This window comes from Mytilus trossulus, chromosome 6 (assembly GCF_036588685.1).
Source record: "Mytilus trossulus isolate FHL-02 chromosome 6, PNRI_Mtr1.1.1.hap1, whole genome shotgun sequence".
Classification (NCBI taxonomy): domain Eukaryota; kingdom Metazoa; phylum Mollusca; class Bivalvia; order Mytilida; family Mytilidae; genus Mytilus; species Mytilus trossulus.
This window is the reverse complement of record NC_086378.1, coordinates 49,868,962-49,941,050: the sequence shown is the minus strand read 5'-3', so window position 1 is coordinate 49,941,050 and position 72,089 is coordinate 49,868,962. Positions and strand designations below refer to the sequence as shown.

The window sequence follows — 72,089 nt, the reverse complement described above, 5'->3', positions numbered from 1 at the left end:
CAATTTGTGCACAACATCATATTTTGTACATTTTTGAACATTGCAGTATCTTCTAAAAACTGGCGAATGGCACGTTTTTACCTATTGATAAGTTTGGACAGCTAATGTAATACTTGGACCTTTTGGTTTTTTATTAGTGTGGGCAGAATGTAAATCTTTAGATGTAAAACCACCAAATCGTAGAACGTTTGCATACGAAAAAGGGTAAAAAAATTATAACCTTGAACTAGATAGTTGTAGGAAATTGATCCTCCACTTCATTACAGTAAAAATATGTAAGTCATTAACAGATATATATTTGGTCAAATCACCACTATTTTTTTATTTGGTATTTCTAAGAAATATTTTGGAAAATTAGGGTTACATGGTTACTTAAGCTTGTAAATAGAAAAGAAAGGTGTTGGGCACACAGCCATGCAATATTGAGAAACATCAGCATTTTTTTCTTATTTTGTATTCAAGGCTATCAGCCATACGAATGAATCCTTATCATAATATTTTGAATGTAGATTATCATTTAAGAACAAAGTTATGCCTTATATGTTCTTCTACATAGAGGGAATGCGCATACAAAAGTGTACTATCCTAAAAGAAGTAGGACACATTGACCATATGTCATTAGAAAAGTGTGATGTATAAAAAAAAAAAAAAAAGATTCCTCATCCACCCAAATAAAGGCATCAGTAGTGTACTTCTGTTCAAAATTCATAAATCGATAGAAAAAAAACAAGTCCGGGATACAAACTAAAACTGAGGAAAACGTATCAAATAAAAGAGAACTACGACAAAACAGAAACACAACATTACAATTTAACACACACAGAAAGACTATAATATAACAATTGCCATTCATACAAAAGTTTTAATCAACTATATTATTTTTTCTTTGATTGATTAAGATGCAAGATGTGTGCAAATGAAACGTTAATCACCACCAACAACCCAAACCTCTCATTGTGATGAGAGATAAAAATCCCGAATTTTTTAACGTTTATTTATCATTCCATTCATGAACAGAATCTTCTGAATATCCTTATAAGTTTAAATTTTAGAATAAAGTGAATTATTCTTACCTATGAGTGCATTAATCTCATCTGGCCATGCATGCCAAAACGTGGAAGATATAAACCAGGATATCCACTCTATTGAAATACAACCGTTTCCTCCAATACAGCACTGAGATAGTCCTATGTACTGACCATTTTCCATAATTTTTGTCAAAAATGCTTTAAAATTCTTCGAGGGAACGAAAATAGCGGCTTCAAAGCTTTCTGTAAATGACCATGAATTTTCAGGTATAGTCACTGTTATCCAAAAAGGAGCAAAAAATGCGATGCTCAGTGTTAATATTGCAATTGTTGATAGAAATAGACATGTGTTAAGAACTTTTGATGATTTCCAACCATCAGTGCACACCATATTGAATAGTTTAATACTTGTTTATTTTTTATAATCCTTGGCAATTAATTATAAGATTGAGAATAAATAAATCTCATGTCTGTAATAATATCGATGTCAACTTCCATTAAATAAGAATGCTGATTGAGGACTGTATTGATAAATTTTCTGTATGAAGAAAGACAATTTTCCTTAAGTATGTATGTTACGTCGTAGTTCTCATATATAGTATATCTATAACAGTTATGCACAAGTGAAATGTCACCATATTTAGTAAAAAAAAATCAGATTATTGACTCAGTTGTTTTCATGAAAAAAAAGTTTCAAAGCAATATCACTGTTGTATCATTAATAAGATTCCTCATTTTTGTCGAGCCTGCAACTTCTGTTGCAGAAAGCTCTACAAAGGGATAGTGATCCGGCCGCTATGGAAGTGGGGTTAGGTAACTACTCAAAAAATTTATATTTTAAAAGTTTGAAGACCGGGATGCTTCATCCTTGGTATAGATGCCTCATGTTTTAAAAGAAGTTTCCATTCAGTCACATGTCCAATGTCCTTGACCTCATTTTCATGGTACAGTGACTTCTTGAAAAGAAAGTTAAGATTTTTTGTAATGTTAAATTCTCTCTCATTATAAGTAATAGGATAACTATATTTGGTATGTCATACCTTGCAAGGTCCTCATGCCCGTCAGACAGTTTTCACTTGTTCTCATTTCATGGATCAGTGAACAAGGTTAAGTTTTGGTGGTCAAGTCCATATCTCAGATACTACATGTATAAGCAATAGGTATAGGATATTTGGTGTATGGAAGTACTGTAAGGTGTACATGTCCAACTCGCAGGTGTCATCTGACCTTGACCTTATTTTCTTTGTTCAGTGGTTATACATGTACATGTAGTTAATTTTTTGTGTTTTGGTCTGTTTTTCTTATACTGTATACAATAGGTCTACTGTATTTGGTGTATGGAATGATTGTAAGGTGTTCATGTATAGCTGGCAGGTGTCATCTAACCTTGACCTCATTTTCATGGTTCAGTGGTAAAAGTTGAGTTTTTGATTTTTGGTCTTTTTTTCTAATACTATATGCAATTGATCAACTATATTTGGTGTATGGAAATATTTTATGATCTATATAGTATATGTCAGTCACACAGGTTTTATTTGAACTTGACCTCATTTTCACAGTTCATTGCCCAATGTTAAGTTTTTGTTTTGTTTTGGTTTGTTTTCTTAAACTATGAGCAATAGGTCAACTATTTTGTTGTATGGAAGATTTGTTGTCTGTACATGACTGCCTGTAACAGTTCATCTGACCTTGATTTCATTTTCATGGTTCATTGGTCAATATTTAGTTTACTTGGTTAATGTTAAGTTTGTGTGACAGTTGTAATAGAATTTTATATTTGGGTCTATCAACATACTATCAATGATAAGTAAAGAAAAAGCAAGACATTTCAGCGTGTGCACTCTTGTATTGTATCCTTCTGAAAAACGAATATATATCATCCCCCTGGACTCAAGTGTTTCACTTTTATTTTGCATGCATGTAATCTAAAGAAATCTCACTTTTACCTTTTGACTAATTCAAGTTTTACCATTCCAGAATTATTTGACTTTTTTCAGAAGATAATAATAAAGATTAAATAAGACTTTTACCTTTTACCCATATGTTGTAAATCTGTGCAAAAGTGAAATATGTTTAAAAATAAAAGCATATGATGGAATGAATGCAGATTTAATAATAAAAAATAGTCAATTCAGACAAAATATCCTACTATAGATTTCCAATGTTATGGTTTATGCGGTTTATCAAAAAAAGTTGGCAACAAACTTTTACATATGTCATTCAAATAATTTACATTAAACAAAATAACAAAAAAAAGATGAAAAGATAGGCCTACTGTTGAATGGATATAAAGGTAAAGCACCTAGGACAGACACTAGTACAAACACACCAGGATTCTCTTCGAATTTCCACCACCTAAAATAGCAAATGGTCGCCCCGTTTTCCCCCATTGCATTGATACATGTATACTACTATATATATGTAATACTAATATAGTAATTATAAATAATCATTTTCCTAAGAAACTGCAGATTTGAAATATGTAAAGTCATGAAGAGGTTGAACCTTCACTGCAAATCAGAAATTGTGAACCATAAGCCCTAAAAATTACGCATGCGTTTGATACCCCCCTTCTGACAAAAAAAAGGAACAACACAAAACACAAAACGATAACTGTATTAATGAATGAACGAACGAACGAACGAAAGGAAAATTATGAAAGAAATCGATATGACCAAACAGATAAGTTGTTCATTTTAAAAACTCAGCGGCCGGGAACAAATTAATATGCACGAAATGAATCTTTTCTCAACTCTTAACTTTTAAGTACGATGTCAACAAGTCAATCTCGTGATGGTGGTGTACATGTAGGCCTTAAACTGTTAGTTTACCAAGTAAAGCCTGTTTTGGTATAACGCTGATATGGATTCAACATATTGCATGACTTTCTAGACATTAAGATAAACAAAATTGATACAAAGAAGAAAAGATTCCAACTTTTACTGACATTTTACGTTGACATTTTCGGCGCCGGAAATTGACAACGTTGATCTTTGTATTGACACAACATCGGATGGGGTCGATTCCGGCATATTCTGTTAAAAAAAATCAGTAGCACTTAAAATGTATTGATGTTTTAAAATATATTCATTTTGTTTCAATGATATTTAGTTCATAATTAATTTCGAGGGATGAATAGCTATCGTGTACTTCATAAACAAATAGAAAGGAGGACCACGCCCCCATAGTGGGGACATACAAAATAAAGATGACCGTTCTCCATTTCTACTCGATATAGGTGCCTTCTTTTTTCATAACATCTGCATTATGTACCAAAGATTATAAAATGAAAGTATAAAAAAACAGAGACGGAGATTTATTAGAATCAGTAATTATTATAGCAGACCAATAAACGTAATAGACAAATAGGCGAAAATGGCGCCTTCTTCAATTTCGAAAACAAATCTATTATTTTACAATTTATTGACACATATATTTTTTGATATTTTTATAGGGGTTACATATATAAGGATTCAGCTATTGTTGATAGTTGAATGAATATTGAATATTTACCAATTTCTAATTCTACCGGCCATGCAAGGAAAAAACGTATAAAAATTGGACCTCTACTTTAAAATGGGTACAATTTTTTGCCCTAATTTGGACACCCCTTTTCTATACGGATTTCTAGTTTTTCTAGTTGTGAAAAACTAGCGAAATTACGATGTTTTAAAATTTTAGGGTTATTGAAGGATATGCTTTTTTTGTACCCCTTTTTAATATCGCTATTTAATTCTACAGTGCAGAAAATCAAAATCCGAAATTTTATGTTCAGATGTGAAAAAATAAGATTTTCTTTTATTTTTTAGTTCAAACATGAAAATAATAAGTAAACTCATATATTTTTCTCTTATAAATGTGCTTACAATCAACATCATTGACCGCCGGTACTTTGCTATAAACGAATAATTTTTTTTTACAAAAGCGCGCCATTTTTCAGCTGACGTCGGCCGACGCAAAATAGTCCAATTTTCGGCGTAGGACTGCTGAGCGCCGCCGAATCACATTTTGGCCAAAAAGGCACATCCGCTGTGTTTTTCTATACTTTTAAAGTAAACATGGTTCTAATTTAAAAAAAGAACGAATGAAACGTTAAAATCACAAATGATTATCTCTAACACATTGAAAGTAGCATGATGCTAGACGAAAGTATCCAGCAGTATCAATTCATAGTAATACAAAAGATGAAATCGGCGAAACACTGTATGTTTCTTTTCCACGAAAGTAAAAAAAAATGTTTGAGGCTTCTAAGACATTATTTTAATATTTAATCCATAAAAATAATTTCCAGGTGTTTACTAATTTTGTAGTTTGTGCAAGATTACTTTGGTGAATTTTATTTGAATTACAGGTAATCTATCACAGGTAGAAAATCCAAATGCAAGGTCTGAATCAAAGTCTTGGTTATTGTATAGAAAGGTATATACTATGAAAATTAGAGCGCGGGGCTTTGTCCCAAGCTCTTATTTTCATAGTATATACCTTTCTATACAATATCCAATTTAGCACATATTTACAACTTGAGTAATCCTGTAATTAGTCTATTGACATGTTTTGGTTGACTGGATGTAGCTCATTTACGTAGTTTCGTTAATCTACTCACTATAATATCATTGTAAAAATGGGCTTTCAAAAGGCCCTTGACTTTAGAATGCAAAGAAGGTAGTTGCTGTTGTAAGTATGTTTATTTATATAAAGCGTTGTTTTACTATACATGTACTAATTTAATAGTAAGATGACAAAATGAATTCACCAAGAGCAGACAAGTCTTAAATTGCAGTGAAAGCTTTACATTCTTGAAAACATTTTTTTAATTTCATATAAAACCTAAAACTATCTTGAAAATGCTTTTGAATAAGTACAAACAGTTGGATCCCCCCTCCTACATCTTTGGTTGAAATACCTTTTAAAAATGGCTGGATCTGCCCCTGGTATGTACCCATAGGTAGTCTAGTGGATAGTTTATATTTAGCACATATTTACAACTTGAGTAATCCTGTAATTAGTCTATTGACATGTTTTGGTTGACTGGATGTAGCTCATTTACGTAGTTTCGTTAATCTACTCACTATAATATCATTGTAAAAATGGGCTTTCAAAAGGCCCTTGACTTTAGAATGCAAAGAAGGTAGTTGCTGTTGTAAGTATGTTTATTTATATAAAGCTTTGTTTTACTATACATGTACTAATTTAATAGTAAGATGACAAAATGAATTCACCAAGAGCAGACAAGTCTTAAATTGCAGTGAAAGCTTTACATTCTTGAAAACATTTTTTTAATTTCATATAAAACCTAAAACTATCTTGAAAATGCTTTTGAATAAGTACAAACAGTTGGATCCCCCCTCCTACATCTTTGGTTGAAATACCTTTTAAAAATGACTGGATCTGCCCCTGGTATGTACCCATAGGTAGTCTAGTGGATAGTTTATATGCATGAAATATTTGTCACTGGATATTAGGCAACCAATTATCGACCAATATATGACTAAATATATCAAATTGCTTTATTAATAATTTCCCTTCAAAAGATTCATGGTTGACTCTTTTTGCGTATAAAGTAATTGCATGGAAGATAAAGGAATACAAATTTTGTATTGAGTTGTACTTTAATCAAGGTATAAAGCACCATAAGTGTTACTCTTTATTTTAATGAAAGAAACTTTTGTAATTGTTAAGATCAAAAGATTAATTAGTAGGATGTTAAAAATCTGTTTGAAAACTAATTACAAACTATTTAGTTAAATCTGGAACACAGAATTTATTTCAAAATAGCCAGTAGCAATTTTTGTTCTAATATCTAGATTACAATACAATGAAATCTTAGCCTTGTGATCATTCATGCGTAGTTACTTAGTACACGGGGAAAGTATGTACTATGAAAATTAGAAGGCAAATGCAAGCAATTTGATTGGACGAGAAGTTGTAAGTATGTGCTAAGTTTAAATCGCAAATGTTCTCTGGTGTAACCTGGCAATTTGAAACAACTTTGCGTATACAATATGAAATAAGATATCGAGAATGAAACAACTCACCACAAGAGACAAAAAAAAAATAACAACAATGTGTCATTGTATGGCCTTCAACAATGAGCAAAGCTCATACCACATAATCACCGATAAATGACCTCGAAATGACACATGAAAAACAACTAGAACGAGATAACTTAAGGTCTTAATTTATGTGCATTATTATCCACGAGAAGAATTTCCAAGTGTTTTTTTTATTGATATGTAAATTCAGTAGCATTTAATATGCAATAATGAGCAAAATTGAATTGAGCATGACTGTTTGTGCATTTTACGGTAACATTCATTATAAATATATTGTCGTTTTGTATATACAACTTTTTTAAAGTTATGTCCTTTCATGTATAGTAAGATAATTTGCTTACAATGTTTTTAAAGTGTGTACATGTCTTTACAAATTGTTCTCCCCTAAACATGCTTTTTCTGGAGCATTGAAATGTTCTTGCGATAGTATAGACAGGAGAAAAAATATATGAGGCTGGTATCAGTGAACTTTAAGTATATAAAAGTATAAACATTGAATTGATTCTACATAAGAAAATGTCTGTACCACGTCAAGAATATGACAGTTGTTATCCATTCGTTTGAAGTGTTTGAGCTTTTGAATTTGCTATTGAAAAGGGAATTTCCATTTTAAATTTTTCGCGGAGTTCAGTATTTTTGTAATTTTATTTTTTAATAAATTACTACTACAGAGCTACCCGCAAATATACTATGATTGTCCATACTATTGACTTGTCCAGGGAATAAACTCTTTAAAAAAATATAATCGATCGCATTTATTTCAACATGAAAATACAAAATTGTAAAACCATTAAAGAATATATATATCTCCCTATTAAGCTCTGATAACTTACTGGGTTTTGGCTATACTTTTTAATTTAAAAGCAATTCTTTCTTTTAATAAGTTTTGGATTTTAAAATATAATGACCTCGAACATCACTGAACATGCTGAAGGGACAATACTTGTCGAAATTCGAATTCTGCATCTGATGTAAGAAACAAATCAACATTGGTACTCTTAATGTCACAATTTGTCATACATACACTTCGGTGTTGGCATAAGTATCAATAATGTGGTCATTTTTATAAATTTCCTGTTTACCAAACTTTGAATTTTTCGAAAAACTAAGGATTTTCTTATCCCAGGCATACATTACCTTAGTCGTTTTTGGCACAACTTTTTGGAATTTTGGATCCTCAATGCTCTTCAACTTTGTACTTGTTTCGCTTTAAACATATTTTGGTATGAGCGTCACTGATGAGTCTTGTGTAGACAGGACGCTCGTCTGGCGTACTAAACTATAATCCTAGTACCTTTGATAACTATTAAGCAACTGAAGATGAAAAAAAATATATAAATGTGTCTATTTGCTGTTCTGTTTTACAATAATTTTCTATATATTTTTACGTCCATTTTCTTGGTTTAGCAACGCGCTAAAATTGTTAAACGCGCGTCTGGCGTATTAAATTATAATCCGGGTACCTTTGATAACTATTTTATGCAAGCATTGTCGTTATGAGTTTATGAGGAAAATATGCAAATTCCAATGTGCAATGTTGGCTATTGCAAATTGTAAATACATTAGCACATTACAGTTCTGATCGATATTTCCAAAGATTTTTGGAACTCGATAAAAGTCGCATATGTAAAGCCCTGGTCACAACGAACCCACGACACATCTATACAGCTCCACGACATGGGATTTGGTCAAATCGTGGGTCATCTGTGATAGTCGTAAGACAATAGCACGACAGTTGCACGATATTTTAAGCATTATTTGCGTTGTCGTGTGTCGAGTATGGCATGGTATTGGTTGCAAAAATTTTATATTTTTTATTTAAATGCAATATTTTATATTTAACTGGTATATTTCTTCATTTGAATGCAATATTTTTTCATTTGAATGATATATTTTTTCATTTAGATGCAATATTTTTTCATTTAGATGCAATATTTTTTATTCAAATGGTATAATTTTTTATTCAAATAGTATTATTTTTCATTCAAATGGTAAACATTTTCTTTCAAATGGTAAACATTTTCTTTCAAATGGTAAACATTTTCTTTCAAATGGTATAATTTTTCATTCAAATGGTATATTTTTCATTTAAATGCAATGTTTTTTTATTCAATTGGTATAAAGGTTTTTTAATTTATATGCAGTAATTGCATTATTGGAAATTCTTTGACGTCTTAGGTCAAATTTGCTACAACGTTTGTGGCTGGTCGATAATTGTTTGGATTTCTCCCCTTTCTTTCTAAACATGGGTGACCAATAATCAACAAAACGCTTCAGAATATCGCCCCTCTAACTTAATCTGGCGTTCGTGCGAGTCCTGCACTGGTTGTTTCTATTATAATCTCGAATTCCAACTTGTCTTTCTTTTGCAAAATTTTCGATGGTAACAACGTTCAGGCTACTTTTCAAAATCTTCCATTGTATATAGATATATATGCTAGTATACCTTTTTTTAATAGATTAGAGTTTTAATGGTTTTACACTATTTATTTTTTAGGTCCTTTATAGCTTTCTGTTCGGTTTGAGCCAAGGCTCCGAGTTGAAGACCGTACTTTGATCTTTAGTGGTTTACATTTACAAATTTTGACTTGGATGAAGAGATGTCTCACCAGCCCTCATACCACATCTTCTTATATCTATATACAACGAAAACTAGACTCAGACTGTTTTCTTTTTTTAAATTCCTTGCCGTGCGTTGTGTTCTGTTTGATAACTCAATCTGGAAGAACAAGATTTATTTCAGTTATAGTTGTTATTAGCTTTGAGCAAATTTCCTGTTATTGCAAATACTCTTATGTGGTGCTTTTTCTATTGTCTTAAAATTCGTTTTTTTGTGTGTGTCTCGTTTCGATCTTTTGAGTTAATCTAATTGCAACTGATTGTACCGGTTGCTATTTTACTGTACTGTTACACCACTGTCTCAGATTCGGGATGGATTGAGTGCTCACAAACATGTTGTTGTTCTGTTACACCGCTGTCCCAGATTAGGGGGAGGATTTGGGATCCCACTAACATGTTTAACCCCGCCACATTCTCTCTGTATGTCCTTGCCCCAAGTTAGGAGCCTGTATTTTAGTGGTTGCCGTTTGTTGCTTTGTTATAAATATTTGTGTTCGTTTATTTTTTTGTACATTAATTCGGCCGTTAGTTTTCTCGATTGAATTGTTTTACATTTGTGATTTCGGGGCCTATTATAACTGACTATGCGATGTATGCTAAGCTTACTGTCGAAGGCCGTACGGTGACTTATAGCTGTTGATTTCTGTGTCAGTTGGTCACATGGGGCGATTTGTCTCATTTGCAATCATACCACATCTTCGTTTCTATATCAACCCTGCCATATTCTTAATTTACCTGTCCAAGGTCAGGAGCCTGTAGTTGTCATTGGTTCATGTCTGGGCTCATATTTGATATTTTGTAAATTGTTATGTTATGTATAATTAGGCTGTTAGATTTTTCATTTGAATTGTTTACATTTTCATGTCGGACCTTTTATAGACGACTTTACAGTATTTTTTGTCATTGTTCAAGGCCTTACGATTGTCTATAATTGCTTACATCCACTTCATTTTGAACTCCGATGGATAGTCGCCTTATTTGCAATCAAATTCCATCTCTTCGTTTTTATATTATATATCTGACTTCTAAACTCGTGTTTTCGTAAACAAGCATGAAATATTTGTCACTGGGTGTTAAAATTAGCAACATACAATCAATCAATTTAAACTTGTGTTAAATAAGAGCTATTTTATATTTATTTATTTGTTCGGGTGGGGGACAGAATGATTTCATATATGAATATGGTTGCCTGGTAAGAACTGAAAAATAGGCATGATTAGCGACAGATTGAAATGAATAATAATGCCTTCCGTTCCCTTCCCCATCCTTTATTTATAACTTTAAACTGACCACCACGGAATACCCCAATAGTGTTGAAAGTAGCGTTAAACACTAATCAATCAAAAATCCTTCCCTAGAATATTAAATAATTGTCGCCTAACAGTTATTGTCCTTGTAGTTCTTATATTTATCCAGCTTAGTGTCCTACTGTCATACCATAAAAAACGTTTATAAAACAGCTCACATTCTAATATATCTGCATTCATACATTTATTTATTTCATTTAAACTAAACGACGCCATGTTAGTTATGTACCTCTGCCGTCTTAATAACCTATCAAAAAAGACAAGGTAAAAGAGTGCCAGAAGAATTTTCAAATGAAGAACAAAAAAAAAAACGCGGCCTATTAATATTTTTTTTTGAAAACGCCTTGCTCCTACCTTTTTTCCCCAAAAGAAATGACAATATCAAATATATAAATAAAACATAGATAAAGGGAAGGACCAAACCTATAGGTAACATGATAAAGAAATGATGAAATATACAGAATAAGTTGATTGATTTTTGGTTGCCTTATGTCCAGTGGCAAATATGTCACGCATGTTTAGGACAAATATAATAGAGATAACAGGATAAAGAACAGAGTGAAATGGTAAAAACTAAAAGATAAAGAATTATAGAAACGATCTTTGATCTGAAACCCTCCCCCCACACTCACATCATTACCATTACTGCCAATACTCGCATATATACATCTCTATACGAATATTTAAATTTGAATCTCTCCTCCCCTTCCCCCTAAGACACCGGCGAGAATTTTTTATCCGCCCCTGTTTTATGTGTCTTATTATATACATTTCGTACGGGTCTAGATAATAGCTAAACGTACAATTATATGAATTGTTGGATACCTAATAAAATTATATACTGTATCACAAAATAAATGTGTATACCCCTCCTCCTTTCCCAATGCTGTATTGAAAGGTAAATCATTTAAAAATCCTGAAGATAATATATGTTTTGAAATATGCTCTGCATACTTATTTAAGCAATGGCATATAGTCGTTATTGAACTACTGAGGGGCTTGAAAAAAGTCTATTTAAGGGTTTGGAGATGAGAACAGTACAAAAGGCTCAGCAACGAATCCTAAATGTAATATGATGTGCGGCATAATACATGAGAACACATATTATAGATAGTATTAAATATGAAGTTCACGCCTAATACAGTGAAGTTCTATGTCATAGGACTAATGCTGTAACATGGGTTAGCAACTGGTTCCAATTTATCCTGTCTTTATTAAAGAACTAGTTCCTGATTATAACAGCTTATGTATCTACTTGTCACGTGGTCTCTGGTTCTGCTGTTGTAATAAGGTGATTTCTTTTTCTTTATGCAGCAAAACAAGAGGTGGCTTAGTACAAATAATAAAAACGTCCTGGAAGGCTTTTAATTCTTTTTTCATGTTTGCCCTCCTGCAACGTCTCTAGGAATCAAGAAAAGTTAAAAAATAATATACATTTAGCACAAAAGAACGTCATGATAACATGTATCTGGACATAGAGTTGGAAAAGGGGGAGGGGCTAGCTATGTATAGTTTTTAAATTTCAATGTGTAGACTGTAGGAGAGTTTCTTCAGAACGGGTTTTTATTGGAGATATTTTTGCAATGCACGCAGGCATCTGTTTATATTAATGAACAATTTGTGTGTCAAATTATTTATCATTATTTGTCACTCGCAATTTTGGCTCTACCTGGCCATTATTTGCATTAATTGCCAGTGCACGAACTCGCACGAACGCCAGATTTAGTAAGAGGGGCGATATTCTGAAGCGGTTTTTTTCTAATTATTGGTCACCCATGTTTAGAAAGAAAGGGAAGAAATCCAAACAATTATCGACCAATTACAAACGTTGATGCAAGTTTGACATTAAGACGCTAAAGAATTTCCCATGATGCAATTATTGTAAATAAATAAAAACCTATTATACCAATTGAATAAAAAATATTGCATGCAAATGATGTTTTATACCAATTGAATACAAATTATTGTAGTTTTGAAGAACTATCGTCCAGTTTCTAATCTTCCATTTATATCGAAGGTCCTTGAGAAGGTTGTAGAATGTCGACTAGAGAACCATCTTCAATCGAACGATCTTTTTGATAGTGTTAAATCTGCTTACCGAGCTTACCATTCCACCGAGACGGCATTGCTACGGGTTCATCACGACGTAGCTGTTGCACTTGATAACAACTGTTGTGTAGTTTTATTAATGCTAGACCTGTCTGCAGCGTTCGATGTCCTCGACCATTCCATTTTACGACAGCGACTTGAATACTCATTCGGAATATCTGGAGCCGCGCTAAATTGGTTGTTATCATATCTTACTGGTAGAACTCAACGTATCGCAATCGGCTCTGTTCAGTCGGACGATATTCATCTCAAGTATGGTGTTCCTCAAGGATCCGTTCTCGGACCGAAACTTTACTGCATCTTTTCGAAACCCATAGGTGAAATATGTAAACGTCATAATATGTGTTACCACTGCTATGCGGATGATACTCAGGTTTATCTCGTTATTAAACCCCTTGACAATTGGAACAATATATCTGCTCGACTTGAAACCTGTATGGCGGACATAAGCTCTTGGATGTGTTCAAATAAGCTAAAATTGAATGAAGATAAAACTGAGCTGATAATTTTCTCACAGAAACACCGATTAAAAGAGTTTTCAGACTGCCACCTCACTTTTGGTAAAAAAAACATCGTTAGCAATTCAGCATGCGTCAAGAACCTTGGTGTTTACTTTGACAAAACATTGGCGATGGACAAACAGATAAGTGCAACCTCAAAATCTTGTTTCTATCAGATCAGAAATATCGGTCGGATTCGTCCATTCATTACAGAGAATGCAGCAAAGACACTTGTTTGCTCTTTAGTAACGTCTCGATTGGACTATGGAAATGCATTATTATATGGACTTCCCGCAAATGCAATCCAACGATTACAGCGTGTCCAAAACACTGCCGCAAAATTAATAACAAGAAAGAAGAAAAACGAACACGTAAGTCCAATTTTAAAATCTCTTCATTGGCTGCTGGTAGCATATCGATGCAAATACAAAGTGTTGCTTTATGTGTTTAAAGCTCTGAAACAAGAAGCACCCGTGTACCTTCAAGATCTAGTTATCATTTACAAGCCAACAGGAACTCTTCGGTCAGAAAACAACATGATTTTAGTCAAACCAATAGTAAGAACAAAAACATACGGAGAGAGACGGTTTGATAGAGCGGCCGCCGTTTTATGGAATGACTTGCCGAAAGAATTGCGAAACACTGAATCTGTGAATGCTTTCAAGAAAAACATAAAAACTTATTTATTCAGACAGGCTTTTCAACATAATTAATACTCGGACAGTTGTAGACTTTTATTTGATCTCAGATTATATTTTTATGTATCATATTAACTTTTTATTGCATTTTTATTACCTTTACATTTTTTAATTTATTTATTTTTTAAGACATTTCTCATACCTACGTATTTTTCCTTTTTATTTCCTTTACTCTTTTTATTTTTAGACATAAAGCTATTAGTCTTTTATTTTTTTTTTAAAAGTGAAGCACTCCTGTTGATTTGCTTTTAATACTTTTTTTTTCAAAATTAGCTTCCATTTTTTTAAATCGTTTTTGATGAATAAGTTTTAATTTTCATATATTTAGTCGTATATTTTTATTTTTTTATGGTTTCTATTTGTATTTGATTTTTATATTTGTTTATATGTACTTGTTTCATTGTTTTTATGCATTGTAAAGCGCTTAGAGTAAATGTTTATTTAGATAAGCGCTATAAATAATAATAATAATAATAATAATAATAATATTGTATTTGAATGAGAATTATACCATTTGATTTAAAAATTATACCATTTGAATGAAAAATATTGCATCTAAATGAAAAAAATACACCATTCAAATGAAAAAATATTGCATTTAAATGAAGAAATATACCAGTTAAATATAAAATATTGCATTTAAATGAAAAATATCGAATTTTTGCAACCAATACCATGCCATAGTCGAGGGAAGAAAATTGGACATGCACCATTTTTGCTTTACGATATTTTGTGGTATCACTCTCTTGTGGCTATCGTGAGAGTGTCTTACCATAGTCGTGCGACTTATGTGCCATAAACACATTGTCGTGGGTACCCACATAAATCATTTTAATAAAACAATCGTCGCAGGACTGTTGTACGACAATCTCACGACTGTCACAAGACACGATTGTCTAACGAATACCAGATTTCGTACGATGCTCGCACCGCATTGATTGTCTGTCTTACGACAGTGGTACGTTTGTCGTGCAGTATAATACGTTTTATTTAGAAGAACACAATTCGGAATCTATGTCTGGAAAAACATACCGTGTAAAGAGGATGTTTTTTCCACCAGAACGATTACGTTCGGCCCTGTTGAATAGGCGATTGTCGGACTCCAACAAGAGCAAAATATAGTTATGTTAGCGTTGATTCGAGCCGTGGTATAGGAATGCCCAAAGTTGGTGGGTTAAGCTCTGGATCGAACGGCGACTGATGTTTTGGCAGTATAGTACACTAATGCAAGAGTTGGAATGGCAACCTGCCGGTGATTTCATTGGATTAATGCGGATGGAGCCTGTCATGTTTCAAGAGATTTTGCTGAGAGTCACCACTAGCATCACGGTTGCACAACAGTCGTACGACAGTGACACGACAGTAACATGATAGCCACACGCGCATCCCATAACATGAAAACCTAAAAATAGCACCAAACAACTCACGATTGTCGCACGACCGACTTGCGACAAGCACACGACAGCACAATTACCTATCTTTTTTTGTCTTGTACCCATCGTGGAACCATTATTGGCATGTCGAAGCTGATGTGACCACTCGAAATATTATTTTGACATTTTGCACACAACTATTTTATAGATCTTCCACGACATAAAAATCGTACGATCTGTTGTGACCGATCTTTACCGGAAAAATACATCATGTTTCTTTAAATGTAGAAGCATCTCCAACGTCAAATAAAACATCTTTTGATTTATATCTCTCACATATTTCATGCACATGTATCAAACTTGCTAATGCGAATAAAAATATATGACATATTCTAGATTTTACATGTATTCAATTTTGACGGAATATCCATATTCTGAGTAAAAGTCACAGAATAAATATATCAGCAATAGGCATCACTGCAAAATTTATAACTCAATAGGAAGCACACTCATCATCTTTACGTAATTTTTGTTTTTTTCTTCCGATAGTAATAGTCCCAGTACATAAAGCAAATACTAGTGTAAGTCCATTTAAAATGTATAAAATGGTCGCAATGCAGGTCATCCAGAAAGAAAAACTTATCTTGATATTTTGATTGCTGGCTAGTTTATGGACTGCTGTATAGAAAACTGCCACAGAAACTGCTAGTAATCCACCTGGAAATACAACATTATTTTTTGGGGGATATAGGCCTGTGTCTTATATCTATAAATTAATTACAAGAACTGTTTGGCAGGTAAATTTTATGAAATCACCATAAAGGATGTACACTGATACATATAGTCAAAAAATTAACCTTTTCTCTGAATTAGTGACTATAAGAATATGTTTATGAAATCTGTTCCAGATACCCGTTATAATAACATGTTTGGTGTAATATATCTGTTGTAGTCCTTGGATGTTTTGTACATGTTGTGATGCTATTTTGCTTTTGTGACTAATGATAATGGTCTTATATGTTTAAGATATAATTTGTTACGTTACATTATTTGAATGTGTTGATTAACTAAAGAATAATTGTTGATTTGGAAATTAATGTTAAAAATTGATTTCAAATATTTAGGATTTTTAAATCCCAAATACCAATTCATATACTTATTTTTAGAAGATCCTCTGTCAGGAATATGACAGTTGTTATCCATTCGTTTGATGTAGTTTAAACTTTTGCTTTTATTTTGTTGATTATAAACATTCAATTTGGTAATCAAGGAACTTCCGTTTAAAATTTCCCTTGAAATGTGGTGTTGATGTGGTTTTTCTTTTCTCTATGAAAGTATGCCAACTTTTAAACTAAAATAGTTAAAAGCATTCTTTTACCATGCAACAATTTTAGATAATGGAAAACAATGTTCACTTCCTTATGAACAACATACCATCATGTACCCTTATAAAAAGTCATGTTAAATAACCTGTAATGAAACATCCTATCACGATAAAACCATGAGAGCAGCCTCCAGTCCCTGTACGTCTGCATATGCACCATAGAAACACTGCAGTTACAATAATAGCAGATACAAGTCCAAGCGTGGCAAACGCTCTTGTTGCTATCCAGAAATCTGAAAGTGATATAAAGAAAAATAAGTTACATAATTATATGCTTATATATCTTGGGGGGGGGGGGGAAACTCCCGAACATTTTTTTTTTTTTTTACTTTGTAAAATGATGTGATGATTTTGATTACATCCTGGTGTCAGCTGGTAAAATAAATTCTGAAACGTCAACTTTGCCTACTTTTGTATAGTTTGGCTTATAACTAATCCTGGTACTTTTGATAACTATTTACATTATAAAATAGAGCTTTTTCTGAGGAAATAGCAGGTCCCTACATTTTGTTTTATTAAAACGCAATTTTTGCGCCCACAACGATGCTAGGAGCCGTCTCAAACTTGCAGTGATGTAAAAACAAATATATTTATTCCGTGTTGAAGGCTCACTGGGAATTTTAGATGAAGAACATCAACAAAACCGCAGTTATTTTGCTTTTTTGTGTGTTTTAGTGTAAACATAATGATTTTTTGCCATGGATGAATAACAAATATCCTTTTTTTTTTATAATGCACAAACTTAATATGTCTAGGAATAAATAGAACTTACAAGAACGTCAATCAGATAGTACCGTATAGTTTTCCTTTAAACTGACTTTTAAATTATGCACCTTGTTTTTATCTCAAATTCAATTATAAAAATACAAAAAAGTAACATGTAATATATCTTACCTATCAGTGTATTAAGTTCATCTGGCCAGGCATGCCAATCCGTGTCGGATATAAACATGGAGATCCAACCTAAATCAATACAACCATGACCTCCTATACACCACTGCCAAAGTCCAAGGTACTGATCATTTTCAATCATTTTGATTAAAAATGCTTTAAAATTTTTCCAGGGAACGTAAAAATCAGCTTGAAAATTCCCTGTAAACGACAATGAATTTTCAGGTATATGAAATGTTATCCAAAATGGTGTAGATATTCCCATGATCAGCGAAAATATTGCCACTGATGTTGATACTAAAAGACATTTGTTGAGAACATTCAGTGACTTCCAACTATCAATGCACGCCATTTGAATATTTTGTCGTTTTTAGTATGGAAATCGTAATGTCCCACGTCAAATAAAGTACAAATGTTCTATGTAAATATACAACAACTTCATTCAAGACAGTATTTCTAAATTTTCTATATGAAGATTGGAAATTTCCATTCAGTTACGTATACATTGTTTTTAATACACAACTTACATGTCTTAATGATAAACTGTATATCATTATGTCGCCGATGTGTTTTTTCTGTACTGTTAAAATGCACGAAGAAGGATGTAATTTTTAAACTACAAGTAATTTACCACATTTACATTGTTTATCCGTATTACACAATGTGTTGGTTTTTAACTTTAACTAAGTGAACCAAAAAATATATACGTTGAGTGAAGTTGTGTCAAAATATTCTTCAATAATTCAACTCATTTAAAAAAAAAATCGAGCTAGAAAATTACCTTATCGAACAATTATCAGTTGAGTTCGCTCAACTTTTTTTACCCATACACTGATAATTCGATAATCATGCACAGCCATATGAAGTAGGACGACATTCTCTTTTTCGAGGCCCAGTTCTTGATACGCTGGCTTTCATTTATATGAATTGATGTTTATAGGATACGACCGTTGATCTATGAAATACGCTCTACATGTTGATTGGCATCTCTAGACGATTCTGAAACGTCTGAAGATCGTATTATTACATGTATTTTAGTTTTTAAAACATGTATGAACACAGACTTGTGTTGTCCAATTGGCGAATTTTTATAATGGCTTTTGCATGGTTAGGGTATAAAGAGTACCAGAAGATGATGATGCCAGTCCAAAATCTAAAGGTCTGTCGTGTTGTTGTGTTTGATAACATGGACGATGTTTTGAGACATTGATTGAATGAACTTTTATTTCTTAAAGATATCGTGTCTGCGTATTTGTATTGTATGTATATTATAATATTAATTGGAAAAACTAGTACGAACGCATCGACCCATTTGGACATCACAAACTGAATTTTGCATGTAGTATAATAAGAAATGTTGTGAAATTGAAAAGTTTGTGTGTGTAACTATTACCATAAAAAATATATATTGAAGGCATTACAAAACCATCTGTCTTGAATATTTTGTATAATTATATCTACCATCGTATTTTATAACGTGGCCATTTAAAGGTATTTCAGTTGGTGCAAGAGTTCCTGAAAAATGTTTATTCAGAAAAGCGCTTCGGAAGCTCGATATTAATAAAGATGGTTTTTTTTTGGCAGTTGTTATTTCAATTTAATAAATATACCTACAAAATGATCGGCAACCATAGATCTACAAATAGATCTGCAATGTGCTCAACATCATGACGGGATTACCGGTGTCTATTTATTGGACATGTTATTCAGTATAAAATCAATAGTTCAGAATCTTTTAGGTGCATTTCTTTACATCTTATTGTTTTTATTATGGTAAACTATATATTTCTTTTTTTTCTCCATATAGCCAATGCACCACTTTAACTTTTGCAGTGTTGTCTTTTTAATGAATAAAGGAAGATTTGTATAAACGTAGACTTGCGGACCGAGGCCTTGATAAATCGAATGATATCTTTCCTATTGTAAATGTTTAAAAGATGATATAAATGGATCATTACTGTATTCTACGTCGAAGAAGGAATTAAAGACTGAGCAATTATAAAACACTAAAACAGCTGGGTCAAACGAGCCGCTTAATATTGGTAAGCGTTGCGAGTTCTACAAATGACCTAAATGATAATATGTAATGGATCAGCTTGACTTATATTTTGTCATGTTTTCATTTTATTGAAACTTGGTATAGTAAACTCAATGTTTTCGTCTTGACTGCATTTAACGATTCTGAAATTAGGTTATATATTTTGAGATTCAGATAGATCAATAGATACCGTAAAAAATAAGTAAAAATAATCTTGATTGTCGATTAATTCCTAAGACACTTTCAATTGCAAATATGATCAGCAAGCAAATATCCACAAATGAGACGACATGAATAAAACACATCACTTAAACAATAATTATTTTAGACAAATCACTTCAGATATCATTTCTACTGTAAAAAAATAATAATAAGAAGATGTGGTATTAGAGCTTATTACACCACTCTGAATCTAAGTCGTACTTTGTAATGTAAACAATCATGAGTCAACAACATGGAGCATTGGTTCACACCGAAGAACAAGCTATATAGGGTCCCAAAATTGACAAGTGCTAAACCGTTCAAACTGGAAAACCAACGGTCTAATCGATATAAAAAAACTATAAAAAATTAATAATCACATCAACAAACGACAAACACTGAACATCAGGCCCCTGACTTGGGATAGGTGCAAACAAGCTGGTTTAAACGTTTAAGTAGGTACCAACCTTCATGCCTACTTGAAATAATTGTGTAACATTACAACATAGAAAGACGCAATACAAAATATCAATTGAAATTATTTTACTCAAAAAGACACATTAACACAAAAAGTGAACATGCACTGAAAGATTAAATTTTATCGATGACACAATTTAAATACAAAAACAATTGAAAAAAGGTTGAGTTAGATGTTAAACGATTTCAGAAAGACAACCATAACATTGGACAACATGCCGCCATATTAAAAAAAATGAACACAGGTAAATGGGAAAAATGTTGCTAGGTATACACTAATGCAATACGGACATATTTGTTACAAATAAATATTTGTGTTGTTCATTAAATAACTGAAGTAAAAATTTATACTCATACCAAACACTTATCATTGATTGATTGTTAATTGCTCAACATCCAGTGCCAAACATTGTATGCATGTTCAGGGCGAGATCAAGTTAACAAAAAATACAATACGTTGGTTTGGTGTCCAACAAGTACAGCCTCTTACGCATTTTTTGTATCCCGAAATTTTAAAGGTGTCAGCAGTCCTGAAAAATGTAAATCAAGAAAAGCGCTTCCAACCCACGAATTTTTTTAAGTTTACAAAAGTGTGTTATCATTTCAATGAGATAAATACATCTTCAAAATTATCAACAATCAAAGATCTACGAATAAGTTAACATACCAAAAAAGCTTAACTGAGTTAAAGGTAGCTTTTTATTCGACATGTTATTCAGTGAAAAATCAATATTTTCGAAACTGTTTTAGTGCATATCAGTACATCATATTGTGTTTATAATGGTTAACTATATATCTCTTATTTTCATACAGCCAATGCATCAGATTACGTTATTTCAGTATTGTTTTATTTTAACACAGAGAAGTAGATTCATACAGACGCTGATCAGCGAACCGAGTCCTTGATAAATCGAACTATATTCTTCCTTTTATAGATGTTTAAAAGATGATAAGATGATTCAAATTGATAATTACTACCTTTCTACTTCGAGGAAGTAACTATATAATGAGCAATTCAAACACATTATAAAACAATTGGGTGAAATAAACCTCTAAAAATTGGTAAGCATTTCGATTTCTACAAGTGACCTCATTGAAAAAATGAAATGAATCAGACTGACTTATAGTTTGTCTTTATTCGTCTTATTGTCAATTGGTATTAGTAAAGTCAATTTGGTCGTTTTGATTGCATTAAATGATTCTGAAATAATATTAAATCTTGAGATTAAGATAGATCTATAAATACCATAAAAAATAAGTCCGATAATCTTAATTGTCGATCAATTCTTAAGACATTTTGAATTGCTAATATAATCAGAAAACCAATGTTTACAAATGAGTCAACATCTGAGCGTCACTGATGAGTCTTATGTAGACGAAACGCGCGTCTGGCGTATAAAATTATAATCCTGGTACTTTTGACACCACTGGGTCGATGCCACTGCTGGTGAACGTTTCGTCCCCGAGGGTATCACCAGCCCAGTAGTCAGCACTTCGGTGTTGACATGAATATCAATTATATGGTCATTTTTATAAATTTTCTGTTTATAAAATTTAGAATTTTTCGAAAAACTAAGGATTTTCTTACCCCAGGAGTAGATTACCTTAGCCGTATTTGGCACAACTTTTTGGAATTTTGGGTCCTCAATGCTCTTCAACTTTGTATTTATTTGGCTTTTTTAACTATTTTGATCTGAGCGTCACTGATGAGTCTTATGTAGACGAAACGCGCGTCTGGCGTATAAAATTATAATCCTGGTACTTTTGATAACTATTTACAAATGAGTCAACATGAATAACACGCATAACTTTAACAATATTAAAGTAATAATTTGATGAAATCCACTTAAAAATCGTTTCCTCGGTAAATCTATACTTTATGTATGTCTTACTGATATAATCACATGTGTATTTAAACAGGTCCGTTATTGGTTCCTCTTCGGGGTTGAAATCTTATTGAATTTCATTATCTTTATACTGATTAACGATATTTTTCATTCCTTATTCATCAGAAAAGGGAAGACATGTGCAAAGCAAACAAAATATAGATAAAAAAAAACAATGCTGAGAGAGACACACTTGAATAAATACACAACTGATATAACAAAGCCTTTCAGCAGGATAATCATAGTAACATGTTTTTACACATTTAATAAGCAAACAAAGTTTCAGGTGTTTGTTTATTTCCAAAAAGTTGTATAATGACCTTTTTAGTTTTCTTGTCAAGTTATCGTCAGATTAATTAAATAAACTGCATCACCTTGTTTTTGACCAAAAAAAAAACAAACGCCAAGAACGAAACACACCATGAGTTCATGAAAAAAACGGATGAGCAACTCAAAAACACTATAAAATTGTGAATATAATAAGGGTCTCAAGGAGAAATACGTATGAACAAAATCAACACGCGACAACCTTAAAGATCAGATTTCAGACTTAGGCCGTGTTCACACCAAACGTCAAGTACAGTAAACATGTTTACAATTAGGTTAGTGTAATGTACACTGGTTCCACATTAATTTTTCCACATCTATATACATTGTTCAATTACCTGTACATTAGATTTGTTCACACTTGTAAACTAAATGTCATGTAAATGTTAATTACGTGGAACCGAATGCACACTTTTCTGACAACTTTTCTTTAAGTATAAAGGGAACGAAAATTTGACTAAAAAAAGGGGGGAGGGTAATGGAATAATATTCTGATCCACAATTTGATAAAAAAAAAAATCTGGTCATACAGATGGTAAAAAAAATATTCTGAATCCAGTTGCCCCATACATTATAGTGTTTAATATTGAAAAAAAAAATAGACGGCTAGCATCGAAAAAAGCGGAACAAAAAACGTTCCCACTAAAAAATCTGACTCAGAAAAAAACCCCATACCATCCCCCTTTTTGAAGTTAAGTTAAGTCTACTTTGCTCCTTTATGAAAGCCATTTAGATGATTTGCAGTAGTTTTAAATTACTAAAGATGTCTCCGTTATGCATTAGAAAACGCTGGCTGCAATAGAGTGCTAAAATACGAATCAAAAGGATTGTTTTATATGGATTGGTTAGACCGTTTTTTTTCCCGTTTGAATGGTTGTACACCAATATTTTTTGGGGGGCCCTTTATGCTTTGCTGTTCGGTGTGAGCCAATGCTCTGTGTTGAAGACCGTACCTTGACCTATAATGGCTAACTTTTATAAATTGTGACTTGGATGGAGAGTTGTCTCATTGGCACTCATACCACATCTTCCTATATCTTATTCAAACAGGTTTGAATAAATGCAGCGGCTATAAACGTTCCAATAGGTATTAACCTTCATCCTTACCTGAAACAATAGTGTAACATCACCGTTATAGCGATACACACTATAAATTATCAATTGAAATATCTTTACCTCAGCAAAATACATATTAAAACCAACATGTTTATTCACAAAAGCAATTTTTATATATGCTGTAACGACCAAAAGTGTCCGTTATGAAAAATTGCTTAACATAAAAAGGTTCTCCTTTCAATCGCGCGAATTGATGTCATCATTCTTATTATTATATGAGTTAAAACTGTTTCTTATATTTTAGATGTATAATGTATGAAAATATATTTTACCACTGCCAGTATATGTTAAACTCGTGGCAATGTTACTTGAATACCAAATTTGTAAGGCAATACCTGCACATATGAATAGTGTTATATAAATAATCAATATACATGTTTCAGTACCAGTTTGAGCACGCAATCATGTGATAAACATTTTTCTTTTAACTACTATTTTAATACATCTATATGTAATGTTCAAGATTTACCACTGACACCTATCGACTGCAAACATGAAAACAGTTGAGATTTGTTTCCTTGTAATTTGTTGGATTTTTTTTACAAGCGTTAACGCACATTTGAAGCGGAATAGTAAGTATAATAGAAAAAGGGCATACAGCTAGAAATGGGTGGCGATATAATATGGTGGTGGCGTAAAATCATCATCTGACGGTGCCGCAAGGCTGGCGTAATTAATACATATTATGAAGGGTGTGATTTTTCACGAAAACTCGAATATTACATACAGACTTCTTATTAGAAATGAGAGACGAAAGATACCAGAGAGACAGTCAAACTCATAAATCAAAAATAAACTGACAACGCCATGGCCAAAAATGAAAAGGGCAAACTGACAAACAATAGTACACATGACACGACATAGAAAACTAAAGAATAAGCAACAAGAACCCCACCAACAACTAGGGGTGATTCCAGGTGCACCGGAAGGGTAAGTATATCCTGCTCCACATGTGGCACCCGTCGTGTTGCTCATGTTATACAAAATCCGGTAATTAATCTTATTAAGTAGGCCACATTCATGAAAGGGGAGGGATTGTAGTTACGACGTAATGAACATATCCGATATCATTTGTAAAACGGGTGTTCCATAACAGTCAACTAACTCGTGTAGGCGTCTGTAAAGTTTACGAAGGGATGGTTTCAACTTCACCATTTGAAACTTTTAGATGTCATATGTCCTTTATCCTTTTCTTAATTTACGTTGTTCAATCTCTGTTTAAAAATTCGGTCACTTGCGACCTGAGAGTTGACACATCAGATTCATAATTAAGATCATATGTATTATTAGTTTAATGTCCCTCTGGTATCTTTGGTTCCACTTTTAATCATGTTTCACAAATAATCTCAAAATTAAGACAAAATAGTTATCAAAGGTACCAGGCCTATAATTTAATACGCCAGACGCGCGTTTTGTCTACATATGACTCATTAGTGACGCTCAGATTAAAATAGTTATAAAGCCAAACAAGTACAATTTGATAGTTGAAGAGCATTGAGGACCCAAATTCAAAAACCTTGTGCTAAATACGGATAAGATATTCTAAACCTGGGATAAGAAAATTCTTAGTATTTCGTAAAATTCATATTTTTGTAAACCGACAATTTATAAAAATGACCTTATAAATGATATTCATGTCACCTTAGTGCCGACTACTGGGCTAGTGATACCCTTGGGGGCGAAACGTCCACCATCAGCGACATCGACCCAGTGGTGAAAAAAAATTATCAAAGGTTCTAGGATCATAATATGTTTTATTATGAGTTCTAGTCATATTAACTGTACCTTTCTTATGTGCAATTTTTATTTTGATTTTTATTCTGTTTTGATGGGCAGAAGCAGTCTGAATTTTCGTTTAAAATTTTGCTGAAAATCCTGTGTTTTATTATAATCTGATATTTTAAAGATAGTAGTGATATGACTAATTATTGCAACAGAGATATGTAAATGTGAGCTATTTACGAATATTCGGGTCTGAGATGTACACAATTATAAGGCAACTATTTGGTTTCTTTAGTTTCACTGGTTTTGAATTATTTTCTGTTTTCAATTTCTCTCTTTCTGTCATAGTTAAAAGATAAAAAGCAAAATCTTATAAAAATAATCGTGAACAATAACAGTGAATACATTTTCCGTGTTCTAAGTAACCCTGCTTGATCTTAATACCCTTCATAGGGTAACCATGATTTAGCATGTCGAACAGTTACACCATCACAATTTTTATGAATTTCTACATCGGGAGGTTTTTGGTTTTTAGTCTTCTGACATTACATTTTGAACAGTATACTGATAAGGATAAAATGAAAGTGTATAACAGGTATTGTTTGTTAACAAAATGTTATGAATTACGAGCCTGAAACGTAGAAAAACAAATATCCGTAAAGTTATTGTAAATGCAAAATAATAATATTTGTTATCTTTAGGCAATCAGCGGTGCACAGATACTTATTTTGTTTTTGTTACCAGGGTGTATGGAAGTTTAAACTGGTGTAGAAAATTGAACACACGTCACCACCAACCCCGATAGAAACTACCGTACTTCCCTAATAACACCCTGATAATGAATGCGTGTCTTATGAAGTATTTTTTTTTATTTTCGGTTTTATACCGGGTGAAAAATAGAATTTGTTTATGAAGAACTTCCTCCCAATTTTACAACATCGATACTGCTACGAATTTAGATTTGTTTTCATTTTTGGGATATTTGGTAATATAGAATTAAAATGCCTTTTGGAGTTGGACGTGAATTGGAATTGTCGCAAAGTTTTCTTCCCGGTTGTGAATAGTCAAAATAGCCCAGGGGTTTTATTTACGATCGGGTAGTTAACAAATCAGATTGTTTAATTATTGCTTCATAAAATAATGAACATTTTACTATTATAAAGCAGAAGAAAAAAATATTTAAATGCATTCCCTGGTTCGTGGGGCTCACATAGAGAAAGTTCACCAAACTGATTAATAATCAAGGGGACAAAATTTCAAGGTATAAAGTCATAAGATATTGTCTTGGGAGGGGGATATATCTTTTTTGTTTTGCTTATCATTGCCAATGTATATATTATACATTATACATTATACATACTGCCTGATATTCATATGATGAAACATAATCTTTCAATCAGTTTAATTGAGGTCTGGAGCTGGCATGTCAGTTAACTTCTAGTAGTCTGTTGTTATTTATGTATTATTGTCATTTTATTTATTTTCTTTTGTTACATCTTTTAACATCGGACTCGGACTTCTCTTGAACTGAATTTTAATGTGCGTTTTGTTATTCTTTTACTTTTCTACATTGGCTAGAGGTATAGGGGAGGGTTGAGATCTCATAAACATGTTTAACCCCGCCGCAATTTTGCGCCTGTCCCAAGTCAGGAGCCTCTGGCCTTTGTTAGTCTTGTATGATTTTAAATTTCAGTTTCTTGTGTATAATTCGGAGTTTAGTATGACGTCCATTATCACTGTACTATTATGCATATTTTTAGGGGCCAGCTGAAGGACACCTACGGGTGCGGGAATTCTCGCTACATTGAAGACCCATTGGTTGCCTTCGGCTGTTGTCTGCTCTATGGTCGGGTAGTTGTCGCTTTGACATATTCACCATTTCCTTTCTCAATTTTATTAGTTTAAATACTAACTACTAATCGTTCAAATAAACAAAATTCAAAAGATGTCTTTTTAACAGCCTAACCTAACCTGAACAACTCCTCATACTAAGCAAATATAGTTTGTCATTCAGTACTGCATATTGCATACCACTGACTTTGATATTAACCAACGTCGCTATCTTAATTAAAGGCTCCTGACTCCGGACAGACTCATAGGTCAGGGTTGACTATGTATAGGGGAGTAAAAGGTATTTCAAGAGAAAATTTATATCCTGATATAATATCTGGAATATATTTGCGAAAATTTATCATGATAACTTTTGATTTTAAATGGACTAGAAAATTACTTTATTTTACCATCTCCTTTATTACAAAGCAAAGCGTGCTTCGAGTTTACCCTCAACTACTTTTTTTATTTTTATATTGGTGGTTTATCACGAACTATGAGTCGGTATGGAGCCTGTAATTAAGATAGCGCCGTTGGTTGATATCATATTGGCTTCCGTTCGTTATTTTTTTTTTAATCGGGCTTAAATTTGCCTGTTTAAACTGGTTCTCGTTTGATCATGTCAGGGCCTTTATAGCGGTATGGTTTAGTTTATTTTTTAAGGCGGTATGTCAACTTTTAAATGCTTACATCCATAATTTGGACTCTAAATTATTGTTTCATGCCTCATTTCCTGTGTTTCCTTTTTAGCCAGGTGAGTTTTTCTCATCACTTGGCGTTCGTCGTTATCTTTTTTTAGATCTTCTCCTCTGAAACTACTGGGTCAAATTTATCCAAACTTAGCCACAATAGTTGTTGGGGAAACTAGTTTAAAAAATGCGTCCGGCGAACCCGCCTCCCTTCCAACATGACCGCGGTGGCTAAACATAGAACATGCAGTTTTTTGGGTTATATCCCTGAAACTAAAGCATTAAGAGTAAATCTGGGGACAAAATGTTCATCAGGTTGAGATCTATCTGCCCTGCAGTTTTTGATTATTATCTTGAATAATATTATAGATATACATAAACTAAAACAGCAATAATGATCAGCAAAGTATGATCTACAAATAAGTCAACATGACTTTTAGTTGATCCCTTAAGGAGTTATTGCCCTTTATAATCATTTTTTTACAATTTTTCGTAATTTTTTGTAATCTACACAAAAATCTTCTTCTCTGAAACTTCTGAGACAAGTTTAACCAAATTTAGACACAATCATATCAGGGGTATGTAGTTATAAACATGTGTCCGATGTTCCCGGTTGCCAAGCAGTATGGTCGACAGGGCTAAACTAAAAATGCATTTGTTGGCTTATATCCTTGAAACCAAAGCAAAAGTATAAAAGTTGCATTATTTCATGCATAAATTTGAAATAAAATATAGGGCGAGCAACACATGCTCCTTGGAGCCTCTTGTTGTTAAGTTCAGCTTTATATTAACATTTAAAAAAAAATTTATATTTCAAGAACTGATTTTTTTTTTTTAATGTAAGCTATACATGTAAATCTTATGATTATAGTCTTGTTGGCTTACTGTATAGAAACGTGTCTTTTCAAATAAACCCAATTTGTTTCTTATGCTTTTTTGTTAACTCGTCTGGCCAAAAAGGGCCAAGTCAGCTTTTCTCATCACTTGGCGTCCGTCGTCCATCCTCGTCGTCCGTTAAATTTTACAAAAACACTTCTCCCCTGAAACTGCCGAGCCAAAAAAAACTTGGTCCAAATCTTCCTTAGGGTATCTATTTTTTTTAAATATAAGATATTCCCGCCCATGAACCAAGATGACCACCATTACTAAAATAGAACAATGGGGTAATATGTTTTTTTAAATATACATGGGATAATTAAAGTTCTGAATACCTAGTTTTGTGTACACTGAACCTACACAAGGCCTACATCGACTGCATGTAGACATAACATGATTTAAACTACATGTAAACATTGAATTTATCTACTATGGGAACGTAATTATGTTTAGTTTATGTGTGAGTTACACTTACACAACACCGAGATTAGGTCAATGTGAACACGGCCTCAGTTTAATGGAATACATACTGGTTTCACATTAAATTTGTTTACATCTATACACCTTGTTTAATTACCTGTACATAAGATTTGTTCACACTTGTAAACTATATCAGCCATATGTCATTTAAATGTTCATTACATAGAACCGAATGCAATTTTATCGGACAACTTTTCTAGCAGTTAGGGGACGACCATTTGACTTCAAAAAGGAGGTGGGAGGGAATGGATTTTTCCTTAAAAAAAATTCTGATCCCCAATTTGATAAAATAAATAATTCTAGTAATACGGAGGAATCCAGAGTTTCCCAATACATTATAGTGTTAGATATTGAATACAAATTATGTGATTGCTAGCATTGAAAAATGAACTGAATAAGAACGTTCGCGCAAAAAAGATTTTAATTCAGAAAAAAAAACATAACCCCCCTTTTGCCCTTTGAAGTTCAGTGGTTGCTCCTTTGCAAAAGTCATTATGATGATTCCCAGTAGTATGAATTTGTTTCGATTACGCATTAGAAAACGTAGGCTGCAGCAACGTGCTTAAAGACAAAGAAAAAGGTTGATGTAAAGAATCACTACATTTCTATCTTTCCTGTTTGTTTCAAATGGTATTTCTTCTCCAAGGAGTATTTGGCAAATGGAGGGGTGAATATTTTTTGTATTTCTTAGTGTATTTTAACGGATTTGAGATACTAGACAAACAATATAATTGACCTCATACATTTTGTTTTAGTTATGAGTGAATCGTTGTTTGAGTAAAGACTAGTGGCAAATATTTCTATGTAAATCCAGTCGATTCGGGAAGACTTTTGCAAATGAATTATGTGTTTGGCAATGATGATGCTTTGAGTCTTGATTAGGGGTTAATAAAGCTACGTAGTTTTTTTATAACAAATAAATATATCAAGCTTAGAAAAATATTTCTGTATATTTATTGATAATGGTTATGAATATCAACTTTATTCAAAAATCATTTCCTCCTTAAATATACATGGTAAAAATAATGTGTTAATGCCTAGTTTTGTGTACACTCAACCTACACAAGGCCTACATTGACTATCGACTGCATGCAGACAAAACATGATTTAAGCTACATGTAAACATTGAGTTTTATCAATGGGAACGTCATTGTGTTTAGTTCACGTGTGAGTTACACTAACACACCACCGTGTTAAGGTCAATGTGAACACGGCCTAAGATAGTTAATTATTTTATAACAATATTTAATGTGATAACTTCTATTTATATTTTAGATGATTTTTATAATAAAAAAAAACCTTCCGAGGGATTGTATAGAAATAGATATCAAACAAAAGAGTGGTGTCTTTAAAATTTACCCAAAAGGCTCCGCTGATGGATTTGACGTATACTGTAATATGTCAACATAGAGTGTGAATGGCGGATGGACGGTACGACGTAAAACATATATATTTGGTTTTGATGTTATATTTGTTATTCTCGTGGGATTTTGTCTGATGCTTGGTCCGTTTCTGTTTGTGTTTCATTTCAGTGTTGTGTCGTTGTTCTCCTCTTAATTTAATGCGTTTCCCTTGGTTTTAGTTTGTTACCCCGATTTTGTTTTTTGTCCATGGATTTATGAGTTTTGAACAGGGGTATACTTCTGTTGCCTTTATTTATAGGAACAGTATAAATGTATCATACGATTAATGCTCAATTTTGCAATCAATATAGTTCAGTTTTATGTTTGTTGGCGTTTGTTTCCTTTATTTTACTCTTGTTCCCCTCGGTTTTAGTTTGTAATCCGGATTTGTTTTCCCTCAATCGATTTATGACTTTTGTACAGCAGTATACGACTGTTGTTTTTATTTCTTTATGATGCATATTTGGCTTCAAATGTTTATCATGTAAGATTTTTTTTCAAAGGATCATTCATATTACATGTAACATATTTAAATGTATGGGCTTTTTAAACAATTTTATCGTAAAAATAAGAAATTTAATGTTCCGTTTTTTTACTCAGCCAAAACTCTAAGCATAATCTGGAATTATTTCTATGAATGAATCTAGCATAAGCTTTCGGTGATTATTGGCAATGAATTCCCATACTTGATAGTTTACAAGTTAATTAAGAAAAGTATTTGTTTTATTTATACCTTTAACATCACAAAAATAGGACATAGCGAGTTTTGGAAATGTACATACCTTTAAAAGGGACCAAATGAACATTCTGAGCAAAAAAATGAAAAATAACAATGAAGAAAAACTTCAAATTTTGTTCCTGTAAGTTCTTTTAGGCATACTTCCGCTGATTAGTTGTTTTTATTTGTTTATTAGGTGTTTCAAAGGAGATATAATGGTGGGGACGATTTTTACAGAGGGTGGAAAGACTATTAAAGAGGATTTGGAAGTCTGCAGACCGAATTTTGGCTTGGTATGAATTATTATTTTCTTAAAATTTGATGCGTGTGAGATACAGCAACTTGAACGCGCTTAGATATATGTATAAAATTCTTAGCCCTATTGTTCTGCCTTTTCCACAATGTGGTTCCAACTGTGTTTTTTCAACCGAATAAAGGTGTCATTTTTTGTATTTGTATGGACTTTCTTGAACAAAAGCATATGCGCGTTTTAATGTGGCTAGCATTATCACTGGATCTTTCTCCTATAGACATGATACATTAATTATGGTATTAACTTGGCAGACGTGTTTGAGAAATGCAAAATCCATCGGAAACGCTACACGGTTTGTTGATGCGTCAATAAATTGTTCTGCTGTGGCCTATATCTAACGCGAATAAAATTTAGGTCAGGAATTTGAAAAAGAAACTTGAATGTTAAATCCTTTATATTTTAGGCAACGACAAACTCCATACTCTGACGTCACAAGTGAAATATGAACTGTTGATAACCATGGAAGATTTCTCCGATCAGAACCGTTATGCTCTGTATGATAAAGTAAAAGTAGGCGATGATAAATCGAAATACAAGTTGATCATCGGTGCTTATAGCGGAAATGCAGGTATGTTTCTGACTCAAATTTTTGCTACATTTTGTATTTAAACTGCAAGAAAATATATGGAATTCATATTTCAGTAGAACATTTGTGACAAAATATTCAATGTTTGTCCGTTTTCGTAAGGCCGATTTTAGAAGTAAATGCACCGGAAAACGCGGTAAATTAGAAATATATATTTTTAAACTATTAAGTGTTATCATTTCCCTCCTTAAATAGCAAACGACGAGTAGGCATGTGCAGGGTCTTGATATCAATGACTTGGTTTAAATATAGAAGTAAATTAATTCCAGGAGTACCATCTAAAATATCTTTTTATAAATGGCAATGCATTCGCTGGAACGTGCTAATTATCTAATGGTGTAAACTGGGTAAGCTGGAAAAGTCATTATTACTCACTTAGGAGCACAGCTATGATGATAAGGATATTGAATTAGCACAGCAGACTTTCATTTAATCGCTTGAAATGTTAAATAAAAATATCACTTGTTCATATATCTATTTTACGTATTTCCCTCCGTCGTTATAAAAAACAAATTATGAATGGGTGCTATGGTATAAACCATCAGGAGTTTTAAGTCAAGTAATTTAACTCATTTTCATGCTCAAGTATCCACAAAAAATCCATTTATAATCGGAGACAATAGCAAATTCGATCACTTGAAAAAAATAAAAAGAAGACAATAGATTTGATCAAATTGATGCTTATGTTGATCTTGTTGCGGAATGTTTGGAATGCAAGGAAGCATTTTTTAGGCAGTGTTTCTTTAATGTGGCAGAAGTGTAGGTTTTTTATATCAATTTTGAGATTTTCTATACAAAGATAAGTCTGTTTTATAAAAAAGCTAGTGCCATATTTTATAACGCCGACAAAACATGGATATCGAAAAAACTATTTAAGTCCACGCTTCATGCTCGAACACATAAACTTTTGTCAAACCTTCATTGTTATGTGAATGGAAATTTTCATAATGTTTTAACCATACATGTATGTTATAGAAATAAATTTGATTTCTAAGTAACACAATATGTAATTTGTAACATATTTAGGTTTCTGAAAACTCTAAGTGCTCACATATATCACTACCTGACTACTTAAATATAACCACTACAAGATGTAAGTTAAATTAATATCTCTTACTTAACACATATCTAAATCGAATAGTAAAAAAAATATCTTATCAGAGACATTTGGGAATGTGAACTATCCTGGATTCAGAACTCAAAACTCGTCATCCTCATTGTCTTATAAAATTGAGAAATGAAAATGGGGAATCTGTCTAATAGACAACAACGCGACTAAACAGCAGAAAACAGCCGAAGGCAACAAACAGGTCTTCAACACAGCAAGAAAATCCCGCACCGGAAGCTGTCCTCAGCTTGCCCCTTAACGAAAGTTTGTACTAGTTCTTTAGTATTATGGACTTATTTGTGAAAAAAATGCTCGTTTTAGCTGTCTTCAATCGTCTATACGTGGTCGACGTCGTCCTTAAACTTTTGCAACAACACATCATTGTTCTGAAACCATTCAACAAAAATTGGAATCAAACTTGCCTACGATCGTCCTTGGGATACTTCGTCTGACAATTCGACTTGCAAATGAAACTCACATGGCCTCGAACTTGAAAGCTAAACATAGAACTAACAGTACAAAATGTGTAATGCACTGCCTAAAGGAACAGTGATTTTCAGTATATGTGTTCGTCTGTCTGTCACGCTTCAAGTTGAAGTTTTTGGTCAAGGTAAATTATATGTTTGATCAAGTTGTAGACCAATCAACTTGAAACTTAATACACAATGTTCCCTGTCATATGCTCTTTCTTCCTTCAATGCCAAATGTAAGTTTTTATCCCAATTTCACAGTCTACTGAACATGGAAAATTATGGTGCTAGTGGGGCATTCGTGTACGATGAACACATTCTTGTTTTGAAATGCACTACTGATACTAAAAATATTTACAGTGCACAATATCGAAAAGTAAAATATAAAAAATACCGAACTCCAAGGGAAACTCAAAATTGAGGGTCCTTTGTAAAAGCCAAAGTCAAAAGCTCAAACACTTCTAACGAATGAAAAACAACTGACATATTCCTGATTTTCATAGGCATTTTTCTATGTAGAAAAGGTGGATTAAACTTTGTATGGCTAGCATTTTATTTCTGGAGGTTTGTTTCAGATTGTCAGCCGTCATAGTTTCAGACAAAATAAAATGCAATTTTCTTTAACTGAGAATATCATTTCCGCCAATAACACTTTCATCATCAACTTGCCATGACAGTAAATATTTGATTTTATGGTTTGATAGGAGTAAAATTTGCCAATTAACCCAATAGAATCAATACCTGTTATGGATCCATGGTTTTTATCCGACTGGATCAATAAAACAAATCTTACCCATAACCCTTCAGCTGCCAAGTTTTGTTTTGACCAGCAATTTATCTTTCGGAAAATTGTAAAACAAATGAAAATTTGTCATATAAAAGACGCCAAGTTTTGGCCATTATACATGAACCTCTGGATGCTAACCATTCAAAAGCAAAAAATATTCGCTATAAATTTGGCAATAGAACAGCAAAGCGACAAAATGCTTCCGTAAGATATATCGACAAATACATTTTATTCTGCCAAGGGAAATAACTGCGGATGAAAAATAATGACTTAGTCTTGATGTTATATCCTTGTCATAAATTTCTTTAAATATGTTCTTGAAAAAAGTCACATAAGAATGATAAACAATATGACATTAAAACATTACATCACGTCTTCAATTTGACCATGTAATAAACTCCTCTTCTTTATTTGATTTGGTACTTTTTCTTCCGATATAACCAGTCCCAGAACATATGGCCAACACAACAATAAATCCATTGACAATATATAAAATGGCCGCAATGCAGGTCATGACGAAAGAAAAACTTATCTTGATATTTTCATTTCTGGTTAATTCATTGACTGCTGCATAAAAGACCGCAAGAGAAACCGTAAGTAAGCCCCCTGAAATAAAAGATATGATATCAAACAGGTGTGAAACAAAACAAACATGGCGCATTTAAAAATTGATTAATATGTTTCAATCCTTTGCAAATCCTAAAAAAATTGTTGATAAATAATAAAAACTATATAATCTGAAATATTCAAAATTGCAATCATGATAATATTATCTGCTGTTAAAAAAAATTAACATAACATATTTTACCTTTCATGGCAAATTTTGCAAACTTCATACGATTTCTGTCTTAGTACCCCAAAATATATTTGATCCTCGTCGATATTTTTGTATAAAGACATCGTGCAACAACATTCGTTTTTCAGTGAAAAGTAAAATCACAAAATTACTGAACTTAGAGGAAAATCAATCTGAAAAGTAAGACTGCGCCCCATATCGACATATTTATGGAAAGAAATTATAATTTTTAGCCGTTTTGCATTTAATGTCTGAAGCTTAAAGATCTTTAAAGGGCATAAGCTATCAAATTCATGTTCACCGATAATTTTTATTTTTTGATTGAACAAAAACTTATTTTTTTTATATCTCGTAGCTAATGCCCGTTTACAGACTATTTTAGTGACTAAATTAAAAACTTTACATACTGGCATTTGATATGTGAATGTCAAGTGATTATCTGAAGGGTTTTTTGTACACTGATATTGAGAAATATACTCAATTTAAAATGTAAACCCTTTTTATTTCAGTATATTTGGCCATGTGTTTTTATTCCATAGATGTCACGGTCTCACGATTGGTCGTCCTCCTGGGAGTAATTCTTTAAAGTTTTGGCTCTAATAGTACTTTAATGATTTATAATATAAAAAAAAGAAGATGTGGTATGATTGCCAAAGAATGAACTCTCAACCAGAGACAAAATTCCATAGAGAATAACACATATAGGTCACAGTACGACTTCTAACAATGACAAAACCCATACCGTATTGTCAGCCATAAAGGCGCCTCTATCAATGCTGATAAGTTTTTCTTTAAATTAAAAAAAATGTGTACACTAATAAAACATCATATAAAATCACCTGTAATGAAAGATCCAATCACTATAAAACCATGAGAGCAACGTCCAGTCCCTGTTCTTCTGCAAAGAAACCACATAAGCACTGGCGTTACAATGACACCAGTAACAAATCCAAACATCGCAAACACTCTTGTTGCTATCCAGAAATCTAAAAAATAATATAATTATGAGTGTACTTTCTCGGTAAAAAGACTCCTAGCGAATTTATGTGGTGCCACAAGATAATATTTCATTTGTGACAAAAGACAACAACCTTCATTTGCGCCATTTTTCTGGTAAGATAGGTAAAGTGGAAAATTCTTTGCTCTAAACGATTTGTTTGATACAGTACATAGTTCCACTTAATATTTGTGTGAGTTCATCTTCATCTAACCTGAGTCATTCCGTGCAAATTTTAATAAGCAATTGTATAACATTTTTATTTATGTGGACATTGTTAAGAAAATTCAGGCTACAACGTACATAAGCATGAGATGTATGTACACACCGGCTGTAGTTCGACGATGGGAGAAAGAAAACAACTGACGATCTTATAGATAAATATGGTATGCACGTAAGAGGGGAAATCTTTATCTAGACATGAGTACACCAGCACCGTCGCTTATACATTTTGTGCCAGAACAGACTTATAGCCTTAATATATTGTACAACTGTCTTAATATTTTACTCCAGTGTAAAGTGCTTTCTAAGTGTTTTATTATTATGGTTATAACGTTGATTTATAGTAGAACTGTGTTTTATCAAGGTTTTAAAATTACTTTATCATTTTATGATGACTGATTTCTAAGGAATATGTCTAAATCTGTCATTGTTTATATTATAAGTCTTTTTTTTTTAAATTCTATGTTTCATACCTTTTTTTACCTGTTATTATTTACCCGTAATATTAGCGCAAATGGAATATGGTTTTAGCGCAAATAAAAGTTTTTTTGGGCGCAAATGAAATGAAATGAAAATTGGCGCAAAATCAAAACACCGGTAATGATTTTGCTCACTCAGTGTTGGATTTTTTTTAATAAAATGTGTATTTCTATATAATAAAAATTAAAAAATTGTTTTTGTTATACTATTTTTATGTATTAGTGTGCATCTAAACTATTTAATAGTCATTTCAAATTAAATGAATATAATGAGACAGCAACCACTCGACATAAAACACATTATTCTTCTAAAGGTCAACATTACGTTTTGTAAAATAGATAATTTCATCTTCAAAATATACAAATTAGTGATTTTAGCCAGGTTGAGAAAAACGTTTAAAACTAATTTAAATTATTTGGATTTAAGAGTTTCTGATGAAAGTAAACCATGAAAAGCTCTTCGGACGAATGACATATTTTAGTAAGGCGCGGAACAATAGCCCCATGAAAACAAATTTGAAACAGTTTTTACAAGAAAAACTATCGACCATGATGTTTGTGCAAACCCGGTGAATTTTTTTGTATAGTACAACACAGTAGGCTTCCCTATGAGTGTACTAAGTTCATCTGGCCAGGCATGCCAATCCGTGTTTGATATTAACATGGATATCCAACCTATATCAATACAACCATTACCTCCGATGCACCACTGCCAAAGTCCATAGAAATGATCATTTTCAATCATTTTTTTCAAAAATGCTTTAAAATTTTCGGAAGGAACATAAAAATCAGCTTCGAAGTTCTTTGTAAACAATACTGAATTTTCCGGTATATGAACTGTTATCCAAAAAGGTGTAGTAATTCCCATGATCAGTGAAAATATTGCAACTGATGTTGTTATTAAAAGACATTTGTTAAGGACATTTAGTGACTTCCAACTTTCAGTGCACACCATATTGGATATTTGTTTTGTTCTTATATAATGAATGGTCGCGAACGTTGTCAGCTGATATTGTAATCGGGAATTCTTGAAGTCATACGTCCGTAATAGTATAAGTATTCAATATAAATGTAAATATTAAAAGTTTTCAACTAATGCAAGACAGTATTAACCGACTTCCTGTAGAAAGAAAGAACAATGCTATTCCCTACGTATAAAATGCATAATCTATATTCCAATTACTATCGAGATTTTGAAAATACATCTGTCATAAAAACATTTTATTAGGCTAATGATATGGTATCAAACAACACAAATACAATTAAAAACCAATTGTTCAGAGAACAATTGAAGGTCTTTCCACCAAAAACAATGTATTTTAATATGAAAGTTTTAAAATTAAGTTTAAAATGTCATTTTAATCGTAAAATGATAGCTTATTGTACGCTGATTCCAAAAATATATGGTTTCTATAAAATATTTTTTTAAATAAAGAAGATAATTTGTTACTTCCGGTTTGTAAAATGTTACTTCCGAAATAATTTGAATATTTCATTGACACTGATTCCAAAAATATCTGGTTCTAGATACTTTTATATTAATTAAGTACAAAAAAAATAGCTACTTCCGGTTTACACAAGGTCACTTCAGGTTGTTTTTTTCAAGGTTAATTGGTTTGATACCTTTTGCCAAACGTCTCATGGCTTTATCATGTATAAATATGCGGTATAAGCAAAGGTCAAAATCAAGAACGTCCAAATAAGCTATGACCTTGACAACAATATCAAGGTCATAAACCAAGGACCGCAATTCAAAAGACCATAGGTCTTCATTATAATTGGTTAATGAGTTATATCACAATACGCGTATTTTCATATACAAGAGGGGAGAAAACTCCCTTTTACGTTCAACATTTCCTTGTAATCGAAATTTATGTGTGACGACATGTCGCAATTAACAATTTAGAAAAGATGATTTGTCGATATCTTATACGGTTTCTGGAGTTGAGTGGAAATAAGCCAAATTCAAAAATTCGAGTATGACCTTGCCCTTTGACCTTGACCTAATTTTAATTTTTTTGGACCAAGGACATCAACTCAAAAGGTCCTAGGTCTCTTTCACTTATGTTTTACAAGATAGAAATGCATATCACTTATATCAAATGCATAAGGGGAAATAACTCTTATACTGCCACAAGTCGATACGTAACTATGATTATCAAACTTACGATCAATTGTTTGAGATTTAAAGGCAGTCACTTCGAATCAGCGTCAAAAATTTTGAGCCGTGTCAGCTGGATATATATTCTCATTCGTGTATTTCCGATACATCTAGTTGATCATTGTGCGTGTGGTTTATTGTTTTGTCATTAAACATTGCCGTTAAATTTATTGTTAGATTCAGTTTATTCCACTTATCAGATAAGGAGTGTCGATTTTTTTTTATTTTGATATTAACAAATATGGATTTAGACTCATATCAACCATAACAAAAATGTCAGAATAATCGAAATAGTAGATCAGATCACTAAAAACTTCAAATACCACCAGCAAGGCAATCGCTATGACTTGAGTACATATGGGGATTTGAACATCAAATTCGAATAATTTTGAAGCCAAAAAAATTAAACAATTTAAAAAAAGGAAAAAAAACAACAAGAATATCAAAATTCAAGGAAAATTAAAAATGGAACGTCACTCATCAAAAATCAAAACAATGGCTTAAATACATCAGAAAAGCGGATATTAACTTTCATTATCCTGACCTGGTACAGGCTATCTTGGCGGAGTCAATGGACTTGGTTATATGATATTATATTATTGTGGTAAGAAAAATCTAAAGGCCGTATTGCTCCGTTTTCCAATTAACCAAGACTGCCACAAGTCGATACATAACTATGATTATCAAACTTACGATCAATTGTTTGAGATTTAAAGGCATTCACTTCGAAACAGCGTCAAGCACACTGAGCCGTGTCAAAAATGTCCCCATCAAATCAGGATCCGTCGGTGTTGGATCGTCATGACACCCAATCAGTCACTACGTGAGAATTCCTCACAAATCTCGACAAATGTAAAGAATGAGTACATTTCTGAATGTGAAAATTGTTAAGAATGGGAAAATAGATAACAATATGGATTAGATTAATTCTGAGCTGAAATGTATTTGTAATAGATTACAATTGTACTCGTCATTTACAAGTGCACAAGGAAGTACAGCGAACTATGTGACGTTTTAAGAAAACATGTCTCTTTGTTATAGACACAATCACAATAGATAATCGATGTTATGATGTAGTGTAAGGGAAAGCTGGTAACCCATACATACTGTATGTTCCCTTGAAAGACGAATCAGAACATGTCAATCAAGTAAAGAAAATTAAAACCAAGATCATCCTTCTAAAACATCAAACCTTTATTGCTTTGAGTTATAAAGAAAAAATATTGAAAACAACTCAGATTAATTACGTTAGTTTTTAAGGGTACATGTATATACGCAAGAATGCTTAAAAGGATATAGATAATTAAACGTAAATGATAGACTGCATGTTAAATGAGATCATAAAAATAACATGTTTTTCTTCAAAATAAAGATATGAACTCTGGTATCGAGTCCAATCAATAAATATAAAATATGTGAACTGGAGGCATTCTAGTGATTCATCACATTTTGTCATAGAATACTGCATTTTTTGTCTGAAAGAAAAAAAAGAGCATGCTATTACACATTTCAAAAACAGTCTGCTGAAACTTTATGCTAATAACTTAACTCGTTTCTGTAAATCAACTTATAGACATAATTTTCTCATGTGACCGTGAAGTCATCAACTTTTTTTATGAGTTACTGCTCAAACATGTTGAAAGGAGTTAACACATTGTGTTTAAGCTCTACAGATACGTTCTAGCTTACATAAGTATTTTGTATATTTAAGGAATGTCTGTATTAAATTTTTCTGTCTATTGGAACCAACCTTTAAAAAATTAGGCGCACACTTATAAATAATCCTTTAAGGGTATGCAATACATCTTTTATGTTATTTCTTCCTCGACAGAAAAAGTATTACAGTCATTCCTTAAAGATACAAAACACTACTGTTTCAGATCGTAGTTAAAGAGATTAAAACAATCCTGTAAACGTAAAAAAAGGTATTTTAAATATTATGATTTACTTTACGGTTCTTATATCTCACCAACTTATCAAGAACAATATGTAAACACTTACTGTTATTGTGTTATTTGACCGATGTATAATTTTCGCTGGTTATCATAGAGACAATCTTTGAATCTTTCATGAATGTGACCTACCGAATTTAGCCTATTTACCGAATCTGTTATCACATAAGCAACACGACGAGTGCCACATGTGGAGCAGCATCTGCTTATCCTTCCGGAGCACCTGAGATCACCCCTTGCTTTTGTTTGGGTTCGTGTTGTTTATTCTTTAGTTTTCTATGTTGTGTCATGTGTGCTATTGTTTTTATGTTTGTCTTTTTCATTTTTGGCCATGGCGTTGTCAGTTTATTTTCGATTTATGAGTTTGGCTGTCCCTCTGGTGTTTTTCGCCCCTCTTGGAAAGCATGTTTAGTTTCTTATATCGATCAAGCGAACTCTCACTTGAAGTAGAGCTCGTTCGACTTAAATAACAGTATTGTGAGTATAAGAACAGTGTGCTAGACATATATCAATCAAAGATGCCGAGGTCAGGAAAGTGGTATTTCTATAACATACTTTACTGATAAATTGGTCAGAACAATTTTTTCTAGTGTTTTGAATTTCTTCACGTAATTAAGACATCGATGTACTTGACTTATTTCTAGCAAATACACCGGTCTTTACTAGCTTATTAGACGTTACCAAAGCATCGTAATACAGCAATCTAATACTCCGGTCTAGAAAATGCAAACTTTTACTTGTTGGTCAGCTGACATGAAATCATATTTTTAAAGTCATTTAGTTAAAGTTTTATTCTTGGGATTTTTTATTTTAGTCGTTATATTGTTTTCCTGATGATATGTTTCATACGGAGAACGATATATTTAAAATTTCTAAAGTCTTGATTGAGAATGGAAAAGGGGAATGTGTCAAAATTAAAACAACCCGACAAAAGGCAAAAAACAGCTCAAGGTCACCAATGAGTCTTCATGTCAGCGTTGAAAACCACACCCGGAGGCTTGCTTCACGTGTCCAAAAAACACAAAAGTGTCCTTGTTCAGTTACTTGTTAATATGACCATAGGGTAATATAAATACATAAAACAAATTAAAAAGCAAAAAAAAGGTATACAAATATTCATGATAACACAAAATGGTATGTAATTACCTCTTGTTAACTTTTCCAGTTGCTTCCTTGACAATCTGACATTTTTTGTATCTGTTGCCTTAGGAAGGCTACTTATTTCTACAAAGATATGAGAAACTTGGATCTCATGAGTCAGAATTTATAAAGTCTACGATAGAGACAAAGTCAAAACTTATATGTAACGATTTAAAGAAAACTATCAAAAGTTGCTTGAAAGCAAAACAAACACGATATAAACCAAAAGAGCAATGTAAAACCGAATTAACGTCAACAGCATAGCTTTTCACAACGATGGGTCTTCACCACAGCAAAACAATTCCGCACCCGGCGACTGTCCCCTAAACAAAGTGTACTAGTTCTGTGAAAATGGACGTCATACCTCAACTTCTTAGAGGTCCTTTAGTAAATTTATTTCTACAAGGTTAACACACTTAATATCACTGTGTTATTGGTAAATTCTACTGTCTGTCAACCCTGGTGTCGAGTTACGAACTAAGTAAGTACTTGCAGCGTCGCTGGCAAAATGATCAGGACAATCAGGCAAAATAGCTAAGCACTGGTCTAAATATGGTAGCTCATAAACTCATAAACATTGACTTACTAAATACACGAACAAAAAAGATGTATTTAAGCTTTACGATGAAGTATTTACAAAACAATCAATATTATATTAAGTGAAACATCTAGGTCAATCATAGTTTGGTCCATTAGTCCAACGGGGATTTGTATTTTACAGGGTTGCATCGACTGCGGCGCATTTGGTTTGCTATTGTAATTTCCTTGGTATCAGGAGTGAACGCCATGGTAGCGGGCCGCACTCTCCTTGAAGATTGTTGTGCACTCGCTTTTATACATCTGTCCCACCAACAAATCGTGCTCATATGGAGATAGTGGGCAAATTATGTTGTGCTGATTGAATACTGATCTCAGGTCATTAGGTCACTGACGTCAATGAACATATTGATGCAAATAGCGGCGATTGCGGTTTTGACATTCTGTCGAGTCTAGGAAATGGATAAACAGGACTCTTAGCACGTATGGGCCCCGGTTTCAATATTCATGCATTACGCTAATAAAATAACAAGGTAGTAAAGCAGGAACGAGTGAATTAAGGGTAAACAGAAAGTGTGAACAGTCGTTCAGTCAGGGTATCCCCCATGGTCAATCAGTAAAGACGAAGTCCATATCATTATTCATAGAGACCTTATTTACATACAATAACTACAATAGTATATAAATTGTGCATCACATGCTTTGTATACGCGATGGCTAACAGTAAACGACGAACGCGAAAAAAGAAGTGAGTATTTACTGAGTAGACCGATAGAGTCGTATGTACATACCCACAGTTTATTCCCTCAACCGTAACAACACGCACAGGAAAACTCAGTTAAAAAGAAGTCACAGTCCGATGTCAGAATAGGTATCAAAAGAAACTAAGCAAAATGATAATGATACTTTATCAACAAAGTACTACATAGATATAGGAAGATGTGGTGTGAGTGCCTGCAATATCCATGCATGCAATACCCAGACCTCAATTAAACTGATTGAAAGTTTATGTCTTCATCATATGAAAATCAAGCACAATCCCTCATGTAAGGGATTAAGTATCATGTATGTAACAATACAAAAGATATGAAAATAACATAACCCGGATCATAACCATAACTGGTTTAGAAATAAACACACCGTAACATACCTATTCTAAAGAAGAAGTTTGCTCTTGTCTACCTATGGGTAAATAGACTTTGCTTGTGTTTTGCGCTTATTAATTAACATGCCGAAAGTAAAAACATAGATTATTGTATCCCAGGGCCTTAACGGCGGAGTAGTATAAATAGTTATCTACAAAAACGATCACTATCTTGTCAACATTGCAGTTGTGAGTTGAAGACTTTTTCGACTACGATTTAAATTGTATAGGATAGCTAGTTAACTTGCCGACGTTATGTGGTTTTCTTTTGATACCATAGCTTCCGCCTCTAATGAAAAGTCAAGAATGACAAAATTATTGCTTAACAAAAACCATCGATTAATCAATCTATAATTGCATATCATGTAGAAAATTGAATAAAAAATAAATGTTTTATTGGTTAAAACAAATGATCTTTTCTCAAAAACACAAACACAACTGTTTTCATGACGGATTAAAAGCAAAACTGTATACATGTCTAATGAAGTGAATCTAAGTCGATAGTTATCTTATTGAAAATCAAACAACATCTTCTTTTTCATATAACCTTCAGAAATGTCAACCTCAGACCTGTATACAGATCGAATCTGTAGTAGACAAATTGTTTTTATAGGTATTAATATCGATTTTCTTAAATTAAAAGCAAACAAAATATTATTGTTATATTCATATACAAATTCATGGATCTACAATCTGTCGATACCTCTATCTTGGCCCTGACTGTTTACGACGTCTTTACACTAAATATAGTGACTTGATTGATAATTTAGTCTTAGATGCATGATTTTATTTATAAGTTGTAAGTGGCTTTGAACTTTCTGTCAGTAACTGCTAGTACTCTCAGATCTGTACATAGTGGATTACTTTTTGCTGTTGTTGTTTGGTTATACAATTACTGGCAACGTCCAGTCTGTGTTTATATTAAATGTGTTTCTATTTGTATCTGATGAGTCTAGCCTTTTTTAATTGATTTCAAGTTCGTACTAATGTTGAACTGTTACACCACTGTCCTATGTTAGGGGAGGATTGGAATTCCGCTACCATGTTTAATCCCACCACATTAGGTATGTTTGTGACTGTCCAAAGTCAGGAGTCGGTAATTCATTGGTTGTTGTTTGTTGGTGTATTACATATCTTTCTCGTTCATTCTTTGTTCATGAATAAGCCGTTAGTTGTTTCTGGTTTGAATTGTTTTGCATTTGTCATTTCCGCGTCTTTTATAACTGACTATGCAGTATGGGCTTTGTTCAATTTTGGAATGCAATACGGTGACCTATAATTGTTAATGTCTGTGTCACTTGGTCTCTTGTGGAGAGTTGTCTCTTTGGCAATCATACATCTTCTTTTTATACATCAATATGACTGGATCAAACGTCGTTGTTATCTACCACAGAGAAAATTTACTGCCACAGTACAAATGTTTGACCAATCACGCATATTTCAGGGATATATATATATATTATTCATATACAATTTGATTTGTTTACCTACTCTTTCCCAGTTATAATCTTAATGTTTAATACCGTACATACATAACCTTGGAATATTACCATTATAAATACACATGATTATCGGTGAAATTGAATAATGAAATGACCAAAAGTATAGTTTAATCTCGAAGAAGTCCGGGGCATATACATCGTAAAAATGACACTGTACAACTCTAAATTTTAGCATTTAAAAAATGAAGAACTGGATATAAGTTTTCCATTCTGATACAATTGTGATACGAAATTTCATTGCACAAGGGGTACAGTTTTATTGGAAATTACATTGTCTACACTTACAGAAGTGTAACCTATAAATATATATAAAGATCACTTTAAATGATGTTAAAATGTCTGATCATAGGTTATTACATCTCAGCTCTTTTTTTCTAACAGGGTGATCTGAGCCGGATCACTTCTACCAGATCACCCCAGCAGCTTGGTTCATAGCAGCGTGTTTAGGGCCATAAAGGGTATATAGTAATATATAAGGTATATTATAATGGTTGTGTGGCGTTCTGAACTAGATTTTATGAATTGTAACTGGTTTTGACTAATCTAAAACAGCTGGGATGTAAAATAGTTATTCCATTCGGACTTGGTGTGCCAGTGTTATATCACCCTCTGGCCTCCGGCCATCGAGGCGAACTTACACTGATACACCGCGTCCTCGTGGGATAACTATTACTGAAGAAGTGTTTACCGGGTTAGAACCTAATCGACGGTTAACTTATAGATGAACAGCAATTGTCAGATTCAATCTGTACTTTGTTTTGTATTCTCATTCTATCAGACCAAAACAATCAAATTTCAAACTTAATTATTTAATGATGAGATCAAATAAAAAAAATGGTTTTACCTACCTTCCAATGACCTTGTAAATTCTAGTTCATCCCTTTGTTTTGTTATCTTCCGAACACCAAACATTTCAGCATATGAAGAACCATCGGATTTTCGTAATCGCTCTGAAAAATACTTAAAAATGAAGGAAGCTCGATCAACAAAATAGCTCTGTACTTGATTTGGAGACACAATGCACTTAAAAGGTGTGAAATATTTTTTTGTATTAACGCAACCCTATATATTTAGAGTCCAAAAAGGTTAGATACAGGTAAACTTGATAATCAAGCTCAATTTATACATCCCAAATCTTATATTTTTTACAAATTTTGATATAAGAATTATGCATAATGACTTTAATTTAAATATTTTTTTTGGTTTGAAAATCATTTACCTTCGCTTATGAAATTGATATTTGTTTCAGTAGTTTCAATTTGCAATTGTTTCAATGATAGAATCACTTCAACACAACATAAAACGCGTTCTATTTGAAAAAGAGAATATCTATTTTATTCTCTTTTTAGTGTGGTTTCAAATTCGGTAAACAAAAATATTGTCAACGTTTATTGTAAAAAAACATCTTTATTTGAAGAAGGCAAGGCGATTCAGTTGCTAAAAATTAGTAAAAATGTATCCAGAATTACACCTGATGTTAACTTTATATTCATGCAGCAACAAAGAATGATGAAAGTCCTTGCTATAACATACATTAAAATGTAAACATTGAAATTATTCCTCATCTATGATCATAATGAATTTAAAAAAAAATGAAAATAGGGAAATATCCCCGGAATAAAAAGACCTTTAGACTGGGGAAATATCTCCAGCAAAAAGATCTTCAGACTGGGGAAATATCCCCACTTTTCTTCAAATATAATTATAAGTTTAAGAAGTGTGTGTTAGTAACTGTAATTAACATCATGAATAAAGTGGGGAAATATCCCCAAATTAAATATGACTTTCAATATGGTGATAAAAGAATACGAAATGGGGAAATTTCCCCATTAAATTACAATTAGTGTGAAAACATCCATACAGGAAGACAACACATACGTGAACACTAAACAATATTGGGGAAATTTCCCAACATGAAAATAATCTTTAAAACAGGCTGTGTAATTGGTCATTTTCTATGTCGAAGAAATAAACAATAAACACGGAATGGGGAAATGTTCCCATTATGTGTATTTATCCATTTCTACAGCATTTTGCAAAGATTTACTTTCCGTCTAAAAACGCCAATCTTCAATATAAAAATGACGAACATTTATCAGGTGAAGCTTGGAAAAGCAGTGTGATTCTCAATGCACTTTTCGACTGAGTTTTCTTTTTTATTGCAAACAAGTCAAGCTAGTGAAAATACTGCTTTAAATCATTTTGCAAAGTTAGATAGCGGGCCTTAGATTTGAAGGTCATAATTAACACTAGCTAAATAAATGTACATGTACAAGACTTTAAATGGCTTTGAAACATTCAAATACGAAATAAAAGATGAATCTCGGTGATTATGTTGGCTTATATAAGCGGGAAATAAATATGCATATTCAGGACAAGAACCAGTTAATGTAACAGTAAAAGATACCAGAGGGACATTCAAACTCATAAATCTAAGCTAAACTAACGCCATGGCTACAAAAGAAAAGACAAGCAATAGTGAAGAAGAAACGTCAAAGAAATTAAAACCTACAAGCAACACGAATCCCACAAAAAGGCAAGGGTGATCTCGGCAACTCCGAAAGGGAAGAAAATACTGCTTCACATGTGACATCCGTCACGTTGTTCATAAGATAACAGTCCACCGAAACGGGCATAGCATTATCAGTTCGAGCCAATCAATCCTTTGATCAAACTCCTTCATGCTGCGTGCAAAGCGGAGAAGCAACATATACAATTTCTAAAGTCTCCGTTTTTATCCAGCCGGGTTCCAACTTACGACCTCTCACACTCGGGGTGATCACGCTACCACGTATTCGTGTATCCATCAATTTAAAGGAAAGTAAACGAGATAGAAATCAATGTTTTTTTCAAAAGAAAACATAATTACAAACTGTTTAATGTCAGTACAGCACAAACAGAAAATGTAAATTCTTGAAAATTACATATTAAAGCATGCACAATATTTTGAATACAACATAATTGTACTGTTGCTGTTGAAACCATATGTTGTTCAACTGCTAGGTAAAATAGCCACAACAAATATGATAACTCATGTATAAAACAAATCAAATCAAAAAAGAAAATGAGTTCTATTAGTTCCTGTATTATAGTTATAGATTATCGTTGATTATCTCAACAAGATTGATTTTCTCGCTTGAGCTGGAACAGCGAAAGTGAGGAAAGCAATCGAGTTGAGATGACCAATGATAATCTGTTTATCGCTATTTTACCTATGACGATGTTGTCAATTTTAATGTCAATTTCATTAGCAACGCCACGTGGCCTCCTTAGTTTCTAGCAATACTTTTTCCATCTCAAGCGAGAAACATGATATGAAAAATATCACAAAAAAGATCAAAGGAAAAATGCACAAAATAGCGATAAATATAAAAGTCTGTTTCTTTTGACATATATAGCCATATACATATGAGCTATTATATATGGTGCGTCTAGTAGTCATGTTCTTCGTATTTCCTGAAAATACAAAAAAACAAAACAACAATTGATTTCGACCTTAAATGTTGTTGATTGATGATCAAAGAAAAACAAATAAACATTATAAAGTAGTCAATTACGATTTCAAGTTGAGTTTGCTAATAAAACGTCCAGATGTTTTGCTCAAATGAAAAATATTTAATTTGAAAAGAAGAAAAATATTTATTTTTCTCAAATACTTTTCTCAGTAAAATAAGCAAGCAAAGACAACGCGTTTGACTTAACTTATTAAAAAATACTTTGAAATCAGTTGAACTAAAAGAATTCTAATCAATATATCATATGCCAACTCCTCCTATGAATATTTTGAATATTCAAACAAACTAAAATATGTCCGTTTTTTTGTGATAGCAAACAGTGGTAATGATTGCCACCGGTAACGGCATCGAACATAATCGTCATTGTTCCTCCAACATTCCAAATGACACTGTAACAAGAACTGTACAATAGCGTACCTTTTTTGCCTTTCTTCTGCTTTTTCAATTCAGGTCTGGTTTTGTCTTGTTCACTTTGTTTTCTTTTTCTTTTCTGGGTAATCTGTATCTATGATTGAAAAATAATAATGTTCTACTAGTATATAAGGTGTAATCAGATCAATGTCAAAGGTACTATTGCATAGGAGAAATCATTTTTTTTTATTAATATTAATTATCCATTAATATTTGACTTGAAGTGTATATTTCTGAATGTTTTATTACTAAATTTAGAAATTATGACGAAACTAGGGTTTACACTTTTCCAGGCAAAAGCCATACCATATTTATGCATCTCTTTTATTAACCTATACGGTAAAAAAAATATGTACTCGCTATAGAATAGAAAAACAGTAAGTTATAAAATTCCCTGATTTATGATGTACACATACATACATAGTATTGTCTATGACCTATAAATGAAATTGTAGAAGGAAAATGATGTATTAAACAAATAAAGTCACACTATTCCCTTCGATGAAAACCTTGCAAGATCTTGCAATAATGTCTGTGTTTTTGTGTCGTCCGAGCAAAAATAATAAAACTACAAAGAAAGTAAGAAATAGAATAAAAACATTGGAATCGGAATATAATTCGCGTGTCAACTGAAGACTTTAAATTGACAGCGGAGAAAGGGGACTTTGTGGACGAGGTCAGTATCGTTGATGATAATTTAGTTCGTACCTCGTGTTCTATAAGCTCTTGATTTACCATGTCCTCTCTTTCCTTCGGTGGGTTGTTATCATCCGATCAGTCTGGTGTCACTCTAGTTTTCGGTAATTTATCAAAGTACCAAACTGCCTTTTGTATGATTTCACTTTTCATAAATTGATTATCATCTCTTAATTTCTTCATGTAGTTAACCCGGCTCTTCCACCAATTAAATTATTGGTGATGTTCTATTTGATCCGTGAAGAGACATACCAGTCATTAATTCCACTTTCAATTTTTTCGATAGATATTTTGTCAAAAACTGGCGTGGAGACTTTTGGTACACCCTTTGGCAATTCTACTTCACCTTTCTCGTTAAACATGAACATTCCACTTGTTGAAATCTTCCAAGGCCCAGCATGATTGGATTTGTAACACAGTTTAATCTTATTAGATACTTCAGCCATTGTAAATTTATAATGTAATGGCTTGGTATGTTTCCGTACATCAGCAATAAATGGTTTAAGCCAGTTCCTAACGTCGTATTGCCAAATTAAATTGCTTGGATTTGGTAATAGATCCAAAAGCTCAGGGATTGTTTCTGTGTCATTTCGACGGAGGGAATCTGCTTTTTTGCTGAAACCGGCGTCAATATCCTCATGTGTGTGTCCAACATACAGAAAAGAAAGGTGAACCTGCAAAAAAAAAAAAATTTCAAAACTAAATTCTATCAAATTTTATATTGATTTGCACTTTAAACTGTCCGCATAACGATTCTTGTTCGTTCTTTTGCTTATTGTTTTGACATTTCTCTGACGCAATATTCCGACAGTCATGATAGTGGATGTATGTGGAGTAGATATATATTACACTTGATAAATATCATGAATTCAGTTGGTCTGAACATACGACGGGTGTCCCTCGAGGAGCTGTTAACCGAGTTTTCCGGTGGTACTGCAGTTACTTTATATTTTTAGGTAATGGTTTGTCATAGTTTTTTACTGTTGAATATTGAGATGATTTATTCTAATTGACTTTTCATTATAATTCTCCGTCGGTATATTTTCTCGGTTTATTATATCTTATTCATCATGTTCATTTGGATACAGTTATTCATGTTAATACATAATGATACAACCCTTATAAAAATGGTAGGAGGAATCACCGCTCAATTCAGTAGAAATATGTGTGTTCATTGTCATAAAATTGAGAATGGAAATGGGGAATGTGTCAAAGAGACAACAACCCGACCAAAATAAAAAAATACAACAGCAGAAGGTCACCAACAGGTCTTCAATGTAGCGAGAAATTCCCGCACCCGGAGGCGTCCTTCAGCTGGCCCCTAAACAAATATATACTAGTTCAGTGATAATGAACGCCATACTAATTTCCAAATTGTACACAAGAAACTAAAATTTTAAATAATACAAGACTAACAAAGGCCAGAGGCTCCTGACTTGGGACAGGCGCAAAAATGCGGCGGGGTTAAACATGTTTGTGAGATCTCAACCCTCCCCCTATACCTCTAACCAGTGTAGAAAAGTAAAAGCATAACAATACGCACATTAAAATTCAGTTCGAGAGAAGTCCGAGTCTGATGTCAGAAGATGTAACCAAAGAAAATAAACAAAATGACAATAATACATAAATAACAACAGACTACTAGCAGTTAACTGACATGCCAGCTCCAGACTTCAATTAAACTGACTAAAAGATTATGATTTCATCATATGAACATCAGGCACAATCCTTCCCGTAAGGGGTTTAGTATCATACCATCATAACATATATGAGAAAAACATAACCCGTGTCATGCCAACAACTGTTTTTAGATTGATTGTTTGTTTCATGATTGTTTTTCCTGGATTTTTTAGATAGGAATTCTATTATTTAACAGTAGTATCATTACTGTGGGCTATAAGATATCAAATGTCTACCTCTTGAAATACTTTCATGTGCACCAGTTACTCGCAAAACGATTTATTTTTGTTTTCCCGCCAGCAGTTGTCGGCTTGAATATACAATACTGGAGGCAACGTTCCACCCTGCAAAAATTATAATTCAAACTTTAAACATGTTATTTTATTTATCTTGCTCATTCATTACTTGATGTGTCAAAACAGGAGTTTGTTGTCCACTTAATAGCTGTAGCTGACTAAAATAATTTCAAGTAGCGCTTGTATATATAATACTGCTTTAGCAGCCAAGTACAGTATGTCCAATGAACATACACACTAATATGTGTTATTCCTCCCTTACCGTGTTGCTTTTAGTTGTTTTGTCATCGTAGTTGCAATGTTTCCCCCTTTCTTGATGTGGTATGGTATATGCTATATTTGTAACATAACTGAATTAATCTTCGATATTATGAAAAGACAAAATATTGGTTGAAATCCATGTTGCTTTTTGAATATCAAGATACATTGTATTAAGAATGTCCCAGACACCCACAGAAGTCGACTTAAACATATACGTATGCATGTAAACACATATAAATTATTATTTATCATTTTGGCTGTGCGGGATGTATACGTTTGAAGCCACGTCCCTTCGGAATGGGGACGTCAATCCGATGCCTCGTGTAAAATTTCTGTCCCTATTCAATATACCCGTATTTTCCTGTGGCAGACCAAATTTCCCCGACCTTCATCCTGTATGGCCACTATTTCAAGGCCTACCTGTTGTCTTTGTTGTTAACTTGTTCTTTTTTGGAAATGCATGAAATATTTGCCACTGACATGACGTTTAGAAACCTGCAACCAATCAATCAATGATTATGCTCTGTAGTTATCTGATGAATGAAGCCCTTATCGACTGATCTCTCTAGATTGTTCTTGTTCTTGTGATGTGTTGTAGTGTTGTAATACTACTGTCAGAGGTTATGGGAATTTCAAGCACTTCCAAAGATTATGTATGTGCCTGCCCCAAGTCAGAAGCCAGCTATATATTTGTTGTTATGTTGATGTACACATCATATTTGTATACTAGTTCGTGTTGTGTTGTACTGTTGTAACACTGATTAGCGGTAGTTGCAATACTGATTAGCGGTAATATATTGCGCGCACAACCATGTGTAAACCCTCAGAAATTATCATGTGTCTATTGAAAGTCAAGCGCCTACAATTCAATGGTTGTCATTTGTTTTTGTATATAATTTTCCCCCGATTTGTACATTATGACTCTTGTTTTCTCGATTGCATTGTTTCACATTTTGGAACCTTTTATTGCTTGTTATGTGATACGGTTTTGCTCATTATTGAAACGCTGTATCTGACACGTCTTTCCTAATCTTTACGGTATTTGGGCTTTGGTGGAGAGGTGTTTTACTGGTAATCATAACAATCTTATTTTTATATGCGACAAAATGCAACTTTCCAAAACAAATTAAAATGTCTATAGTTGTTAATGTTTGTGTCATTTTGGTCTTTTGTGGATAGTTGTCTCATTGGCAATCATACCACATCTTCTTTTTTTTTATATTTTGTCTAAGATACGCTACTGTTTATCTTATATTTACCTTGGCTGTTCTCCCTACAAAATGTGGCAAGTTGGTCTTTGCTGAAAAATAAATTTACTTATAAGCAATCAACCAACAGACTGAACAGATCTTGACTGTTTTATTTTACACACGAACACTTTTTATACCCCACCTACGATAGTAGAGGGGCATTATGTTTTCTGGTCTGTGCGTCCGTTCGTCCGTCTGTTCGTTCGTCCCGCTTGAGATTAAGGTTTTGGTCAAGGTAGTTTTTGAGGAAGTTGAAGTCCAATCAACTTGAAACTTAGAACACATGTTCCGTATGGTATGATCTTTCTAATTGTAATGCCAAATTAGATTTTTTTATACCAATTTCACGGTCCATTGAACATGGAAAATGATAGTGCGAGTGGGGCATTCTCGTTTTTGAAGGAATACTACAAATTCCAATACATGTATATTTATCTTTATGGAACGAAATATAAGTCAGGCTAGGTAATATTGTACAAGATGTTGCATACTTACACTGGTCCGTGCCAATTATAATCAAACTTAAATACCGCGTCGGGTGAGCTTTAGCAAGATCTCTTTTTCTGTAGTAGTACTTTCTCTCTGCTCTGAAATATACGTTCACAATGTTATATGTGCGTACAGCATAAGTAATATTGGCCAAGGTTTGATTGTTTAATAATGTTAATATTAACTTTTCACAAAATCACGTGTGTATCAAAAAAGGTATTAATGGGTAAGATCAATGAGTAGTTGGCTCGAAGTCAAAATAATGTGTCCGGGTAGAGCGACATGTCTTCCTACAGACTGTTTCCTTACATTTATTTTTCATTTCATATTTTATTTATTACCTTAGTTTATTAGTTGTTATTTAATCATATGGTATAAAAATCAATCTGAAAAACCAATTCGTGTTGGCTATTGATGACTTTTAAAATGTATATACTATTGAAAAGGCTCCAAATTATCTCCTTTTGGTGCAAAAACACCTTTTTAAAAATTGAAATATCTTTTCAACTCATCGGTGACCTATATTTTTTATCATAATTTTCAATTAAGCTGTACTTTAACTACACTATTGTAAAATTTGCGCGATTTCTGTGATCAAGTTCTTTTTTTATTTCGATAGTACCTCTATTTCTCCTAATAGTTCAACAGAAAAAGTACCTTTACAAAAGTGTTTGCTTATTTCGAAGTCAGATTGTGAGCGTAAATGAACAGTGATCCCATTTTTTTGGGTATTAAGTATATAATAAAGTTCATTTAAAGAAAAAAAATGCGAAACCCTATATTTAAAAAAAATGATTTAGACCTGCGAGCCCCCTTTAATCACTGTGCTTAAACGTCCGTAAGTAACTTAAGTTACCCACAGCCAAAGATGGTTAGGAAGTTTGCTCCTATATAATAACAATACCATGAATATAAAAGAAATGTTCAGTAATTAAAAAGTTATATAAGTCTTTTAGGGAAACTCTGCAATGTAAAACAAAATAAACGATTACAGCACGGTTTGCCATGAAACACTTATGATGTCCGTAACTTCAAAACAACTTGTCCGTAACTTTTTTCCTTATACCACTAGGGATGTCCGTAACTTTAGCATGATGTCAGTAACTTTCAAAGAATCTTTATTCGTGGATGTAATTATTTTAAAGAAATGATAAATGACAAAAATACCGAACTCCTAGGAATATTCAAACGGGAAATCCTTTATGGAATTGAAAAGCTAAAAGCTCAATTTAACACACCAAACGAACGGAAAACAACGGTCATATTCCTGCCTTGGTACAGGCCTTAAAAAGTAAAATTACAAAAATGCTGAACCTTGAAAAAAATTCAAAAAGGAAAGTCACTTATTAAAAGAAAATATCCAAAGCTCAACCGATCGCGCGAGTGGATAACAACTGCCATTTTCCTGACTTGGTACAGGCATTTTCTTGTGTAGAAAATTGTACGGCAAAAATTAACACGTCATTATGTAACTAAACATCAGTAGGTAAAATAAAATATATCGGAATGCTAGAAAACATTCTTCTGGCTTCATAGAGGGTTAACTGCTCAAGTTTCAGATGATAAATCATGACATGCAGGTTATAAATCTCAGCATTTCCAACTGTAGATATTACATTAGGGAGCTACCATATGATTTTAAGGGGGGGAGGCTAGGATGAAAAATGTTGGCCTGCATTTTTTTTTAGTTGTAATCTCTGTCCTGCCTTTTTATTTTTTACTCTATCTGGTCCTGCTTTCTTTCTTTTTTTTAGTTTATCCTGACTTTTTTAACATAAGTTGCCATCCTGACTTTTTTTTGCAAGTGTCTCTTCCTGCCTTTTTTTTTACTCAAAACCTCTGCCCTGCCTATTTTTTTTCAAATTTCATCCTATTTCTCACAATCAACAACACATCACACTAGATATAGTGAAGAGACCATACTTTTTTTGGCTAACAATTCAGAAATTATTTAAAGGAAAGAATATAATTTTTTTCCGCGGCTACACAAGCAGGACTCAACAGTGAACAATCATAAAGCTAGAAGAATGTTAGATTAATTTCGCCGTACCGTCAGATCCCGTTTTATCCGGGGAATAATAAAAAAAAAACGGAAAATCCATGAGGTTTGCTTTTTTCTCTTGTTTAGTTTGAAGCATATCGTCATTGTATGAATTTATGTTATAATTAAGGGGTTTGATAGTGTTTATTGTCTATTAAGTGTTGAAATTGTTAATCTTACAATTTTGAAAAAAAAAGTTACCCACATCTGAAAACAAAGTTACAGAAAGTCTGATCATTTTTTACTTTTAAGTTACGGACATCTTATGCGTTTTTTAAAAGTTGGTCTTGTGATAAAGTGAAGTCAAAATTAACAAATTTGTAGTGATGGTAAGTGATTTCTTCATTCAAAAATGCTATCAATATTTAAATAGATCATGAAAAACGTTGCAAAAAGTAGATTTCGTATCAACTATCATCTCAACGAGTTAAGAAACCGCTACACACACGTTACAAACGCTATACGCTATAAGTTTGAGACACGTTTAGGGCACGTTGTATACGCTTCGAGATCGTTCGACTTTAACTAAAACATATGCGGGTGTGTTTGTAACAAACACCCCATAATAGAACGTTTAAAATACGACCGGGACACATCTGAAATACGTTCAAGAAACACTTTTCCTTCGTAGCGTGTGTTCCATCTACGTTAGACAAACACATGGATTTTGTACTCAGGCTTGAAAATCAACCAATCAAATTGCTGGATTTCATGTTTCGAGCATGATTTTTGTGCTCGGAGCACTGAGCAAAGTTTTATGCCTTCAGGGGTTGAAGTCATAAAACTTTGCTCAGTGCTCGGAGCACAAAAATCATGCTCGAAACAAGAAATCCAGTATTTTGATATTGGTTGAATCTCGAGTCTGAGTACAAAAATCGTGCTCGAAAGTTTTATGACCGCGAGGCCAGGCATACGCAGCCATACGTTTCTTGAACGCCCGAAAAAGGCTTAGGTACGCTTCTTGTACGCCCAATACACGCTTAACTCTCGTTGTGCACACGTTACAGATATGATTGATAAGTTAATTGCTTCCAAAACTTCTAGCGTATTGGCAGCGTACATGATTTTTTACCACTCCCTGTGTACGTCGGAACTATTCGCTGATGTGTGACACCGGTATAAGCTTACTCGTTATTACGACTTTAAAATAAAACTCCAATCAATTTTAATGTTAAAAAATGCTAATTTCCCTTTAAATTAAAATATCAGAGGAAGCAACCACAAAACGCGTTGTCTAACGTAACTGAAAAAGCGCGGACCGATAGATTTTGACATGATTCATATTTTTATCCCAGGCTCTAAATGCTTTAGTTTCAAAGATATGAGCTAAAACCTACATTTTACCACAATGTTATATTTTTAGACATGACGGTCATCTTGGTTATTGGGAGTGGTATAATCGGATACTTTTTTGAAACTAGATACCCTAAGGATGATTGCGGCCATATTTCTTTAATTTAGCCATAAGTTTCAGATTTTCTTAACGACGACGACGGATGCCAAGCTATGAGAAAAGCTCACTTAACCCTTTGGTCCAGGTGAGCCAAAAAGGCAAAACGGACAAAAAACAACGGACAAAAAGCAAAAGTGTCGTACAAAAAGCAAAATTATCGGACAAAAAGCAAAATGGACAAAAAGCAAAATTATCGGACAAAAAGCGAAACGGACAAAAAGCAACGGACTAAGTGCAAAAGTGTCGGACAAATAGAAAAAGCGGACAAAGGGCAAATTGCGGACAAAAAGCGCCGTATCAAACGTCTAAATATATGAAAGTATTTATATTGATGCTTTCTATCAACTGACGTATTGAATTATATTACAACAAAACCAATCGAAACAAAAACTAAAAAAATATTCCCTTAGTTTAAATGATCTTTAATAACTAAATATAACCCATATATACGTAAGATTAAGAAAAGTAAGTAAAAAGTAAGTACTAATATAAAAAAGAAGATGTGGTATGATTGCCAATGAGACAACTATCCACAAAAGACCAAAATGACACAAACATTAACAATTATAGGTAACCGTACGGCCTTCAACAATGAGCAACGCCCATACCGCATAGTCAGCTATAAAAGGCCCCGATAAGATAATGTAAGTAAATTTTATTAGGGTCGGCATATATATACACAATAACAGACAAAACATGAGGTCTGGTGAGCTTTATAAACGACTACTGATGCTAAATTTGGTTGATTATGATATAGGAAATCACCGAAGCAGGACCAGAGCGGACCCCCTCTTAGGCAGTCAGTGGGCCCCCTCTTGTGAACATTTCTGGATCTGCCACTGATCAATGTTATAATGTTTCATGTATACAAACCTTTGGATATGATAATTAGGTGCAAATGTCAAAATAATCGGATTTATAGCATCTATGACTAGTATCAGTGGAAATACTACGTTAGAATAATAGAGATTAATTAGTTTGACAAATAGCTAATGCCTTTACATTCCAACTATCCATCAGAGTTTAAATGCAGTGGATGTAAGAAATCATAAAAAGGCAACCGTACAGCCTTCAACACTCCGTATATAAAAAGAGAAGATGTGGTATGATTGCCAATGAGACAACTATCCACAAAAGACCAATTTGAAAATGACACAAACATTAACAACTATAGGTCACCGTACGGCCTTTAACAATGAGCAAAGTCCATACTGCATAGTCAGCTATAAAATACACCGATAAGACAACGTAAAACAATTCAAACGAGAAAACTTACGGCCTTATTTATGTAAATAAAATGAACGAAAAACAAATAAGTAACACATAAACAAACGACAACCACTGAATTACAGGCTCCTGACTTGAAAAAGTCCACGGCACCATGTGTCTCGCCTGATATTGATGCTCTCAGTGTAAAAGCGTAATATTGATCGGATGTACATTCATCGGTCAAAAAACATAAAAAAAAATGTTTTTCTGTAGATGCTTTTTTTCTTGATAGATACCTATGTCGTCGACTTGATATCGAATTGTTCTGCATTGGGTCTGCATTAATATGTTACAGTAGATAAATTGAAAACTTATGCAAATGGTGTTTTTGAAATAAAACACTTCGTTATTGAGAGAAAATTGTCGTTGTGTAAAGTTGAATAAGAAATATCTTTTTTTAATGTCAAATAGACTTCAGACACTTTATTCGTGGTCAAGGGATATAGTTCTCAAGTACTGTTTTGTTATATGTGTTTAATTTTCAAATGGTCCTATCAGTTGCATATTCCTACCCGTAAGAAGTACGTAAGTCATTATTCATGTTATTTTCTATCTTCTTATGTCTAAATTATGGTAAATAAAACCATGGTCTGACTCATACAACTAACATATGACAATAATCATGCCAAAGTCATGAAAGTTTTAATTAATTTTACAGTTAAAATAAATTTGCCCATCAACCAATGTTTTACTAAAGATCACTAAAAGTTAAGAGTGTTGTCTGTAAATACAAATATGAAAATTTCAATCGACTAGTATTGCCGACTTGAGTATTATGATATAATTCTGCAACATCTCAAAATCCGAAGTGATCACATAGATCCATTACGGCTGTATAAAAAAAATGTCATAATGACATTTCCATATTCTAATTGAACTTGGGCAAACCTCGGTTTTTCATAATCATATTAAATCATATTTTAAATATCAACACAATTTGTTTTTTTTTCTCTTCATATTTTCTATGAATTAAAAAAAGTATATCTTACCAGAACTCTCGTATGTATCAGGTTAGCTTCAGACTCTAGTTCCTTTAAAACGAAACCCCATCAGTCTCCTTTTCCTTTTCTAAGGGACTCCATCTTTCTCTTCCTTTGACCAAAGTACACAACAAAATGACCTCGTTTCACTTTACAGTACTGTATGTATTACAAAACACGCGTCATAATCTATCACTGGCAACACAATAATTCCAAATTATTATTGTACCGCAAAAGTTCTACGTACTACACTGACTTTATAGACGTAAGAATAAACATGATAACCATACGGTGTACATGGTGTATTCAATATAATACTTCCTTCCGAGTCTTGGGTCAATCAAAGAGGTAACATTAGAAGGATATAACACCCAATTAACATCTCTAGCAATAAAATATGATAAGAAAAAGAAAAGAACCAGCATGTGTACATGTATAACCCACTGGATATAACCATTATGAACATTCCTTATTTTCGAAATATTATACGTTTCAATATGTTAATGTTGAAAGTAAAAATGTATATTGTAAACGTAAATTCATAATATCATGGTATAACTGTTTTCACTTTAAACTGCAAGGTTTTATGTAATGTAACCTCAACTTTTGAAAGTGGTGTAATAACATCAACAGAATGGAAAAGACTTGAAAGACAGTCTATATTGAAAGCTCGCGAGGGGGGGGGGGGGGGGGGGGGGGGGGGCTTCAAGCTTTTTTGATAGGATGAGCAGCTGATACATCAAGTACCCCACCCTTTTTATATATTTTGTTTATTAAAAATATATACCTTGTCAACGAACAAAAAAAAACTATTGAGATATTTGAATATTTTTCATCTTCTGGTACATTTAGTATTTATAATTTGTTTTGGGTCCCATTTATCTTCACGTCCTTGTTTAGAAGCAACGCAGTTGCAATTATCACAGTTAATTTAATAAATTCGTCACATCTTACACACTTTCCTCTATTTGCCCCTTTTATATCTTTCATTAAAAAAGAAATTTTAATTTCAAAAGACAATAAATTAAAGATGTTTGGTCAGATAAGTATAGTAACACTCCAGAGAGAAACACTTTCACTAAGTTTTATGTTTGAAAAACTGATCAAAAGTTACATTGCCGTTCCATCTCATAGCTGACACTATGGAATTTCTTAAAATAATTGTTATCATGTTTCATGTAAACAAACCGTTGAATGTTAATTAGGTGCAAATGTCAAAATGATGAGATTTATAGCATCTGTATCTAGCATTCAATTTAGCGGAAATACTACATAGGTCTTAATAGACTTTAAATTGTTTGACAAATAGTTGATGCATTCACGACTGTGGTTTAACCGCATCACAAAACAATAAGGACATCTGATTAATTTCAAATACTTTGATATAATCAAGCAAGTAAAAATATCCACCTATTGATATATTTAATCTGAATTTAATTTCTCACCCTTTTTATATATCATCCCGATGGAGCATGAAAAAGTGACCTATTCCAGGGGATCATCGCTACCACTCAATACATAGTAAGAAGTGACCCCCCCCCCCCCTTGAGATTGAAAGTAAAGTTGGGTTTGATAGTTTTCATTGGTGTCTGGAAAAATAATAATTAATATATCCCCCTATATATATACACTCTGAGTGCCTGTAATAGTTTGAACTGAAATTGTAACAAAACCGCATAAAAAGTTTTACATATACGTATAGAATGGTTAAATTTGTATTATTCATGAGAGGAGGGTGTGTGGTTTATACCCCCGTCACACTTGGTCACGATCGCACTTTGTCAGATCTCAAATGCAAATTTTGACGATCGTAGTGCAATTGTGTAGATCAAAGTAAAGTCGTGGTAAATGTTTGTGGTGATCATGAAGTCTTTTTGATCGTGCTGAGCGAGGACCAACTTTGAACATGTTCCAAACAATCGTGATGCGGTCGTGGCGAGATCAGGTCGCGGTAGAAATGATAGGGAGAGTGTAGTTAGGTCATAGTAAGATCATAAAATAACTGTACTAACGTAGCAAGAGCGTAGCAAAAGCACGATTATTGTCGAAGAGACTGCGCTACGATTTCACAGCGACTATGTTACGACCTTACTACGACCATCATGTTCTCATTGCGACCCAACCACGCTTCTAATTCGACTGTTCCGCGTGCATACCACGCTGTTCAAGCATATAGTACGATTATAGTACGCTCATACCATCATCATCACGCTCTTCTTACGAACTGACTATATTACGACCCACTGTCGTTCACTAAAACATCGTCATTTAATTTTAACGGACCAGCAATTACTATAGGTTGATTCAGGTTGGATTGGTCAGACGACCTGTCTACTGGATCATGCAGGAATTGACCAGATGGCATCATCTGCTTAATCATCCCTAACGGGCTCGTCTAGATATTCCACATGATATAGTCAGTATCAAAAACGAAACTATCTATTATTCTATATATCCTATCGATTCTTTGTGAAATCTTATGCACTAAATACCTTTTATTTGACAATAGAATATTGGTGATAACTACGAAGAGAGTGGCCTAAAATGCTTTTATATAGATTAGACCGTTGGTTTCCCCGTTTGAATGGTTTACACTAGTAATTTTGGGGCCCTTTATAGCTTGTTGTTCGGTGTGAGCCAAGGCTCCGTGTTGAAGGCCGTACTTTAACCTATAATGGTTTAATTTTTAAATTGTTATTTGGATGGAGAGTTGTCTCATTGGCACTCACACCACATCTTCCTATATCTATTTACAGCGATAGCGGCAATCGACAGCAATCTTCATGTCATTTACAGACCACACCCGCAGTAGTTTTTATAGGACCACATGATGATGCTGAACATCATAATTTATTGGCTTCAGTTAATGAAGTGTGAAATTAGATTTCACCCAGAATTTTTTTTATTTAAAAAAAAAAAGATACCGCAAGTCGTTTTCCTCTCGTTACCCTTATAGGCGTCATAAATATAGAGCTACACGTAGACCAAGAGCAGAAAGAATATTATGCAAACAATTAACTTGTGATTATCGTTTGGGATTCGGGTATACGCGAAACACTCTATTATAACCGCTTTAAAAATTTCAAAGTAAATAGATACGTGCATATAGAAACCCCCTAAACAAAAACCCCGTATGTACTGGTTGAGCGGATTTACAAAATGTAGTAGATATTGCTTGATTGTTATATGTATTTTATCCAGTGACAAGTATTTCATGCATTTTCAGGTTTTCATGACGAGATTCATCTTGTGTTTTACACCATTGTCATAGTTTAAGTAGATGCTGGACTTGCAAACATGATTTACCCAAGCGCATTACTAGTATGTACTTGTGACCCCAAAGGCTGACTGGGGAATAGTTATGGTCACTTTGGTATTTTTCCGACCGGAGGTAAAACCCTCTCCGAAGTGTTATACACCTGTTGAGCTGTGTGGGATGTAAACGATACCACGTCCAGTCAGAATGCGAATATAAGATGCAATGTCTCATGTTGAGAGAACAACAGTCTCTCTACATTTTACTAACCTTCTCAAAAACTCTACGAGAGTCCGTAAATCGCCTGTTGCAAGGCAACACTTTTGTCCTTATCCAATATACTTTATTTTATCCAGTGCCTGTCCAAACTTCCGCGATATTACTCCGGACGGCCTCCTTCCAAAACCAATCTGTGGTATTGGTATACCTTGTGTTCATCCTGGACATTCATGAACTATTTGCAAGTGAACGTTTAGCAAACAACAATCATGCATTATCAATACGAGCGTCATTAACACATGGGGCTCCAGAAATTTTTCAGAGCAGTTTCACCAGTACCAACTTTGAAACGTTTCATTGTTTATTGATAACTATAAAGACATGCATGAAAGACGCAACAACGCAACTATATAAGGTTATGTAGATGACTGATACTTTGTCCAACTGTATCATTTATACCGACAACACCAAGGGTAACTGGGGTAAAAAAAATGATGGTCCCCTTGCAATTGGTCTTCTTCCGACCGACAGTACAACCTTAGCTGAAATTGGGTGTTCGTTTGGCTATGATGAATGTCTTAATAAGCAAACACGTTAGTTTAGATTTGTGACATTCACTCCGATGACCCGTATTGAGAGTGTCCTGTCTTGTGCACGTTAAAAGAATTCTAACCACTACAACAACTCTTAATGGACCCAATAAGTGGCATTTTGAAGGACCAGTCAATCCCCCTATCACCACAATCTCGTACCGATCAAATTTGATTATAGGACGTTTGAGTTTATGAAGGAACATGCATGGGCTTCATATTTTAGCGCTATTATATTCTTATGTATATGCTGACAATTTCAGATTATTTTTATGTGTGCGTTTTTTATTCTCATGAAGATAACACAGTGTAAAACACATAAGTCATTATTTGAGTGAAATTCATATCGATGGGTAGAGACTTTTTAAAAGATTCTTATAATATACAGAACGACAAATCCGTTGGATTTCGGCACATAGTAAAAAGACTGTAATGTTCGAGGAAATTAAGCATAACCTTTATACCTTGAAGATTAAAATAAACGAACAATAAAATGAACAACTATATGTCATCGTACTGCCTTCAACAATGAGCAAAGCCCATACCACAAAGTCAGCTATTCAAGACCCCGAAATGACAACTTTATGTGTTTCGGGGTTATTTTAAGATACGGGGTGAATATGTTTAAGATGACGGATTTCGGAGGAATGTGTTTTGATGTTTGTCACAGATCATGTTTTTGATTTATATGATAATAAAATTATTTGATTTTGATATACAATCAAAAACTTTGTTTTAAAGTTACTATTTAAAGTCTCTCTTGAATAGAAATATTTTTTTTTATAAATTTACTTGTATTATTGGCGCAAATAAAAAGTTTTATTTCGGCGCAAATGAAATTTGGGTTGTGTCGCAAATGAAAGATTATTTTGGGGCATATAAAATGCGAATTGGCGGAAAAGTATAGCATCGCTTAAAATAAAACACATTTGTTTTCATTACTTATGATTTTTATCAAGTGAAACAGGCTGGGTTAATTACTCAAGGCTGAACTTTCAATGAATCAAGTCACTGTAATTTTAATCTGAACTAGTTTACGACCACACCAATTACAACAATATCAAAGATCAGATGTATCGATAACCATTCCTCATGTTAACTGTTTAAAAATAGAAAGTGATATAGATAAAACATTTCCAAAAAGATCTGTATTACGAATATCTTTTGTACAGTGCACAAAACTATATGTATTTGTCATGTTTTGTAGATTTAAATTAATGTTTTTTTTAACATTAGTATAAAAAAATAAAGATGGGATGTGATTGCCTATGAGAAAGTCAGCAATTGAAGTTCATTATGCAAAGAACCTTCAACAACGAAGAAAACCGAAACCGTACTGTAAGGAATACAATGGTTGTCGTCTGTTTATGTGGTTCTATAGTGTTTACCTTTTCTCGTTTTTTATATAGTTAGACCGTTGGTTTTTCGCTTTGAATGGTTTTACACTAGTGTTTTTTTTTGTTAGTATAATAGTCCTAGCGTTAATTGGTATATACCCTTTTTTTAATTTAGATTTAAAAGCTTTAGCATTTCTCTACAGGTCTTTCCTTTTAAGCACTAACGTCGAATTAAGGGAGCAGGGGACCGGGTCCTCCCTTATTGAGCTTCGAAAGTAACAAATGCATTAATGCATAGACTTTTTTACAAGTATCACTTCCAATGTTGGCTTTACAACCCAACCTCTCCTTTTCCAAAAATATTAGATCAGCACGATCTAAGCATGGGTTTCACCGAATGATAGGAGAAGGTTAAGAAAGACCAATATATGCATAGTAAAAATGTCAGGGAAAATTAACCGTAATCAAATCCATTATATATTGCAGGTCCATTATAAAATTATAATTCGTCTAAATAACACCCCAACAATGTTGGACCTGAAAAGCGAATGCAAATTTTTATTCTCCCCTAGCTGGGATTCGAACTGACATGCTTAAGAGATATCGTGGTACCAAATCGCCTTGCACTATACCCTACATGCTAGACCACTCGATCACTATATATATATATGCTCGATAAAAATCAAGCTTTTGGTTGCCGAGTGATACCTTTTCTCGTCTGTTTTTATCTAGAGTCGTAACAAAAAAAACATGAGCCCTCGTGAAATATGAATATTCTTTGTTGAACAAATCTTCATATCTACCTGAGGCACGGGAAATACATGTATACTATATACAAGGCATGAATATGGAATATCAAAAATCAGCTGAATTATCTATCGTAGAGGATCTTACATATTAATGTAGGATGCAGTCACATAAATAATTATATTATAAGCTACGCCTGAGCCAGTGACAAGTCTACGACAACTCTATTATATATAGTATTGTGTGTATATATGTCTCTGGACAAATATACAGGTTGTGGTCCGTTGGTTAGTGTCAGAATTTTTTAAACGATTTTATACAAAACTACAAAAAAAGATATAATATCTGATCGTTTGAGATGTCGAGGGAATTTTTTTTGTTTTTATATAACTCTATATATCGCATTGTTATTTCCCTCTTTCACTATTTATCAAAATATATATTGTATATGCATTTACTGCAGTAGTCAAAGTACAGTGGAGATCACTTCTAACCTCTCATTAAATCTGTCAGGAGAACTGTTCTATAACAGTACGTAGAACTGTCAGCCTGACACCTTTTAGTTAGTTCTAGGTAAGAACTGTTCTAGCTAGAACTGATTTGAACAGTTCTACCTAGAACTGATCCTGACAGTTCTACCCTAGAACAGTTTTAGACAGTTCTAGTTAGAACTGACCAAATATTTGGTCAGTTCTACTTCTAGAACAGTTCTACGGTTAGAATTGATTTCTAATTCTAGAGAGCCGTGGTGTAGTGGTTAGTGCATCGGACTACTAACACAAAGGTTCCTGGTTCGATTCCCGTTTGGGATGAAAATTTCAGGAACTCAATTTTCGGCTCTCCCTTGACACCATTCGCGACTATGGTCTTGAGGAAACGATGATAGTCCGTCGGACGGGGACGATAAATGGCTGACCCGTGTTAAGAGAGGGCCATATCTCTTGCACGTTAAAGACATCCTTGTAGATTTCGAAAAAGAGTAGGCTAATGCCGCTACAAGGCAGCACTCGCACCCGCATGGAAAGGGATTAATATAAGTTGCAAAACTTGTTTCCCCAATCCACTATAAATAAATATGTTTAAACTAATTCTAGCCGATTTTTATAAATCCTACGGCCATAATTGGTTTATAAATTCTACGGCTAAAATTGATTTAAAAATTCTACGGCTAAAATTGTTTTTTATAAATTCTACGACCAGAATTGATTTATTAATTCTACGGCTAAAATCGATTTATAAATTCTGTGGCTAAAATTGATTTATAAATTCTACGGCTAGAGTTGATTTATAAATTTCTTTGCCTTAACATAAAGGGTTGGGTAAAAAAGCGATTTAAATTATATAGAGTTTAGCTATTTTGCCGTTTTTATTTCAGATTTATAATCGGCAAGACTAAGGCAGCAACCATTTGATTTTCGCTGGTCTATGTTTTTTTTGGAAAAAAAAGGTTGTTTCCAGTCGCTAAAAAAATAGATTGAAGCGAAAAAAAAGTTTGTACAGAAAAAAAACATAGCACCCCCCCCCCCCCCCCGAAAATCAAATGGTTGCTGCCTAAGAGAACATGTTTAACCTGTTAACCCTGCCATATTCGCATGTATGTGCCTGTTCCAAGTCAGGAGCATGTAATTCAGTGTTGTTTTCTTTTGTTGATCGATGTGTTACATAAATTTTTGTTTTTCTCTCAATTTTTATACATAAATTAGGCCGTTAGTATTAGGGGGGGGGGTCATTATTATTTGAATTAATTTACATTTGTTATTCCGGGAGTCAGGATGGCTCATTATCACATAACAAAATTATCAGACCTCAATAACAAATATAATATCTGTTTACGAGTAGTTTTCATACCTCGGAGGACCTGTTTAGCAAAAATCTTTTGACCACATCAATCTAAACTGCCTTTATTTGCTTTTTCTTTCTGCAAATCTATATAGCTGCACAGTACTTCAGTTTAATTTTAGGTCTAGAGGGACTGTAATATACAAGTAACAGCAGTTTTGGAAAAAAATATATTTTTTCACATCAATTTATAGTGCCAGCATGCAGGGGCAGCTAGATCAGGCTGGGGGTCCAACTATATGCTCCCATTCATATGCATTTATGTTAAAAAAAAAAGTGGGGTTCCAACCCCTGGACCCCCTCCCCTTGATCCTCCAATGAGCATTTCCTTGTTTTATTCAAAATATTGAATCACAAACAAATATCAGTAGTTTGTATACTTCAGACTGAGTCGTGTAATAAAATCTTTTGACTGCATCAACCAAAACTTACCATATTTGCTTTTTATTATGTAAATCTATATAGCTGCACAGCAATTCAGTTATCATTTTAGTTCGAGAGGGACTGCATTAGTATATAAATAACTGCAATATTGGAAATCAATGACCACAAATTTTTTTTCTCACATTAATTGAGGGTGCCAGCATTTCCTATTTTTATTCAAAATATCGCATCAGAAACAAATATCAGTAGTTTTCATACCTCAGACTGACTCGTGTAACAAAAGTATTTGCCTGTATCAATCAAAACTTGACGTAACGAGTATCCATATAAATAAGAAGATGTAGTGCGATAGCCATTGAGAAAACTCTTCACAAGAGACCCAATGACACAGAAAATAAAACAAATATAGGTCACCGCACGGCCTTCAACAATGAACAACGACCATACCGCATAGTCAGCTAGAAATCACAAATGTAAAATAATTCAACCAGAATATAGTATTGTATCGTGTTAGATTATAACCTACATTCGGTTGTAGCTTTAGACTCCCGTTGAAGTGAGTATAGTAGTACTACGCACTTGTTTATGTCAATATTGCCTAATTAAACAATTCATGGTTACAGTTAAAATGAACATCACGTCTTTATTTCTGATCTTTACATACATTTTCAAGATATTAAAATAAAGGGCTGCGCTTTAGCGCATGATACGCCCGTTGCTCTTTTAACTTGTCTTTTATGCTTTAAATGAATTCATATGATCAACTAGAAAAGTGAGACCCTGTGAGCCATCATACAAAGGATCTGTTTGGATACCGATTAGATGTCCGGTTGTTTCGATTTTTTTTTTTAAATAAGACAGCATAAAATGTCAAATCTGACGAAATTGGTATAGTTGATGTAAATTCAGATATTAATACAAATCAAAAGGATGATTACATTAATATATTCACCAAAGTTTCACCAAAGTTGCATAAAATCCCCGTTTTTTTAGTATAAAAAATCATTACTTAAAAAACGTAAAATCTAAAATTTATAAAAATGGAAAGGGAGCTTATGTCAATAGATATAAATAAAGTTGCATAAAATTTTGTGAAAGTGTTAGTTATTGTCCCAAAATTGGAAAATTATCCCTTTTTTAAGCATGAAAATTCATAACACGGAAATGTAAAATCTGAAATTTATAAAAATTGAAAGGGAGCTTACATCAATAGATATAAACAATTCACCAAAGTTTCATGGACATTGGTAAAAGCCTTTTGAGTTATTGTCCGAAGTTTTGAAAATACCCCCTTTTTTATGAATAAAGCCCCGTTAATCCAAAACTTAAAATCTGAAATAAAAAGAAAAACGAAAGGGAGCTTAGGTCAATAGATATGAACAATTCACTTAAGTTTCATGGAAATTGGTGAAAGTGTTTTTGAGTTATTGTCCGAAGTGTGGACGACGGACGGACAGACGGACAGACAGACGGACAACGGTATACCATAATACTTCCTGTCTAAAAGACGGGCGTATAAAAACGAATAGATAGCTGATCGTAATTTTTCTCGATTCGAGGGAGCTCGTTCGAAAACTGAAAGATTTGAATACGATTTCAAGAAAAACGATTGTATACAGACTACAAAGTCAGACAGAGACATAGAAGATAAAGAGACAAAAGGTAGGTAGGTATGTATAGACTATACTTTAAAACAATTAATATTTTGAATGTAGAAGATAAATGTTTACGTCATTTAGACAAAATATAGTCCAACCGTCAAATGAAATATTCAGGAAATGACAAAAAAGAGTAACAAAAAACACAGGTCCAACGTAAATTCTGAGGTTAACGCAGATCTTTAGAAGAATTGTTGTTGTGAATCATGTGAGTACATGAGAGGGAAAGTAATTCAGCAGACCCAACAGCACAAAACAATAAAATCATCGCTAGCGATGTTGATATGGATATGATTTTCAACAAACAACACAAGGAACAGAGTCCCAATAATGACAATACACAATAAGCGCAAGTTTAATTAACTAAAGTGAAAAGAAAGTTGTGAATATGTTTATTGTATCTGTCACTCAGTTTTTTCTCAGATGATAGATCAATTTCGTTACATATATAAATGTCCTAAATTTTACATTTTCTGAACAATTTCTGAAGCGACATTTATGTTTTTGTCCTATCCAAGGAAACGACCTGAGATGCTTTGATTTTTTTTGTTGGGGGGGGGGGGGGGGGGTGAGAGAGAGGGGTGGCATTGAAATGCTGTGAATTTTTAATTCAAAAATTGCAGAATAAGCCAGCTTAGAAACTGGAATCCTCTTCAAAATCGTGCTATATAAATTATGAGTTAACGTTCTGTGTACAAATCTCAAGAGTTCAAAATATAAATGGGAAAACTTGTATTTAGTTAACATTAAAACCAACGATATTTATCACATAATTTGATATAACTAATCATAAGATATAGTTTTGTTAATATTGCTAAAGATACATTAACATCACAAATAACTTAGTTTAGTAATAACTCAGTCTGAATCTCCGTTCATTTTTATTTTACAATATTAAGAGCTGAATCAGAAATTTTTAAGTGACCTTGTTATTATCTTTACTTGGATCTTGTAGAGTTGCTCTTGACCTCATTAAGGTTTAGTCATTCGTTGAAATTCCGTAACACCCATCCCAATGTTCGCAACTGTAATAAATCATAGGTTAAGGTTAATGTAACCTATTTGTAAACAAGATTCCGCGCTTAAAATTTTGACAGGAAGACGTCCAGTTAAAAATTAAATACAGACATTGATCTTCATTTGGCAGTTGCCTTTTCTTCACAAAATGAGCAAAGTTAGATGTGTATTCGTCGTTGGGGACATACCACACCTGTCCTTGCGCTAGTTCTCTGAAATAGGTAAGAATTCAACAAACCTTCTTTTATATCATAAAAACTTTTCAAGGACACTAAGTTTCTTTAATTTCTGAGACGTTAGATTTATAAAATACAGTCATGTAGACTTTTTAAGGCATGATGTAGCACGCACACGAAAAGAATATTACGAGACAACCGACGTGTTGGAGATCAAAGAGGTTCTTTCAAAAGCTATAAAGACTATTTGTTACATATTATATTTCAGGGCCCCTGTATTTCTTTTGGTTACAAAATATAATTAAACTGTTCATATGTACACAAAAAATAGTTTAGGATATTACAGTTTTAAAAATCTCAGTGTTGCCATGTGTTTACGCTACTTGAAAAGCGCGCTTTATTTATAAACCAGATGATACACTCCAATCAGTATTAAGCTTTCAAAATACAAGGCAAGAAAATTAAAGAACTCTCTCAAAAACTGAAAAGGAATTTTGAATATCAAATCATAACTCGAAGAAACAAATTTAGGGAATGAAATCTTAACTTTTGAAAATGATATTGTACGTATGTATCGAACTCATTAAATTATAAGCCTTTCACGGA

General features: G+C 33.1%; 3 long non-coding RNA genes across 4 annotated transcripts; all 3 read right to left on the bottom strand.

Moving 5' to 3' along the window:
• Positions 1 to 42,742: 42,742 nt before the first annotated feature.
• LOC134723505 (uncharacterized) lies at positions 42,743 to 46,861 on the bottom strand. Its single transcript, XR_010108094.1, has 2 exons — positions 46,768 to 46,861; positions 42,743 to 42,820 (listed from the first exon to the last, which is right to left on the bottom strand). It is a non-coding gene; the product is annotated as an uncharacterized LOC134723505 (long non-coding RNA).
• A 2,432-nt stretch (positions 46,862 to 49,293) lies between these two features.
• Positions 49,294 to 50,586, bottom strand: LOC134723504 (uncharacterized). The gene is made up of 3 exons (XR_010108093.1): positions 50,554 to 50,586; positions 49,852 to 49,939; positions 49,294 to 49,375 (listed from the first exon to the last, which is right to left on the bottom strand). It is a non-coding gene; the product is annotated as an uncharacterized LOC134723504 (long non-coding RNA).
• Positions 50,587 to 50,589: 3 nt separating this feature from the next.
• Positions 50,590 to 60,468, bottom strand: LOC134723503 (uncharacterized). Of its 2 annotated transcripts, none has more exons than XR_010108092.1 (5): positions 60,270 to 60,468; positions 54,524 to 54,615; positions 54,038 to 54,078; positions 52,458 to 53,273; positions 50,590 to 51,215 (listed from the first exon to the last, which is right to left on the bottom strand). It is a non-coding gene; the product is annotated as an uncharacterized LOC134723503 (long non-coding RNA). The 2 variants fall into 2 exon arrangements; XR_010108091.1 differs by having other exon boundaries at positions 52,458 to 52,565.
• Between the last annotated feature and the right edge of the window lie 11,621 nt (positions 60,469 to 72,089).